Source organism: Oryctolagus cuniculus, chromosome 21, assembly GCF_051225735.1.
Source record: "Oryctolagus cuniculus isolate XC-2025 breed Fujian yellow rabbit chromosome 21, ASM5122573v1, whole genome shotgun sequence".
Taxonomy (NCBI): Eukaryota; Metazoa; Chordata; class Mammalia; order Lagomorpha; family Leporidae; genus Oryctolagus; species Oryctolagus cuniculus.
Window position 1 is genome coordinate 37481236 of NC_142887.1, and position 72089 is coordinate 37553324.

Consider the following 72089-nt stretch of genomic DNA (forward strand, 5'->3'; position numbering starts at 1 on the left):
AAATCATCAGAGAATTCACACAGGTGAGAAACCTTATGAATGCAATGACTATGGAAAATCCTTTGGCCAGAAGGCAAACCTCATAAATCATCAGAGAATTCACAGAGGGGAGAAACCTTATGAATGCAATCATTGTGGAAAAGCCTTTGCTGAGAAATCAAAGCTCACAAAGCATCAGACAATTTGTACTGGGGGAAACCTTATGATTGCAACGACTGTGGAAAAACCTTTGCTGAGAAGTCAAACCTCAGAAAGTATCAGAGCCTTCACACCATGGAGAAAGCTTATAAATGAAATGACTGTGGAAAAGCCTTTGGTTCCATCCTTGCATACCAAGGATAAATCCCACTTGGTCTGGGTGGATGATCTTTCTGATGCATTGTTGGATTCAATTGGCCAGAATTCTGTTGCAGATCTTTGCATGTATGTTCATCAGGGAAATTGTTCTATAATTACTTTCTTTGTTGCACTTTTTTCAAGTTTAGGAATGAAGGTGATGTTGGCTTCATAGAAAGAATTTGGGAGAATCACCTCTCTCTCAATTGTTTTGAATAACTTGAGAAGAATTGCAGTTAGTGCTTTAAATGTCTGTTAGAATTCAGCAGTGAAGCCTTCCAGTTTTGGGGTTTTCTTGGTAGTGAGGGTCTTTATTACTGGTATCATTTCCATCTGGTTATGTGTGTGTTTACGTTTTCTATATCTTTGTTGCTCAATTTAGGTAGGTTTTATGGATGGAAGGATGGTGGAAAGCCTCTTTGCTGTACTTCATAACTCATAAGATATCAGAGTATCCACACAGGGAATTTTCTACTTGACCTTTTTGTGCAAGTTATATCTCATGAAATATTAGAGAATTCACCAAGGGGAGAAATGCATGAATATAATACATGTGAATAGCCTTTGTGGTGCAAATCAGACCTCATCAAACATAAAAGAATTCTCATGGGGAGCAATTTTATGAATGTAATGACTCAGAGCCTTTTACCATAATTCAGCCCTCATTGTACATCATCAAATTCATATAGGGAAAAACTCCTTTGAAAGTAAAATTCCTTTAATTAGAAGCCATACCTCATAAGACAACAGGGAATTCACGTGGGAGAGAAACATTATGGGTGTAATGAGTGTTGGAAAGCTCTGCCCAAATCTCTCCTTATATCAGAATGCACAACATATATATCTAATGAATGAAATAAATGTGAGAAAGTCATTTCACATAGGTAATGCCTCATAATCCATCATGGAATTTGAAGAAGGGAGAGACCTTAACAATATAATGAATGTGGAAGAGCTTTTCTCCAAAATTCATGTAAGTATTGTGACAAAACCTTTTGCTGGAAATCACATCCTATCCAACAGAGACTCATGTAAAGGAGAAAGCTTATAAATATTATTGGAGTCAGAAGTCAATGGTACATCAGAGAATTGACACAGGTGGTTTCTTAGGCGTATACTGATTGTGCAAAAACATTTTCTTTATTTCAGGCTTGTATAGATACAGAATTCACAAAAGGTGATAGTCTTTGCATGCTGTAAATACAATAAAACCTTTAGCCAGAAATTAGACATCAACAGACTTCAGAGAATTCATAAGGAACAAAAGTCTATGCAATGAATTTGGAAAATGTATTTCTGCTATAAATCAGTCTTTAATTCCCATGAATAGACTCACAAATGAGAAAACATGCATGCATAGAAAAGTTTTGTACCATAAATTATCTCTAGATGGTAAACTAATATATCACACAAAAGAAAAATCATGAGTGTAATGGAATTGGGAAACCCTTTGCTATAAGGCAGATTTCCAGAAAGCTTAGCAAGATTACAGAAAAGTCTCTGAAAATGTAACATGTCTGAAAGATTTGTTTGCATCACAAACTGGAGGATAGCTCAAGTGCATGTGTTTTTGTGCCTGGCATCCAAATTGATATCTCTTTTTCTTTGATGAATCCCTTGTTTATTTATTTAGCAGATTTAGAGACAAAGGATTCCTGTCCATTGATTTACTACTATATGCCCACAATTGCCATGGTAAGGTCTATGGCAAAAACTGAGTGCTGGGGGCTGTGAATCTGATTCATCACTGATAACATTGAAGACATTGGTTCCTGGTTCTTATGCTGCTATGCATGGAAATGTTTCTCTAATTTCATTTTCAAATAGTTCATTGTTAATATAAAGAAATGCTTCTAATTTTTAAAATTTCATTGAAATAATTTGTGATTAATGTGTCCTAGTCATGCATTATTACAGGGTGTAGTGCAATATTTGCACACATTTATGCAGTAAAAAGTGATCAAGCTAAGCAACTACAGTTTTATTAAGTTTTTAAAGAGTTATTTATTTGAAAGACAGAGTTACAGAGAGAAGTAGCAGCAGAGAGAGAGAGAGGTCTTCCTCTGCAGGTTCACTCCCCAGATGGCCACAATGGCCGGAGCTCTGCCAATCTGATTCCAGGAACCAGGAGCTTCTTCCAGATCTCCCACTTGGGTGCAGGGACCCAAGGACTTGGGCCATCTTCTACTGCTTTCCCAGGCCATAGCAGAGAGTTGGATCAGAAGAGGAGCAGCCAGGACTAGAACTGGTACCCACATGGGATGCTGGTGCTTCAGGCCAGGGTGTTAGCCCACTGTGCCACAATGCTGGCCCCCAAGCAACTACAGTTTCTAATTCTTCTCCATGATTTGAGACTACCAGCTCCTCTCCTTCAGTTCTTTACACAGAACCTAATATGGTTGAATGTAGTCATCTCATTATATTATGGAACACCAGAAGTTCTTTCTGCCTCTTTGATTTTTGATACCTATTATCCAATCCCCCTCTATCCCTAGCTGCTTCCCTTCTCAGCCTCTAGTAATCACAGTTCTGTGTTCAGATCCATTATTTTCTTTCACCTCCACATGTGACAAGGACCAGGTGACATTTGTGTTCCTGCTTCTGGCTTATTTCAATTAATTTAATAATATTTTGTTCTTTTTTTGAATCTAAAAGAGGTTGCCCTTTCCATTGTTTTTCACTGATGGACAGCTAGATTGGTTTCAAATCCTGACTGCAGTGAACTGTGTTATAGTGGCTGTGTTATGGGAAAATTGCTGTATCTTTGATATGCTCTCCTCCTTTCCTTCTAATAAAATTTCCTTATTCTATATAGCCAAGAGCAAGATAACTCTCACATGGTAGGTCAATTTTTATCTTAGTTTAATTTTTGTTATTTATTTGAAAGAGTTACAATAGAGGTAGAGACACAGAGAGGTCCTCCATTAGCTGGTTCACTCTACAGATGACTACAAAGGCCAGAGTTATGCCATTCTGAAACCTGGAGACAGGAGCTTCCTCTGGGTCTCCCACATGGGTGCATGGGCCCAAGGACTTGGGCCATCTTCTACTGCTATCCCAGGAGATAGCAGAGAGCTGTATTGGAAGAAGAGCAGCTGGAACTAGAACTGGCACCCAAATGGGATGCTGGCCCTTCAGGCCAGGGCTTTAACTCACTGTACAACAGCGCCGGCCCCAATTTTTATCCTTTTTAAGGAATGACCATACTGTTCTGCATAACATCTGTACTAACTTGTGTTTTCACCCACCATATATGATGGTTTTCTTTTCCCATGTGCTCTCTAGCATTTGTTATTTTTTATCAGTTTGGCATAAAAATGATATAGTATTGTTCATGTTTTTGTGTATTTTGAAATCAGTTAATTGGTTTATTAAATCTTTATTATTTGAAAGGTGGATTTAGAGAGAGAGGGAAAGACATAGATAGCTTTCATCTGCTGGCTCACACCCCAGAGAGTTTCAACAGTTGAGCCTGGGGCATGCTGGAGTCAGGAGCTTCATCCAAGTCTCCCACATGAGTGGCAAGGACCTGAGTCCTTCGTCCATCTTCTGCTGGTTTCCCAGGTGTTTAGCAGTGAGCTAAATTGTAAGTGGAGATTCCTAAACTCAAAGTGGAACTCAGATGTTATGCTGGCCTCACAGATTGCAGCTTTCCCCACTTGGCCACAATGCCAGCCCCTCTATCAATTTAATTCCTCAAAAATAGCTCAGTAATGTTGGCATCTATCTCATTTTGTTTTTTCTCTGTTATTATTCAACTTATTGATGTCTTATTTTTGTTCACATTATTCCTCTCAATTGCTCTACCTGAGGTGAGTAGGGCTGCTGTGTTGCTTAAATGAAGTGTATGCTTTAGATTACTCATTTAATGAGTGCATGTCATTCACATAGCACTTCACTGAGGTTCTACTATGTCCCAAATCCTCTTCTAGGCACAGAATTTAGACCACTTTTCTCTTAGGCCCAGATCTGGCCTTTAACATACTACTTGGAATTTAGTAGCTCATGAAATCTGCAGACTGCATAAATGAATGAATATTTTGAGGGCTGTGCTTTTGTGGAGGAACTTCATAGGAGACCGAAGGAATAAAATAAATCAAAAGTATCCACAGTATATAGAATGTATACTATTTTACAAGTCACAGAGAAGAGGAAGAAGAAGGAAAGTAGTAAGACTAGAAAGTTTGTGGCAAGACTAACAGGCGCTGGTCAAGAACTTAATAAGCACATTAGGAAAGCAGTAAGGTTTCTTTTTTTTTTGAGGAAAAGTTTTTATTTCTAGTGATGAAATTGGCTACAGAACATTATGAAAGTTTAAAAATACAAAGAGAAATTGTCTATAATTAATAGATTCAAAATTTGACAATCAGTGAATATCATTATTAGTCATTACCAACAACAGTTATTGATTTGAAAGGCAGAGTGACAGGAAGAGGGAACCACTGCTTCACTCCCCAGACACTTGCACTAGCCAAAGCTTGACCAAGCCAAAACCAGGAACTGGGAATTCATTCTGGATGTCCCATTTGGGTGCAGGGACCCAAGCACTTCTGCCATCCTCCGTCTCCTCCCAGGGTGCACACTAGCAGAAACTTGCCTCAAAGCAGAGAAGCTACCACTCAAGCCAGGCATTTGTATATGGGATGTGGGTGTGTGGTGGTGATAGCAAGCCCTCATGGATAAAAAAAAAAAAAAGTTATTTCTATGCCAAGGAAATTACTCTGTAGTCTTTCTCTTATAAACTACGTATTGCTGAACCTAGATAATTTTTCCTTTATTTAACAATGACATGAAAATGTCAGTTGAGTTGGCTTTCCTGAAGACCTTGTTTCTTGAATATTAGTGGCTAGCTGAGATAAATTCTTTTCATCTCTTTCTCGCTTCGGCAGCACATGTGCTCGCTTCGGCAGCACATATACTAAAATTGGAACGATACAGAGAAGATTAGCATGCCCCTGCGCAGTAAGGTTTCTTTACCTCCCTGTAGACTCTGCTCTCCAGAGGTGAACAGGGTCCTCTAAACCCACTTGCTGCACACACAAACACCTGAGTGTTGTATTCTCCCACAGGTGTTGGAGACTGATATGGTGTTCTGATTTATATTTACATAATGGCTAGTGACATCAGGCATATTCACATGTTTTGACCATTTACATATCTTCTGAGAAATGTCTATTCAGATCCTTGCCTGTTTCTTCACTGTATTTTTTGGAGTTTTTCCAATTCATGTAAATGTTCTGGAAATCTGTAAACATTCAGAGTTTTAATTTTTCCTGCCATCTGTTCATTGTATCTACACTCTGATGTTTACTTTGTTGTGAAGAAGTATCTTAGTTGGATATACTCAAATGTCTCTGTTTTTATTTTTGTGACTATTGCTATTGGAATCTTACCCAAAAGCTATTGTGTGTTGACAATATTTAGAGTTTCCCTATGTTTACTTGGGTTTGGGTCTTATGATTACATTTTAATTCACTGTGAGTTCACTTTCACATAGTGTAAGAGATGTTGGAGTCTCTTTTCAGGCTTCTACATATGGCTAATCAAGTTCCTCTGCACCACTTGTGAAAGAGATTCTTCTTTCTCCAGTTCATTTTAGTTCCTTTGGTAAATATGAGTTGCTGGTAGAAATTTGGGTTTATTTCTATGCTACCAAGTCTTTTCCATTGAACTATGTGTCTGTTATTATATCAGTGCTAACACTTCTTCTTTTTTTTTTGCAGTATATTTATTTGAAAGGCAGAGTTACAGAGAGGTAGAGGCAGAGAGAGAGAGAGGTCTTCCATCCACTGGTTTACTCCCCAAATGGCCACAATGGCCGGAGCTCTGTTGATCTGAATCCAAGTGTCAGGAGCTTCTTCCAGGTCTCTATGCAGGTGCAGGGGCCCAAACACTTTGGCCATTTTCTACTTTTTTCTCAGGCTATACCAGAGAGGGGTATAAGAAGTGGAGCAGCTGGGAAACATACTGGCACCCATATGAGATGCCGGCACTGCAGACGGTGCCTTTACCTGCTTTGTCATAGTGCTGACCCCTGTAATATGTCTTAAAATATGGTGTGATGTCTCCAGCTTTTTTTTGCTTTATAATATTGCTTTAGATGTTAAGCATCTCTCATGTTTCTATGTGAATTTTAGCATCATTTTTTCTAGCTCTGAGAAGAACATCGTTGGTATGTTGATTGGAATTGCATTGAATTTGCAAATTGCTTTTGGTAGTATGGATATTTTGGTATTATTCTTCCCATTCACAAACATAAGTTTTCTGTGAGACTGTCAAAAAGCCTTGACAAAAATTGGACTTTATTACACAAAAATTCATCACTTTTTGGGATCATTTAAATCCATAATTTTGCACTAATATTTGATAAATAATTAAAGACTTTGAGCATTTTAGTAGGAGAAATTAAAATATTTATCAATTTATTCAAATATTGTTTAGATGTGATATTCAAATATTGTTTAGAGCCATTGTCTGTATTCCCTCTAAATTAGGATCTTTTTGCTTTTTGCCTGTTAAACTTGTCCCTTGATTCAACAACCCTTTTTAATGTAATGTAAACTGAAAATGTCATTTCATAAGCTAAAAAAAATGACAAAGAAGGAAAAAGAAGGGAGGGAGGTTGAGTATATAATTATGTTCTCCGAATTTTTTCTATAAAACATATTGAATCATTTAAAAGCTAATTAAAATTAAACTCAAAATTGGACCATTATGACCAATATTTAAAACAAGTGATTAAAAACTGTAGATGTCTTCAATTTTGATTATCATTCTTCTTTAGAATATCTGAAAGAAATCCGGTTTCTCACTTTAAAATATACCAGTGTGTTAGAATTCAGTATTAAATGACTTTGTTTAAAAGTGTTATTTAATCTATTGCTTTAAGTAGTAATACTATGGCCATTGTAAAACAAAATCCTTATCATTTTTCATAAAGCAGAAAGGGCCTTTAAAACATCATCACTAAAAATATTAAGAGACCTAAAATATAACATTCTTAAAACCCAAGTGATACCATTCAAAATTTTCAAATATGCAGGGATAGTTCGTGTCAAGTAACTAAATAATTGTTAAGTGTATATATGGAATAGCTTCTATAAATTCTTTTGGCAAGGGCTGGCACTGTGGCATAGTGGGTGAGGCTGCCACCTGCAGTGCTGGTATTCCATAGGGGCATCAGTTCAAGACCTGGCTGCTCCACTTCCTATCCAGCTCTCTGCTAGGGCCTGGGAAAGCATTATAAAATGGTGCAAGTCCTTGGGCCCCTGCACCTGCATAGGAGACCAGGAAGAGGCTCCTGGCTCCTGCCTTCCAGTCAGCACAGCTCCAGCCATGGAGGCCAACTGTGGAGTGAACCAGTGAATGGAAGACCACTCTCTCTGCCTGTCCTTCTCTCTCTGTGTAATTCTGACTTTCAAATAATATAAATAAATCTTTAAAAAATTCTTTTGGCAAATAGATGAAGCTACTTGTTATACATTTCAAATAAATAGCAAACATACTAGAAAAATATATTGAATAAAATTTAAGCAACTCATAGCTATACACAGAAATTTCTCACCATAACAACATAGCAACCACTAAATTTCCAAATTCAATTTTCCACAACTTAGAATCTTTAACTCCAGAAGGAGTACAAAATTGACAGAACAGTGGCCTATGTATCAGGATACCTAATGCTAATATAGAATTATCCCTGCTACAACTTACCCATGTGGCCTTGAAGAATTCACTTTACTTCTCTGGGCTTGGCATTTAGCATCCTCATGTGATAAAGGAGGCTTGGATAAGATCAGTTGTACTCTATCTTGAGACTTCAATGATCTCTCAGTTTCCAAACAGGCACCTTAAGGGAAAGTAAACCTTTAGATCAAAGCTTACATTTTTAAATATAAATATATTTTAAACTGTTTCTACAACTAGTACAAAACAACACATTCAAATGTGTACCCTGCCACTTTTCAATATTTGGGAATAATTAATGCATCATTTTAGAGCATTGTCTTGAGGCCAGTGCTGTGGTGTAGCTAGTAAAGCCACTGCATGCAGTGGGGGCATCCCATATGGAGGCCGGTTCAAGTCCAGGCTGCTCCACTTTCCATTCAGCTGTCTGCTATAGCCTGGGAGAGCAGTAGGAAGTTGGCCCAAGTCCTTGGGCCCCTGAATCTGCATGGGAGACCCTGAAGAGGTCCTGGCTCCTGGTTTCAGATTGGCATATCTCTGACCTTTTAGGCCATCTGGGGAGTGAACCAGCAGATGGAGGACCTCTCTCTCTCTCTCTCTTCCTCTTGTTCAATATCTGTGTAACTCTGACTTCCAAATAAATAAATAAATAAATCTTTTAAAAAATCAAAAGAATATTGTCTGGCACACAGTGAACCACTAAGTACAAGATATTATTAGTAATATTAGATTGAAATATTGAAATAAACTAGGCAATAAGCCTTAAGATGCAAATTAATACCAAGAAATATAATCTCAAATTTCTGTGTTCAACAAGGTAGTCTCTTTTCACTACTAACTTTATACTGAATAAGATATTTTGATATTTTGTTAAGAGTAAATTTATCAGGGGCCAGCGCCGTGGCTCACTTGGTTAATTCTCCACCTGTGGTGCTGGTATCCTTTATGGGCAAAGTGTTCTAGTCCTGGTTGCTCCTCTTTCAGTCCAGCTTTCTGCTATGGCCCGGGAAGGCAGTGGAGGATGGCCCAAGTGCTTGGGCCCTGCACCCGGATGGGAGACCAGGAGAAAGCACCTGACTCCTGGCTTTGGATGGGCACAGCTCCAACTGTGGCAGCCATTTGGGGACTGAACCAATGGAAGGAAGACCTTTCTGATTTCTCACTGTATATAACTCTACCTGTCAAATAAAAAAAAATATTAGTTTTTCATAAAAACTGCAGTATTGAAAAAGTTCTAAAATCCCTCTAATTCTAAATCTCTGTGACTGCTAACTCATTAGCACATATTGCATTCCTTACATCTGGGTAATCATGACAATTCACTTTTAAATGATTAACAGATCTGCTGTTATATATAAATACATGCTTTTCCGAAAATCATACAATAAGCAGGCTACATACTTTACTTCAAGTAAAACTGCCATATCCAGTCCTACAATTGTAAATAAGACAGTTTCAATTGTTCAGCATTATCAATTATAAATTCCAATCGTGTAGCAATACTCATAAGAATTTAGGGGGCCGATGATGTGGAGTAGCAAGTAGAGCTGTGGCTTGCAGTGCTGACATTCCAATTGGGTGCCAGTTCAAGTCCTGGCTACTCAAATTACTATCCATCTTTTTAGGCAAGTAAGACTTACTATCCAGCAGTAGAGGATGGCCCAGGCCCTTGGGCTCCTGCACCTGCATAGGAGACCCAAAAGAAGCTGCTGGCTCCTGGCTTTGGATTGGCAGAGCTCCAGCCATTGTGGCCAAATGGGGAGTGAACCAGCGGTTGGAAGACTGCTCTCTCTCTCTCCTTCTCTGTGTAACTCTGATTTTCAAGTAAAATAAATGAATCTTTTTTAAAAAGGATGAAATAAAAAGGAAGATGAAGATTACAAAATTGTTTAATTTTTTTAATAAATATAAATTTCCAAAGTACAGCTTTTGGATTACAGTGGCTTCCCCTCCCCCAAAACATCCCTCCCACCCATAATCCTCCTATTTCCTGCTTCCTCTCCCATCCCAGAAGATTACAAAATTGTATGAAGGACATTTGTACAGTAAACAAATATACTGATTTCCAATGCAATATTTGAATACTTGAAGCAGGAAGGCTAAGTACTTCTTTGCCAAAATAACATGTTTTCTCCAGTGTAAAACCCATTTGCCATCCCAATACACAAAGGGATTTGGGGCAAGAAGGAAAAAAGAAGTCCACACATGCAGAAATTTTAAGCAAAACGAAATAGAGAATGTATTTAGTTTCATGTAAATCACATGAGAATTAATAGTATTCTACCAATTTGCAACAAATATTTTTAACTTTAATGAATGAATGAATTTTCAGTTACATAGCAGAAAGCTTCTACCCTCTCCCATAAAACTGAAAGAGAAATTTTTTAAAAGTAAAAACTGATGAAAGAATTCTGCAATACATGTTAATGTTAAGTAGCCCAGCAGAGTGTATTTAGAAATACAAACACACACACAGAAAATAAATACATTAAAATCTTACTGAATAGTCCAGTAATAGTTCAGGATCCAATATGTGTGCAAAAGATTCTGGATTTCCCAGTCACTTTGTATAGGAAATGATGTGCTTTGCTATGTAGCATGTACCTTTAGATTCCTGAACACCTCCACTTTGCTTCTTACCCTGAGTCCCAGCAAATACAGGAACACAGCTGTTGAGTCATTCATTTTCTGGATTTGGGAATATCAAAGAATTAATGAGTATAGAAAGTTGTACAGCAAAGACCAAGAATATCCAAGGGAGGTCAGGAAAATCAATTGAACAAGTCAAAATACTATGAATGTATACTGAATGCTCTGTTTTTCATATGTCTTACTTACCTAAAAAGACATGAGGGCTATTGCTCTCTCTCTTAATACAACTAAGGAGAAGATATCACCAATGCTCAAGAAAAATGAATACACAGCAGAGCTAATACAAAATCCCAAAATTCCAAAATAGAAAAACTGGATATGCACTCCTTACACACACCCTGAAATGGCAATGAAGTAGAACAAATCTAAAATTAGAAAAAATTCTTTTTTTAAAAGATTTATTTATTTATTTTAAAGTCAGAATTACACAGAGAGAGGCAGAGAAGAGAGAGGGGTCTTCCATCCACTGGTTCACTCCCCAGTTGGCTGCAATGGCCAGAGTTGTGCCAATCCAAAGCCAGGAGCAAGGAGCTTCTTCCAGGTCTCCCACATGGGTGCAGGGGCCCAGGACTTGGGCCATCTTCTACTGCTTTCCCAGGCTATAGCAGAGATCTGGATCCATATGAGATGCCAGCACTGCAAGTGGTGGCTCTACCCACTATGCCACACCACTGGCCCCGAAAATTCTTGTCAAATTAAGAACATTTAACCTTTGTTTTAGAGTGCATTATTAAAATATCTAAACTGGGGGAATACATAATTTCTTTCTTTAGAAATCAGAAGAGAAAAAGAACACTTCAAGCCTACTGTGACACCACACAGAAGGAATGGAGAATCATGATCTCAATTAGCCTAGGGACAGAATAAAAGGGAGGGAAATAGGAACAACAGAATTAAGATGAATAAGCTTTGACAGCTGAGGGAATCTGAATGTAAAGAAAAGGCATGCAGTTAACTGAAACAATAGAGATAAGTCTGAGAGGAAAAAACATTGTTAAGTCATATTAATGGGGCCAGAGCTGTGACTTAGTAAAGTAAAAAAAAATGTAAAATTTGTTTTTAAATTATATAATTAAAAAAGATTAAAAAAAGATGTTCAATCTTAAGTCTCTACAGCATAAGATATACATCAATTTTCCCAGGTTCTATTTGCATTTATTAACAAAGTTTCATGGGTATAATCACTAAAGTGGCTCCAATAAGTCTTTTTATAAAAATTATTTTTTATTTTGACAGGCAGAGTGGACAGTGAGAGAGACAGAGAGAAAGGTCTTCCTTTTTCTGTTGGTTTACCCCCTAGTGACCGCTGCCACCAGTGTGCTGCGGCTGGCACATGGTGCTGATCCAAAGCCAGGAGCCAAGTGCTTCCTCCTGGTCTCCCATGCAGGTACGGGGCCCAAGCACTTTGGCCATCCTCCATTGCACACCTGGGCCATAGCAGAGAGCTGGACTGGAAGAGGAGCAACTGGGACAGAATCTGGCTCTCCCAGCAGGACTAGAACTCGGTGTGCCTGCACCGCAGGTGGAGGATTAGCCTATTGAGCCATGGCACCTGTCTCCAATAAGTCTTAACCTGGGATGCAACTAAATTTAACAAGGATACTCAATAGGAATTTTAGAAGAATTCCAAAATATGTATCAGAATAAAAATAAATACTTTACTTGGTACATCTCATTTTAACTATACTATTGTCTAAATTTCCAAATGTCAGATGTACTAAAAAAATCCCCAAAGCAGCAGAGTTGGTCCGACATGATGAGGAATAAAATAAAGAAAATGAGAATTCGCAGATCCCAGATTAAAATAACCAAGAAGGCCCAATAAAAGAAAACTCAATGTCTTCATACACTAACATTTATTACCTCAGATTTATTTAACAAAAAGGTGATTATTCCAGCTACATCCCATTAGGTAGCCCAATTTTACCTGCTAAATCCATTTAAAAAAAGCATCTCATGATATATTACTAAAATCATATTGCTATATGCCATCCACCATGTCCACTGTACCTTATACCTAATGTTAACAGATCTGATGAAAATCAGTAGATAAATGATGTGTCTTAACCAAGTGTGGGAAATGTCTTTTGTTCAACGTTTTTCCAAAAACCCCTCAGTCTCAGTTTGCCTTCACATTGAAAAGACACTTCTGAGGTTTACTAATCAGTCCAGCTTCTTTGGGCCTCCCTCCAATGAAAGGGGCTAAAATCCATCAAAATAAACTCTAGGCACTGTCCTTGTGCTCCCAGTGACTTTTTCACTCTAGGGGCTCACAAACCTTCTAAATTCTTTAGATCACCTGTGATGTCCATTAGTTCTCAAAGACTATGATGCAAGTAATTTCCCCTCTTGGAACCTTGTTATTAACTGTGCTGTATGAGAAATGAAGTCTCCTACACACCTTGTGCTTACGATTCTCCAAACCATGTTGCCTGCTAGGACTTTGGCCATGAATATAGGATAGCAATACCTGAACATGATTACTGAGATCTCCTTAATAAAGGATAGACTGGGGCCAGCACTGTGGTGCAGTGGTGTAATCCTTTACCTGCAGTGCTGGCACCCCATATGAGCACCAGTTCTAGTCCCCATTTCTCCTTTTCCCATCCAGCTCTCTGCAATAGCCTGGGAAAGCAGTAGAAGCTGTTCCAAGTGCTTTGGTCCCTGCCAAAATGTGGGAGACCTGGAAGCTCCTAGCTCAGATTGGCCCAGCTGCAGACATTGCAGTCATTAGGGGAGTAAATGAGCATATGGAAGACCTTTCTCTCTGTCTCTTCCTCTCACTGTCTGTAAGTACACCTGTCAAATATGTAAATAAATTCTCTATATATATATTTACATTTATTTATATATATTTATGTATATAAATATATTCATATATAAAATATATTATGCTTTATCATATAATATATTATATAATAATTATAAAGAGATAATATTATATAATTTATTATAACTATTATATATATTATACATATATATATATTATTGAGATGACTTCAATAGCCAGAGTGTGGCCAGGTTGAAGCCAGGAGCTCCTCCTCCAATGTGTGTGGCAGCAACCCAGGCACTTGGACCATCTTTCACTGCTTTTTCAATCCATTGGTATGGAGCTGGATCAGAAATAATTATATATTTATATATAAATAAATTCATATATAATATGTATATATAATTATATATTATATATTTATGATAATTATATGTAATTCTATATTATGTATAGAAATATATAATATATATTATAATATATAAATATATATATGATGGATCAAAATGCGGCATTCTCCATTTGGCAGAAGAGACAGGCTCCAATATCTACTGTCTATGTCAGTATGTCAGTATAATGCAGGAGGTAACCCCTCTACCAAATAAGAAAAGCTATTTCAGTTCAGCTGGACATCATTCTGCTGACTGTTGACCTTATTACTGTTAGTTTGGATGCTTTCATTGGTTGCAATCCAGAGACCCAATTTTCCCATAGATATAAACATCAGCAAACATGAAAATTTGGTAAGAAAAGCTTAAACTGAGAGTTATGATTAATAACTATTTTAACAAAATTTCTCAGAACCCATCTAATCCAAACCTTGGACAATTGGGAGCTGTTGTACTTGGCCCACCCATAATTGAAATGGATTCTAAATCCTTCAACTGCAAGGAGAGTATCATAGACATTAAAGCTCCAAACGGATCCAGTTCCCTGCTAATGTGTCTGGAAAAGCAGCACAGGGTGACTCAAATATTGGGGCTCCTGCACCCATGTGAGAGACCTGGAAGAAGCCCCTGGCTCCTGATATCAGTCTGGCCTAGCCACAGTCATTGCAGCCATTTGAGGAGTGAACAAACCAGGAGGAAGATCCATCTCTCCCACTCTCTCTTTCTAGTGCTGCCTTTCAAATTCATAAATAGACCTTTAAGAAAGTCGATCACTTCAATAAATTTGTCATTGCTCAGTCATGATGACTTTTACTACCTTAAATTCTTTTTCAAAAGATTTATTTATTGGAAAGGCAGAAAGAGGAGCTGGTGGTTGTGGTGCAGTGGACAAATCCGCAATCTGTTACATTGGCATCCTGTATGTGCACCAGTTCAAGTACCAGCTATTCCATTTCTGATCCAGCTCCTTACCAATGGACTGAAAAAGCAGGGAAAGTTGGCCCAAGTGCTGGGATGCTGCCACGCACATCGGAGGAAAAGCTCCTGGCTTCAACCTGGCCACACTCTGGCTATTAAAGTCATCTCAAAAATGAATTAGGTGGTGGAAGATTTCTGTCTCTCCCTCTCTCTGTAACTCTTTCAAATAAGTAATTAAATATTTTAATATGATAAAAAAGGCAGAGAGACACAGAGACAAAGAGAGAAGGAAAGAGAAGCAGAGAGATATCCCATCTGCTGGTTCACTTTCTATATGGCTACAACTGTGCAAGACCAGGTTTCAAGTCCCCATTGAGGTTACAGTTCTCCAAATTAGATGACAAGAAATAAAGAATTTGAGCTATTATCCATTTCTTCCCAGGGATATTAACATGAAACTGATTTGGAAGTGGAGTACCCAAAACTCAGATTAGCACTGCAATATATGATGCGGGCATCTGTTGTGATGGTTAACAAATTGGAAAACCTAGAGGAAAAATCAACAGATTCCTGGACATACACAATATACCAAAATTGAGTCATGAAGACACATAGAAAAGCTAAACAAATCAAAAACCAAGACAGAGATTGGATGAGTAATAAAGACCCTCCCAAGAAAGAAAAGTCCAGGATCAGACAGCCTCACTATTGAATTCTACAAGTCTTTTAAAGAACTAATGCTTCTCAAACTATTCAACACAATTGAAAGAGAGACAATCCTCTCAAACTCCTTCTATTAATCTGACAATGACTCATTCTATCATTTATTTATACATAATGTTGAGAAAATCAGAAGTATTTGTTAGGACTTCTGCTAAAATGCACTAGATTTATAATTTTTAAATACATCTTTCCTAGATGTAATGCAGTCCTTTGCTACTTTAGAGTATCAGAAATTTAAAATGTTGGACTGGTGCTGTGGTGGAGCAGGTTAACACCCTGGCCTGAAGCTCCAGCATCCCATATGGGGGCCAGTTCAATACTCAGCTGCTCCACTTCTGATCCTGCTCTCTGCTATGGCCTGGCAAAGTAGTAGAAGATGGCCCAAGTCCTTGGGCCCCTGTACCGATCTGGGAGACCTGGAACTAGCTCCTGGCTCCTGGCTTCGGATCAGCACAGCTCTGACAGTTGCAATCAATTAGGGAGTGAACATCAGATGGAAGACCTCTCTCTTTCTCTCTGGCTCTCCTCTCTGTCTGTAACTCGACTTGTAAATAAATAAATAAATAAATCTTTAAAACAATTAAGAAATTTAAAAAGGGAAAGGTTTTTAAAAAATGTATTTATTTATTGTGAGGCAGAGTGACAGATATAGAGAGGAAGAGAAAGAGAGGTCTGCTATCCACTGGTTCACCCCTAAATGGCCAGAATGGCTGGAGCTGGGCCAATCTGAAGCCAGGTGCCAGAAGCCAGGAGTCAGCAGCTTCCTCCAGGTCTCTCACATGGGTGCAGGGGCCCAAGCACTCAGGGCATATTCCACAGCTTTCCTAGGCCATTAGCAAAGAGCTGGATTGGAAGTGCAGGAGCAGGGACTCAAACTGGTGCCCATGTGGGATGCTGGTGCTGCAGGTGGATGCTTAATCTACTATGCCACAGGGTGGGCCCAGGGAAAGGTTTTAGGAAGACATCTTTCATGTAGACTAGGCTGCAATATTGCAAGGTAAGGTTTAGCTTTTATTTCCACACATCAGTTTTCATCTTTTAGCAACTATAAATACTGAATATCATACATATAGACATAAATATAGGTAACTGCAGATTTTGTTGTCATTCTTTCTAATTCTCTTTTAATGTCTGCTAATAGGCCATCTTATGGATTATTATATTGATGTTACCTGTACACAACCATCAGGCATTTCCACTGTTGAATTTGTTTATGTGTACAGGTAGTTTTGTTTGTGTGTACATGAATGCACATTTGATGGAGATAGCACTGACAGTAGTAATGTGAGAAATCCTAATGCTGATTTCAAACTTTCTATCCTCCGCAGAGATGGCTGTCATTGAAGTAGACCACAGGGCCCCTTTGCTGTTGTGGACTGAAATGTGCCTCCCTAAAACTCAAACACTGAAGTGCTAACCACCAACATAACTCTACCTGAAGAAAGTGCTTTTAAGCAGATCAAATGATAGATGTGTCTGTCACATCAGAGAAGGGCTTCTGGAAAAATCGAGCCTATTAGCACCTTGATCTAATATTTTCAAGCTCTACAACTCTGAGAAGTAAAATTCCCTGATTTAAATCATATTCTCTGTGGTATTTTCTTAGCAAATTAATATATCCTCATTTCTGCTAGCATTTTCTGCTGTCATCTAGAAGGTCCTCGTGATTAGCAGAGAAATATAGAAAGTAAAAACTATGATTTTAGATTACCAAGTATCTACTAACATAAAAAAGATATCCCAGAAGCAACCCACTACCATCCTCCAGGACCCAGAAAAAAAAAAAAAAAACAGGAATGAGTCAAGTTGTGGGGCAGTAGAAAAGTGAATAATGAAAGATCACAGCAGAAGTAAATAAGGAAGGGTTTGATGCTGTGGTGTAGTAGGTTAATGCCTTGTCCTGCTGTGCATGCATCCCATATGTTGTTGCTAGAAGACCAGGTTCTCCACTTCCAATCCAGCTCCCTACTAATGCACCTGGGAAATTGGTGGAAGATGGACCATGTTCTTGGGTACTGGCACCCACATGAGAGACTTGGAAGAAGCATCTGGCCTTTCAAATAAAGAAATCTTAAAAAAAATAGAAGCAGTGTTAGCACTGTTGGAAAAACAGACACATAGTTCAATGGAAAAAATAGGCAGCTGAAATAAACTGACTTTTCTACAGCCAACCCCTATTTAATAAAGGAAAGAAAACAAACAGGAGAAAGAAGAATCCCCTTAGCAAATGGTTTAAAGGAAAGTGATTATCCATATGTAGAAGCCTGAAAAGATACCCCAACACCTCATACACTATGTAAAAGCAACTCAAGGTTAATTAAAAGTCTAAATATAAAACCAAAACCTTGAGAGCTTGTTTTGAGGTTCTAGCAGGGGAGTGCAGCTACTCGTATACCCTTGACCGAAGACCGGTCCTCCTCTAGCGGGGAAGGTCGTCCTCTTCGACCCAGCACGCAGCTTCGGGAGGGACGCACATGGAGTGGTGAGGGAGGAAGGGGACACCCGCCTAGCCAGCCAGATCAGCCGAAGCAACCCTGGCGATCAATGGGGTGACAGATGTCGCAGCCAGATCGCCCTCACATCCTGAGTTCACGCCGGAGCTGAGGAAAGGAAGCAATGCCGTCGGATCTGGCTGCTCTGCGGGAGTCTGAGGAACAACTCACACCAGGTGGCCGCCGTTCTGTCGTCATGGGTAAAGGAGACCCCAACAAGCCGAGGGGCAAAATGTCCTCCTATGCCTTCTTCGTGCAGACGTGCCGGGAAGAGCACAAGAAGAAACACCCTGACTCTTCGGTCAATTTCGCAGAATTCTCTAAGAAATGCTCGGAGAGATGGAAGACCATGTCTGCAAAGGAAAAGTCCAAGTTTGAAGATATGGCAAAAAGTGATAAAGCTCGTTATGACAGGGAGATGAAAAATTACGTTCCTCCCAAGGGTGATAAGAAGGGAAAGAAAAAGGATCCCAATGCTCCTAAAAGACCACCATCTGCCTTCTTTCTCTTTTGCTCTGAACATTGCCCAAAGATCAAAAGTGAACACCCTGGCCTGTCCATTGGGGACACTGCAAAAAAATTGGGTGAGATGTGGTCTGAACACTCAGCCAAAGATAAACAACCATATGAACAGAAAGCAGCTAAGCTAAAGGAGAAATATGAAAAGGATATTGCTGCATACCGTGCCAAGGGCAAAAGTGAAGCGGGAAAGAAGGGCCCTGGTAGGCCCACAGGCTCAAAGAAGAAGAATGAACCTGAAGATGTGGAGGAAGAAGAGGAAGAAGAAGAAGAAGATGATGAGGAAGAGGATGAAGATGAAGAATAAATGGCTATCCTGTAATGATGAGTGTGGAGTGTGCGTGTGTGCTCAGGCAGTTGTTTTGCTAAGAATGTGAATTCAAGTGCAGCTCAATATTAGCTTCAGTATAAAAAAACTGTACAGATTTTTGTATAGCGGATAAGATTCTTTGTAGAGAAAATACTTTTTTAAAAAAATGCAGGTTGTAGCTTTTTGAGGGGCTACTACATACAGTTAGATTTTAAAGCTTCTGATGTTGAATGTTCCTAAATATTTAATGGTTTCTTTAATTTCTTGACTTGTGTATGGTAGCACAGCAAAGTTGTAGGAATTAGTATCATTTGTAAATTTGGATTTTTTGTTAGGATGTTGCATTCTGTGTTGTTTTTTTAAAAAAATTTTGTAATAAAATTATGTATGTTAAAAAAAAAAACCAAAACCTAAGTAAACATATGAGAAACTGTAAAACATTAGCAGAGACAACAGTTTGCGTAAGATTCCAAAAGCACAAGTAACAAAAATAAAATATACAAATTTGAGCATATCAAATTAAGATACATCTTCACAACAAAGTAATCAACAGAGTGAAGATACAATGGACGGAATGGCAGGAAACATTGAAAACTCTGACTATGACAAAAGATTGATAGCCAGAACATACATATATAGAACTGGAAAAACTCCAAACAAGAAGCAAAATGTACACGTAAGAAATGGGCAATGATCAGAATAGATGTTTCTCAGAAGAAGAAATCTCAATTGTCAAGACATAGATGAACATGCCCAATATCACTAGCCATTAGGGAAATGTAAATCAAAACCAATAGCAGACTCCATCTGTGGGAGAAGACAATGCTTGGGTTTTCATTTGTGCAACAAGTGGGTTTAGAGGACCCTGTTCACCATTAGAGGGCAGAGTCTACATGGAAGTAAGGAAACCTTAATATTTCCTAATGGGCTTGTTGAATTCTTGACTAGTGCCTATTACCTTTGCCACAACCTTTCCAGTCTCACTACTTTCCTTCTTCTTCCTCTTCTCTATAGCTTGCAAAAACAGTATATCTTCTATATACGGAGGATACTTTTGTTTTGTTTTATTCCTTCTGTCTCATGATGTTCCTCTAAGAAATCACAACCCTCCAAATATTCATTCATTTATGCAGTCTGCAGTTTTCATGGGCTACTACATGGCAAAGTACTAGGTTAAAGGAAAGGTATAGGTCAGGAACTGAGCAAAGTTCACAATTATGTAGTATTATCTGGGGAAATGAACCTGATGGAAGACATCTCTCTCTCTCTCTCTCTCTCTCTCTCTCTCTCTGTCTCTCCTTCTCTCTCTGTGTAGCTCTGATTTTCAAATAAATAAAGAAATCTTTAAAAACTAACTAAATAAATATACTAATAACCTGGTGGCAACACCTTTCTATCAGAACATGTGAAGCACTCAAACACAGTTTGTCCCAGAAAGTCAGCCATAGTTTTCAAGGGCACATCTTCTACTCCATTTGTGGACATCTCTGTGTGGAGTAAGGGGCACTTATTTCTTCCCCTCTTCTTTCTTACCACTCTCACAGTTATAACTTCTATTGATGCTTCCACAGAGCAGTCTTTATGAAATTGTAGAACTAATATCCTCCCATTTCAAAAATGTCATGGGTTTAACCACAGAACCCAAAATAAGACAAATAACTGGCCTTCTTAATTACACAGTGTGGAAAGTAAGATTCTCAGTGGATCACTGGGTAACTGTAAAGTACTGGGCAGAGAAAAAGATGTTACTTATCTGTATTTATGATGTTGTAATTCTCCACTTTATGCAAACTCAGATTAAAAGGGCTCCAGTTAGTGGGCAACACTGTTGCATAGTGGGTAAAGCTACTGCCTGCAGTGTCAGCATCCTATATGGGTGCCGGTTGGGATCCTGGCTGCTGCACTTCCCATCCAGCTCTCTGCTGTGGCCTGGGAAAACAGTAGAAGATGGCCCAAATCCCTCATCTCCTGCACCCACCTATGAGACCTGGACAAAGCTCCTGTCTTCTGGTTTTGGATCCAAACAGCTCCAGCCATTGATTTCTGTTTCTACCACTCTGTAACTCTGCCTTTCAAATAAATAAATAATTATTTTAAAAAACAGCTTCATCCCAGAAGAAGCTCCTGGCTTCAGACTGGCACAGCTCCAGCTGTTGCTGCCAATTGGGGAGTGAACCATCGGACAGAAGACGTCTCTCTTTCTTTCTCTCTCTCTCCTCTCTCTGTGTAACTCTTTCAAATGAATAAATAAATCTTTTAAAAAGTAGCTCCAGTTATTGAAAACACAGTAGACTTGCATTAATTTTAGTTCCCTTCTTATTTTGCAAAGGGATCAGTGGCAGGTCAAAACAGTTGATAGCCTTGCTAACAGGAGAAGAAATAGCTGAAGACAGAAAATGAAAAGCAGCCAAATACATCATCAAAGAAAGAGAAGTGGACCCCATCCAACACAAACCTTTAAAAGTGGATGCTCACAATTAACGAGTGAAACAGCTGCCCACTGAAATCTTATCTAGGGAGGGAAGATGTCCTAAGTTCTGCTTCTGTAAACTCCAGTCATAAATCTATCCTAATAAATCTGTCCCCGACATCTCTTTTACAAACATACTGGACCCACTGACCATTGGAAATGTGGACCTAAGTCATGAAGGCTGCCATTTAAACCCACCAATGCTGTAACAGCTAAGAAACTTGAATTTGATGCTCAATTCTCAGGAAATCATTCCAGCTGAGCCTAGGGCCATTAATAGAAACTCCTTGGATCCTCCACTGTCTCTGTGCCTGTTTGAAAGAAGGGAGTTTTCCCACCCCAGGTTTCTGGAACAGCTTCAAATTCCACATTGGAAAAATCTGATAATTAATATGAGAGGGATCAATGCACACTTCACACTGCTCCCCACCAGGAAGATGAGGTGCAGGATGAGGGCAGTGGGGCAGATCCTAGTCAGATCCTCCTGCCCACCCCTCTGCTGCCCCAGGCTCCCTGCTGAAGGCCACCCAGCCCCACCCTGCAGGAACCAGCCCAGGAAACATCAAGAGGCCTGGCCAGACTGCATTCTGAGACCACCCACAGTGGGAACCCAGCTTATTTAACTGTGGAGAGATGGAGTCTTTCTGCCTTCCTTCCCTGCATGTGCATGTTCCCAGAATGCTGCCCCCTCTCTCCTGTAACCACTAAATAAAGCACATTAGGGACAGTTTGGGTGAGGTCCTGCAGGAGAGATTCCAGGCACTGGGAGCCTGGGAAGTGGAGGTGGGAGACAGAACAGCCCGGGTCCCAGTCCTGACCTCGGGGGAAGCTGCCATGATCTATGGCTCCCTGGCACCCACCCTTCTCCCACACGTGTCCCCGCCCCTTCCTGCATGCCAAACCTGCAGCAGAAAGTCCCTGGAGCAGGTACCCTTTCTTCTGGACACACAGGGAGTGATTCGGGGAGTGGCGGGAAGAGACTCCCTGGTAAGTGGGACCCACAGGTGGAGGATGAAGAGGGAAGATGCAGCAGGAGGCAGGCTCGGGGTGAGCACTTGGAAACTCCCTGGGATCGCACGTGCAGAGCAGGAGATGCAGTAAATGACAGAGAAGGAGAAACACAGCCCCCAGGGCTGACCCTGATCAGGGAATGAACTCCCTCTGTTCAGGCCCCAGGGAATGGCAGCAGCATGCGCATGTGCACAGGCATTCAGAAGGCATAATACATCCCAGCTCCTGGGAACTCTGGGAAATGGAGTACAGGCCGCAGCATCCCTAGAGACACCAGCTGACCCTCCCAAAGGCTGTAGTCAGGGGTGGGTGCCCACAACCAGAGGGCCTTTGCTTTTATTCAGTCCCTCCTTCCTTTCCTTCCCCCCACCAAAATCTCAGGGATCAGTTGCTTTCTTCCTTTCCTGAATCAAATCTGAAAGAATGACACTCACTGCTGCTAACTGACCCCAAATCCTGGCTCCCTCATAACCTCTGTCTCTTCCAGAAAAATCTTATTTACTACTTTGGCCCTAGAAATCATAAATGACTATGATAGAATTTAGCTTTTAACAGAGGTGTAGAAGGCATGGTTTAATATCCAGTTTTGAGAATACAATTTTCATTTGTGTTTTATTGATGTTTATAGTTCTTTTAAGATTTATTGATTTATTTGGAAGTCAGAGTTACAGAGAAGGAGAGCCAGAGACAGAGAGAGAGAGAGAGGTTTACCATCTGCTGGTTCACTCCCCAATTGGCAGCAGCAGCACAGCACCGACCCCTTATAGTTCTTTTCAAATCATTTTAAACTGTCTTTTTATTCATCTAGTACAGAGACAGAAGAATGGACACAGAGCTAACATAGCTGTGTATTCAAAGAGACAGGTTAAGGGTTTAAATGCCTTATATCATAGCATTTATACCTTAGATTAATTCTGGGGACAGTATTATCTGGAGTTTACAAAATAGAAACTGAATGGAAAGAGCTTAGAAAAGCATGGTGTTTTTTAATATCATAAAAAAGTCTAAATTAAAGGCCAATCAAGGGGCCAGCACTGTGGCATAGCATGTAAAGCATTGACCTTCCATATGGGTGGAGGTTGAACCCGGCTACTCTTCATTTGATCCAACTCTCTGCTATGGCCAGGGAAAGCGGTGGAAGATGGCCCAAGTCCTTGGGCAGCTGCATCTGTGTGGGAGACCCAGAAGAAGCTCCTGGCTGCTGGCATTGGAGCTGTACAGCTCCAGCCATTGTGACCAATTGGTGAGTGAACCAAAAGATGGAAGATGCTTCTCTCTCTCTCTCTCTCTCTCTCTCCCCTTCCTCTCTGTGTAACTGTGACTTTCAAATAAATAAATAACTGTTTTTTAGAATGTCAATCAATATATAATACTAGCTTAAAGATATTTCTTTTGTCTTGTGTCTCAGTTTTTAAAATCTGATTTATCAAAGAGAAAAAATGTGAGAGAGATGAAGAGTACCTACAAAAATAATTTACTGTAATTATTTACTGTAATAATTTACTGTAATGATGTACTGTAATTTACTGTAATAATTTACTGTAAACAACCACATAGGATTATAACTTGTCTAGAAAACAAAGGAGATTCAAAGTTGCTATTTTTCATGGTTATTTGTTCTTATTTTTAATATCAAGATAGTATATAAATATTATGCACTCCTAGGTATTTGTGTGTTGTTTGATATGTTTTATTTTTTAATCAGAAATTCAAAGAGATAACTGGGTAACATGGAGTTCTGTGTTTCTGATTACTTCTCTCAATTAGAGATCATGGGATTAGAGTTAGTGCTAGATTAAGAATGCTTCAATCTTTATCCACTGACTTCACACCAGCATTTACTATGTTAAACAATATTCTTTGGGTAGATGGCTCTTTCTTGTCAGACTGTAAACTTCATGCGGTCTAGAAACATATTTGCTTTGACACTAAAACTCAGCATCTTGACAGTCAGTCTTTTAGTTGAATAAATACATGATATACAAAATAAATATTTCTGCCCCTCAAGAACTGCCTAAGAGAGAAGAAAATAGAAATCAATTTGATGACTCTCAGTATTAGGTGAATATATAATTTGTCATTCTGACATAAGCCTTGTCATAAAAAGGGCATATGAATAACCACACAGAGTTGAAGTGTATGAACACCTAGGGCCAAGTGGATTAAAAGTTCAGCCTAGCTATGTAAGGCATTCCACGTCAACAGGAGAGGAAGGAGGAAGAGGGGAGGGAGTGTAGGTGGGAAGGTGGTTACGGTGGGAAGAATCACCATGCTCATTACTTAGCAGCAAAGAGAGAATCTGTGATCATTTGTTGCTTAAGAAAGGGTGATAGGCATTATTTAATTATAATGCAGGCATCAGTGTTCTTCTGTCTCTGAAATAGGAAGTCTATAACTCAGAATTCCTTGCTGTTTCATCAAAAACAATTCAAAACAAAAACCTAATTAAGCATAAGTGGAAGTTGTGCGTTAGAAGTCTATTCTAATTTCTAGGAGGTTCAGGGGTTGGAAAATTCATCTAAAATCTTGCTGAAAAATGTCCCACACATTTTCCATGAACACTAACCTTAAGCATAAGCTTTTTTTTTAAAAAAAGATTTATTTATTTGAAAGTCAGAATTACAGAGAGAGGAGAGGCAGAGAGAGAGAGAGAGAGAATCGTCCATCTGCTGGTTTACTCCCCAATTGGATGCAATGGCCAGAGCTGAGCTGATCCAAAGCCAGGAGCTAGGAGCTTCTTCCAGGTCTCCCATGTGGGTTCAGGGGTCCAAGGACATGGGCCATTTTCTACTGCTTTCTCAGGCCACAGCACACCTGGATTGGAAGTGGAGCAGGCTGGACTCCAACCGGCGACCATATGGGATGCTGGCACTGCAGGAGGCAGCCTTACCTGCTATACCACAGCACCAGCCCCCATAAGCCCTATCTTCTGCAGAACCAGCACCCCAGACACCAGCCACCACATGGCATCCCATGGCACATTCAACCCTGGCAATGTTCTGCATCTCTTGCTCCTCTCCACTTTCACTGGAAGAATCTGCAACTCCTTGTTTTCATGCAAGTAATTCTGATTCAGATGATGACCCTGACACAATTGGCTGGCAAGTGCCATGGCATGTGTCCACGGCCTAGCTAAATGCAAAGCTGGAATATTTCACTGCCATGGTGAGACACGGACTCCATCTAATGAAGTAGGGGATTTTTCAGGGAGTCTAGAGAATCAAATATGACAAAATGACAAATCTTAACCAAAGAGTGCCGTGGTACAGATGAAGAGAACCCAAAATGTATTTTTCTATCTTTTCTTTTCTGAGTTAAGTGCCTAAAAACAAAGCCAATGAGGGTTAAACAGACCCATTCTGAAAATTCCTTAACATCTTCATTTTCATCCAAATTAATATATTACTTGAAGGAAATAAATTTTACATAAATGAAAATGCAGCACCACAGACAATTGTACAGAACATAGCCCCTCAGTTAGCTTCAAACCATCTGGGTCCATTAATGTGTTCTTCCAGAACCCAAGCTGCAGTACAATAGAACCACAGCCTCTGACATTCCTCCTCCACCCTGATGGATCTTGGGTTTTCCTCCCACCTCCCCTCTCCTGTGAATACATCAGTAGCAGGATAAATGGAATCCAAAGATACGATGATATTATTTAACATGGAATAAACATAGTGTTTTAGTCAGTACAATCCTCAATACTACACTAATAATTCCGAGTTCACTGACTATGAAACTAAGTATATGAAATCTATTCCTAAGTAATCACACCATCGAGAGCTGAATGTAGACTTTCAGAGGGAAAGAAACAGAGAATTGTGTAGAGATGTGTATCTCTATAATAGAGATTTACCACTGTACTTTATAGACAGTACACCATGTTTGTATTTTCTTGTTTTTTTTTTTTTCAGTCTGGAATAGTTTATTACATCCAGCTTTTCACTTTGGAAATTTTATAATTAGACACTAATATACAACAAATTTTGAATCCTTACAGACAATATAGAGCACCCTAGGCCCTCCCAAGGGCAGAAAACAGACCAAGAGCTCATAGACTAGCTGCAACTGCAAGAAGCAGATGAAGATATCATCAGAAAGATACATATTCCTGCAGTGTGGCTGCTGAGCAGTTCTGCCCTTATGGATCTCATCTCTGTTTCAGATCATTAAAGAAAGTTACATGCTTTCTGACATTTCTAAAGATTTCAATAATGAGAATCTAATATATGTTCACTATGCTAAGAGCTTCAGAACAGCCCAAAGATGTGGGCCATCTATTGCTTTCCCAGGCCATAGCAGAGAGCTGGATCAGAAGAGGAGCAGCTGGGACTAGAACCGGAGCCCATATGGGATGCTGGCACTTCAGGCCAGTGCTTTAACCTGCTGTGCCACAGCACTGGCCACAACGTAGCATTTCTAATAGAAGAGATGGTTAAGTCATTAACTCCTCTAAAATACAAGTTAAGTATTAGTTTTGAAACTCTGATTCATTCATGAGAAAAACAAAAGGTTAATTTTCACTCTTTGCTTCTGGGTATGTAAATTTTCTTCTAAGAAATTAATCATGACTTTTACATCTCAGACCCTATTATGAGTAAGTAGAGAATATTGTGGGGTCATACGCTCATTCTATCAAAGGAACATTTCTCCAATTAAAGAAAACATTATGGGCATCCCATATGGGCACTGGTTTGAGTCCTTGCTGCTCCACTTCTGATCTAGCTCCTGGCTATGTCCTGGGAAAGCAGTAGAAAATGTCCCAAGTGCTTGGGCCCATGCACATGCATGGGAGAACTTGAAGCTCTTAGCTCCTGGTTTCAGATCAGCGCAGCTCCAGCCATTGCAAGAAGCTAGGGAGTAAACCATCAGGGGAAGACCTCTCTCTCTCTCTCTCTCTCTCTCTCTCTCTCTCTCTCTTGTGTGTGTGTGGGTGTTTGTAACTCTTTCAAATAAATAAACAAATCTTTAAAAAAAAAAGCCAGGGGTCAGGGAAATTTCATCCAGGTCTCTCGCTTGGGTGCAAGACTCAAGGATTTCTACCATATTCTACTGCTTTCCCAGTATGTTTTCAGAGACCTGCATCAGAAGTAGAACATGCAATGGTGCCCATAGAGGATGCTAGTGCTGCAGGTGTTGCTATAACCCATTTTGCCACAGTGCTGGCCCCGTAACAATTTTTAATTCCTAGGAATTAACAGGGAAGAAAGAAGTATGGCAGGATACCTTTTTTAAAAAAAATATTTTATTCATTTGAAAAAGTTATATGGAGAGGTAGAGAGTGAGCTGATCAGAAGCCAGGAGCCAGGAGCTTTTTCTGGGTCTCCACATGAGCAAAAGGGCCCAAGGACTTGGGCCATCCTCTACTGTTTTCCCAGGTGCATTAGCAGGAGGCTGGACTGGAAGTGGAGCAGCTGGGACTCTACCAGCACTCATATGGGATGCCTGTATTTCAGGCCAGGGCTTTAACCTGATGTGCCACAGTGCTGGCTCCAACAGGTGACCTTTTACGCTCAATAATCTCTTCTTGGTATTGGCAGCAGTTTGTAATTTTTTGTTTATTTGCCTTCTTCTTAATCTATATTTTTAAAAAAATTAGAAAAAGTTCCAGCACCCTGAGAACCTCCATCACAAGGGCATACAATCAGATGTTTGTCCAGAAAAGGGTGGTGTAGATGCAATGTGGAAAATGCAACGTGAGTTGATTCATCTTTCTCAGGCTGTGGTTTCCATGGGCAACTTTTACAACCAACTGCCTTATTTGTTCCTCTTCCACAGAGTGGAAAACACGTTAAGTCATCCTATTTAGCCAAAAGCCAGTGGCAGCACTTCAATATGTCATCAATCCAGGGCCAGCATTGTGGCACAAAGGAGTAAGTTGCCAACTGCAACAGCAGCATGCCTTATGGCACTGCTTTGAGACTCACCTCCTTCACTTCTCGTCCAGCTCTTTGCTTGGGAAAGCAGCAAAGATTGCCCAAGAGTTTGGGTTCCTGCACCCCCATGGGGGACTGGGGCAGACTTCCAGGGTCCTGGCTTCGGCCTGGCTCACCCCAGCTATTGTGGCCATCTGGAAGTGAGCCAGCAGATGAAAGATAGATCTCTCTCTCTCTCTCTCTCCTTCCTTTTACCTAAACATACATTACATACATAAATGAAGATGCATCAATGTAGCAACTTTTTGTGGAAAAGTTTCTGATTATTGCAGGTACTGTCTCAATGCATAAAAATATCAGACACAAAAATTATAAACTGATTTATATTTATATTTCTCAACCACATACTTTTCAGAAAAAATTGTCTGCCACTCAGCATCAGGTATCAGTCTGAAAGCATTCATTAAAAAATCAAGTAATTTAACTAAACACAAAAACCTCTAGTATAGGCTGCATATAAACCAGTGGCTTCCATGGGTATACACAGATTGATTTTTGTTAATTTACAGGGATCACTGCACTTCCCTGGCACGGAGCTGTCTGAAGAGTTTAAACACTGATGGGTGTGGCATTATTTCTGATATTTGCTTATTATCCAGAGTGCATTTATTCAATATCTATCATGAACTCCACACTCTATATATAAATCTATTTCAAATATGTTGATATTTAATGGTACTTACACACTTAAAAACTGAGCTAATCCTCCTAACTTCTCTCTGGAATAGCTATGCCTTTGACATTGCCTTTTTTCACACATATGGAAATGCATAATATGCTTCTGTATGGTACTTCAGAATTTATAAAAGGCTTTTCAGGTAAAATTTACATAACATCATGTGAAAGTGGCCAAAGGACACAGTCTTCTCATTACAGAGGGGAGAGGTATGAAGTCACTCTCTGAACAGTTACTCAGATTCTGTCAATCAGATTCAGAACCTTATTAGGTATCAGATACACATCTAGATTTTTTCCCTACTGTCTCTTTGTCAGAATTCCCAGCTTATGAGTGAACTTCAGTCTGAATGAATGCTAATATTCAAGGTTCTAAGTGAAAAAATTACTGAGGTTTGTATTGGTGAGGAAAGCATGTATCTAAATGTTACTTGTATTTAATAATAAGTATTGAATCATGAAACTGAATATAAGATTATGCAAATTTTTAAGATGAAGAGCATATATTTAAAACCACATTCTTACATTTTGCAAATGTGTTGAAACAGCTTACTGGAGCATGTGTTTGGCATAGTGGTAAAGCCTTCCACATCGCAGTCAGAATGCTCAGGGCTCAAGCCCTAGCCCTGCTTCTGCTTCTGGCTTCCTGCTAACAGAACCCTGGGAGGCAGCAGCTGATGGCTCAAGTACTTGAGTCCCTGCCACCTGTGTGGGAGACCCACACTGAGTTCCTGGCTTCAGCCTGACCCAGCTCTGGTTGGTGCAGACATTTGAGGAATGAGCAATAAATGGAAGGGCTCTCTCTGCCTTGCAAATAAACAAAAATAAATATACAGACATTTACTTAAGGTGTCTTGCTCACTTTTAAATGATTTCCCTTTTCACAGTAAAATGCCTAACTGTCCTCTTTAGTAACAATGCATGTTTTGCTCTCCATGTCCACTCCTGAGCTCCAAGTACTGGCAGCTCACCCTAGCATGCTGACTGGTTCCAATGTTCAAGTACTCATCTCCCATTCTCTTTTGGTGGGTCTACCGGAAAGAAAGGAGAGTATCTACAGTAGTTAATATCTTACTGTTGCTCTTGCTGTCCACCTGCGGGCCTGAAGGATGATCAGCTGAATACACACTGTGATGTTCTGGACGTAGTTTCCAAACTTCAGTCACTTTGCAGTGGAGGGACTCTGTCCTCGTCAATCACCTGAAAGCCTGCAGGAGTAGGGAGAAGCTGTGTTTGAAGAATTCACAAATACAGTGCATTGAAGCCAACCACTACCATCCCCACCACACCCCTACTTCAGGGTTCTGGCAAATCCCAAACCAGGAGTTTGGGACCAGCAGTGGTTCAGGAGGTGACCTCAACTCCTTACTCTGAACAGCTCCAAAGTGCCTGGTGCACCCAGCGGGAGCTCAGCGCCTCGACCTCCCGCCCTCCTGCCCTTGCCACCAGGACGCCCAGCTCCCAGAGCCTCCAGGAGGCCTGCAGCAGACCCGCAGGTCCAGGCACACTGGGTTGTGCATCCAGAGCAAACCCAAAATACAGGCCCAGCTCAAGTGTCACCTCCCCACAAAGTCTCTGTATCCTACTCACTCCCGGAAGGCTGCGGGCCAGCACTCAGAACTGGGAGTCGCGGCATTTGGGGTTCACCCATGCTCCCATGAAGGAAGAAGCCCCTGTGGGAACCCCGCTCCACCTGTGGGCAGGGCTGGGGAAGGAGGGCCGAGTAAGCCTCCACCCTAGGACTGCAGCCTGGGAAAGTCCAGGGCCCCAGCGCCCTTGCCGGGCATGGGGTCTCACTAAGTGTGCTCTGAGCCAGGGCCTCAGCCATCAGCAGCTCTCTTGCTTCCAGAATCTGCTGCAGGACAGCTCAGGCTCCGCCCAGCGGGGAACCTCGGGCCAATCCTTCCTGCCCTGGGGCAGGACCAGTGCTGCCAGACCCGCCCCATGTAGACTGGCTATAAAGGCAGTGGTCATTGTTGGGCAGCTGGTAGTTGCCACCTCTCCCGCTGGCCCTGCTGGCTGAGGCTTGCAGCACGTGCTGCGCTTGGGGAAGTAATGAAGGCCAACTCTCAGCAGGAAAACCAAGTGCGCGGTGCTGATTTACTCACTGACACAGCATCTGTGTGGTCTGCATGGGCAGACAGGGGGAAGGGTTTCGTAGGAGGGCGCTGTTGGCACACTGGGCCACATGCAGCTGCCTGCTATAGGCATCCAGGGCAGCAGAGTCCTGCAGGGTCCCTAGAGTCCTGGCCATGCTGTGCCTTCCATCATCCACCCTCCTGCACTGATGCTGGGGGAAGTGCTTCTGCGGTTGATATCTCATTTGAATCCATGGTCATTTTCTCATGATGGGATGATCTCACACAGTGACAATGATGGGACAAATCACTGTTCTGCAGCATCTTCCTACCAGGAGCATTGCAGGTAGACAGGGGGCCACGGGTGACCAATGGCACCTCCTGTGCATGGTCTTTGGCCCATCCAGGACCGAAGGTGGAAAGGAAAGGAGAGGAGCTGGCTCAAGGCAGTTCTGCTGTGGGTTCCATCAGGTGCAAAATGTCTCCCGATTGTGGTTAACCTTGCAGGGAAATTGTCTCCTTTTGTGGGCCAGAGACAGCATCTGCTTTATTAGCTGTGCAGTGTATTGATAATTAAAATTTGGGCAGTCCTATCTTTAGTCCTCACAGCGTAGTTACATTCTGAGGAACTGATGAAACTGCTCAGTACTTCGGGGCTGAGTGTAATATTAGGTGGGTAAGCCTGTTGTTGGCTTTTCGTTTATAGCTATTGGGTGACTTTATTTGGTAAAAATGCATTCAGGCTCAGTAGTGTATTCAAGGATGACCACTTAGTGAATTGTCTTTTTTTTAAGAATAAGAGTATTGAAGACTGGGTTGAGCTACCTATGGCAAAACTCCACCATTCCTGGGAAGGCCACAATTGGCAAGAAAAGCAGGTAGCAAGCTTTCATCAAGTAAGTTGAGATTCCTGTGTTTGCAATCTGAAGAGCTCACTGCTGAGCTGGGAGGGGAACTGCTCTGAGCACAACTCATTAGAGAACTGCTCTTGCAGACCTTCCCCGAAGGAAGCACTGTTGTGGTCAGAAGCATTCCAGGAGCTGCTGGCCAGCAATTGTGAATTAGGCTTGAATTGAATCCATTGCAAGCATCACAAGAGTGCAGAAAGGCTGTGTCCTCAAATGAGCAGCTCACCAAGGAGAATTCGACTTAACCTAGTAGAAGGTCTGTTTATCTCCGTTTATTTCACAGCATATTCACACCAGGTGGGGAAGATAAATCACCCTTCAGCTCTGCAATGGCAGTGCTCTTGGTTGAGGCTGAGGATGCTTTTCATTGCATGCAGTGTTTGCAAGAGACTTAGTTCCCTGAGGATTTATGCCTCTCCTGTAAATACATTTTTGGCACTAAAACAAACTGAAGTATTTCTGTTTTAGTAGTATGGAACCAATGAAGTATTTTGACTACAGGCATCTTTGTCTTTAAAGAGCTAAATCCGCAGGATTACAGGATTGAGTAAAAACGAGAATAGCTAATCCTAGTACTAGAAAAGTACAAGGGATTATTTGATCATTAGCTTCCTCATATTCCTCATGTTTCTTTTTATTTTTCTACCTGCTCTTCCCTACATATAGATGGTCTGGCTGTATTGGAGGCTTTTCTAAAAACTGAATTCTGTGAAGAAAATATAGGCTACTGGCTGGCTTGTGAAAACTTCCAAGAAAGATCCACCCACCCCAGAAGCCATCCTTATATGCAAGAAAAATATATACACTCTTCTTAGAAAAAGGCCCAAAAGAGGTAAGACACAATTCCTCATTTCAGCATAAAGAGTACACTCTTGACATCAAGATGCAACAAAAGAAGTAAAGACATAAGACTAAAGCAAGGGCCAGGGAATCAGAAAAGCTTCCTCTCCTGGTGTCCTGTCTTTCAAATAAGTCTCCCCAGACCTGGCAGGTGGAGCTCATCACACATTACCGCTTCTAATTTTCACTTTCAAAGAGCAGAGCCCCCTTCTCTAACAAAGGATAATGAGTGATCTTTGTTTCAGATGAACATGCTTTCAAACCAAAACTCTTATTATCCAAAATATAAAAGAAGCTATGACTCCCAGCTTTACAACTGCCTGGAAAAGGGTGTATTACTTGATGGAGAATAACTTTTTGAAGTTGTATTTATTTGCAAGGCATAGTTACAGAGAGAAAAAGAGAGGGAAAGACAGAGGTCCATCTGCTGACTCACTCCCTAAATGGCCACAATGGCCAGGGCTGGGCCAGGCTGAAGCCAGCAGCTTCCTCCAGGTCTCCCATGTGGGGGCAGAGGACCAAGTGCTTGGGCCATTCTCTGCTGCTTTACCCAGCAAGTTGTTGTGGAAGAAGAAGAGCAGCTGGGAGTCAAACTGGCATCCATGTGGGATGTTAGTGCTGCAGGCAGCAGTGTAACTTGCTATGCCACAACAGCAGCCCCCAATAGTAACTCTTATCCCTGGTCTTTCTTTTGAGTCAGAATGCTACCAGGATTTGTGTTCAAAACCACAGATCACCACAGAACCCCATGAGAAGAAAAAGGAGCCACAGAGTAGAGGACATGTTCTGTTTCCTAAGGCAGAAGTTTTTGACTGCCAGAGACGAACATTCAATTCAGCCTGGGTGTTTGGGAAACATCCCTCACAACTGTTGATTCCAGTTCAGGTAGTAAATCAGGAAGCTGGTGACTATCCAGGATATGCCTGTATGAGAACAGCTTCCACCACCGTGAAGACACAGGCAGGAAATACATGGTCTGAGTGGGGTGGGTCTCACTGGAAAAGCAGGACTCTGAGATGGAAGATAATGCAATGGAATGCTGTTGTTCTAGACTCACTTAAAATCAATAGGTCTGGGATTCTGTGGCCTTAGCTACCTAGCTCTACATCTTTCCTTAAATCCATCCATATTACCACATGGTTTTAGTTCTAGGTTTTAAGTCCAAACTAATGTAACATGTTTATTATGTAGAATCATCCATTCTATTGTTGTGTATTGCTGAAGCTGAAGTGATGTTTGAATTGTTAAATGGTATATAAAATAGTGAGTGCTCATGTGTAGAAAACCACAGTGGCTGTTCCAGTGCCAAAAACTCTTGAAGGCAGTTAAGCTTTGAAGTGGTCTTTGAATATTTGAATACATTTATTTTGATAACTAATGTCATTGAATACTCAGAGTCCAGGTGTGAGTTGATTTGATTTTGGTAACTGGAAATATGACCAACATAAGATCTTTGTAGTAGAGAAGAAGCATGCATTACTGAATCTGTTCAGGGATCACAAAGTGACCTGAATTGACCAGTTTGGGGTGGAAATCCCTAAGGCACGACTGGGCCTGGGCCGGGCTGCTGTGGGTGGGGCAGAAGGAGAGGGGAGATGCCTGGGACCTGAGGGCCAAGGCTGCAGGTGTTCCTATTGGCCCCTGGTCACCCGTGGGGCCTCAGCCCCTCTCACAATGGAACCGCACATGCACCTCAGATCGTTTTTACCCCTAATTCCACTTTAAAGAAAAGTTTATCAAGGCTGGCACCATGGTTTGGGGGTGCAACCAGAACTGCAGGGCCTGCATCACAGTTGCTGATTCAAGTCCCTGCCGCCCAAATTCCTGTCCCACTCCAGCCAACAGGTGCAGTGGTGATGGACAGGTGCTTGGACCCCACACCACATGGGAGAACTGGAAGGGGGCTCATCGGCCTTCAGCCTCACCCAAACATTGGGGGATCAAACCAGCAGATGGAAGACCCCTGTCTCTATGCCTTTCAAATAAATCTCTTAAAATAAATAAAAAAGAAATGCAAAAATAAAAAAGAACCAGCTAAATAGAAGTGAACTGTATGGAGACAAACACCAATATTACATTACTCAACTCTCCACTGCTCCAATGAACAAAGAAGACAAATAAGAGGGATATAGGCCTCCCCTTTTTTGTTATGCTTCCCTTGGTTCTAACTAGCATGGGCTTCCAGAAAATGCACAAGGAATCCATTCTCTTCTGTGGTCAATACATGATCTCAGAATTTCCCTTATTCATTTGCCTAACAGATTTTGATTATGTTACTCTAAGGAAAGGGAAGGCAACACAACTGCCCTTTTCCCCCATTGTTAAAATCTATTATTTATTTGAAAGGCAGAGTTACAGAGAAGGGGTAGAGACAGATCTTGCATCTGCTGGTTCACTTCCCAAATTGACCTCAGCTGAGCCAATCTAAAGCCAGGTGCTTCTTCCAGGCCTCCCACATGAATGCAGTAGTTCAAGCACTTGGGCCACCTTCTGATGCTTTCCCAGGCACATTAGCAGGGAGCTAGATTGTAAGTGGAGCAGCTGGGACTTGAATCAGCACCCATATGGGATGCTGGCACAGCAGGCCATGGCTTTACCCACTGTGTTGGTACTGTGTGTGTTTGTGTGTGTGTATGTATTTTTATTTCAAAGACTCATTTATTTATTTGAAAGGCAAGGTTAGAGAGGGAGAGACATAAGAAAAGAGATCTTTCAACCTCTGGTTCACTCCGCAAATGTCCACAACAGCAGAGGCTGGGCCAAGCCAAAGCCTGGAGGCTGAACAGCAGATAATCTTTAGTTATTAATTTAAAATGAATAGGCTGTAGCTGGTGCTGTGGCATATAAGGTGAAGCCACCACCTGCAGTGCTGGCATCCCCTATGGGCACTGGTTCATATCCCAGCTGCTCTGCTTCTAATCTAGCTCCCTGCTAATGTGCCTGGGAAAGCAGCAGGAGATGGCCCAAATACTTGGGCCCCTGAATCCATGTGGGATGTGGGAGAACTGGAAGAAGCACCTGGCTTTGGATTAGCCCAGCTCCAGCTGCTTGCAGCCACGTGGGGAGTAAAACAGCAGACAGAACATCTCTGTCTATTTCTGTGTCTCTCTCTATAATTCTGTCTTTCAAATTAATAAATAAATCTTTAAAAAGGGTTTATTAACATATACTATAATCCAATCCAGGAACAGTAAGAGAAGCATTAAATATTGCTACCTATATTTTTATTTATTTTTTATTTTTTTAATTTTTTAAACTTTTATTTAGTAAATATAATTTTCCAAAGTACAGTTTATGGATTACAAAGGCTTCTCCCCCATAACTTCCCTCCCAACAGCACCCCTCCCATCTCCCACTCCCTCTCCCATTCCATTCAAATCAAGATTAATTTTCAATTATCTTTATACACAGAAGATCGATTTAGTTTATATTCAGTTAAGATTTCATCAGTTTGCAGAACACAGAACATAAAGTGTAAAATACTGTTTGAGTACTAGTTATAGCATTACTTCACATTGGACAACACATTAAGGACAGAGATCCCACATAAGGAGTAAGCACACAGTTATTCCTGTTGTTGACTTAACAATCTGACACTCTTGTTTATGGCATCAGAAATCTCCCTGGGCTCTAGTCATGAGTTGCCAAGGCTATGGAAGCCTCTTGAGTTCACTGAGTTCGATCTTACTTAGACAAGGTCATAGTCAAAGTGGAAGTTCTCTCCTCCCTTCAGAGAAAGGTACCTCCTTCTTTGATGGCCTGTTCTTTCTACTGGGATCTCACTCACAGAGATCTTTTATTTAGGTCCTTTTTTTTTTTCTTTTTTGCCAGAGTGGCTTTCTGCTGCTCCTCCGCACGCGGAGGAGCCACACCGGACCGGACGCTTGTTGTTCCCTTTTTTTACAAGTCCTTTCTATAGTAAAGTAAGAATAAGTAAACAGCAAACTCCCAAAGCAAGAATGAGTAGAGAGAAGTGAGAAAGAATGAAGTAACGAACTTCCCCGCGAACTCTCCACCGCACTCTCCAACCAACCCACACCACCATGCCATCTCTCTCCTCCTATATAGTCCTCTCCACCAATCCGTGCTCTGCTACCCACACGCCGAGCGCGCCGCTCTCCTCCAATCAGGAGCGGCTCTTGCAGCTTATCAAGTTGGTAAGGGGCAGCTGGGTAGAAGCTGTACGCTCCTCTCCCAGTGCCACATTGTGGGAGAGCAGATGCATAGAATAAGTCTTAATTCCAGTAACAGTATAGTCCGAGTTGCTCCCCACAGATCCCCCTTTCTTTTTAAATATTTTGGCGTTGATACGCGCCTGTGTAAAGTTCAGCGTGATCTTCATGCTATTGACTGTCTTGTTTGTCGTGCTACTTCAGAGTTCGTTGAAAAATGTCCCATATTCAAGATCCCAGGGATTGGTTATTCATTGTTTTTCTTCCTCAAATAGAGTTTTTTTCTTCTAGCTCTTCTGCTGGTAGGTTTACCAACCGAATTCTTCTCTCAGGGGTCCATATTGGTTGTGCCGCACCCTGTGGAAAAAAACAAACGGCGCCTCGTATTCTTCTGAGTAAGGGGAACGGGCCTTCCCATTGGTTGTCCTGTAAATCCTTCCACATTACCCACTGTATTGATTCCTTATCAGCTGATTGAGCATGCATTTCTGCAGGTGTTTTACCATTCTTTTTCTTGTTCAAAAAATTAATTGTATAAAGAGCTAGGGCCAAGGCATCCTTGTTGGATGTGGCCATTTCCCCTATTCCCCCTTTTTGTTTAATTATTAAATTTTTTAAATATAAGTGAGTGCGTTCTACCACAGCTTGCCCTTGTGGATTGTATGGAATACTGGTAATATGGGAGATTCCGAATTCTTTCAAAAATGCAGCAAAACGAGTTGATGTATACGCTGGGCTGTTATCCATTTTGATCACATGAGGAACTCCCCAGGCTGCAAAAGCCTGCAAGCAGTGTTGGATTACTTGTTGTACTCCTTCTTTATTCATGGCTGTGGCCATAACTACACCTGAATATGTATCTACAGTGACGTGAACACAGCTTTGTCGCCCAAAAGAGGGGATATGTGTAACGTCCATCTGCCAGATATGTCCTGGTTTAAGGCCACGGGGATTGGCTCCCGCAGGAATCTTTGGAACTATGGTAACAATGCACTTTTCACAGGATCTAATAATATCTTCTGCTTGCTTGCGGGGAATATTAAATTTAAAACTTAAAGTGTGGGTGTTAACATGCCATTTAGAGTGATATTCTTTAGCTTGTTCCAAAGCGGTGCATGCAAGCAAGAATCTTGAATAATGATCTGCCATCATGTTTCCTCGAGTAAGTGGGCCAGGTAAATTAGAATGAGCTCTTATGTGGCCTATGTAAATAGCATGCTCTCTTTGATTTAATAACCCCTGAATTTCACTTAAATAAGAATAGACTGAGGAGGATTTAAGAATAAGGCACTGTGTAGCAAGCATCTGAACTGCATTCACCACATATGCACTATCAGACAAAATATTCATGGGTGCGCTCTCTCTCTGCGTAATACTGTTGCGATAATAGCTAATTCTGCATGTTGTGGAGAAGGGGATGCTGTTAAGACAAAATATCGTTGATTGTTAAATATAGCTGCTCCTGTTCCGCCTTTAGCTCCATCCGTAAATATGGTAACTGCCCCTTGAATTGGATCCCTTCGCACCTTCTGCACCCGTTTTATTGAAACCTATGTGCAGAAGTTAACAAATGGATGGTGAGGGTAGTAATTGTCAATCTCTATTTGTAGAATGAGAACTATGTATGCCCATTGCCAGCATTCCCTTGTAAAGGCTTCTACTGCCTCTTGAGCAAAGGGAACTACACATCACTTTGGAGTCTTCCCCGCCATTTCTGTCGCCTTTTTTATTGCTGTTAATATCAAATCAGCCACCGCTATGCCTTGGGTGTATAGTACACGCGGTGCATGTGAATGTGGGTATACAAACAACAAGGGTCCTCCTTGCCAAATGACTGCGAAGGGATACAGCTGTTCCATAAAAATTAATATTCCTAGAGCTTGTTGTGGATCACATCTTTCCATCTACATTGCTTTAATTTGTTTTTTGATTTTCTGTAATGCCAAGCGGGCTTCTTTTGTCAATCTACAAGGGGAATCAAGCTGGGCATCTCCTTCTAAAATATTGAATAATGGCATCATATCTTCGGTGGTTAATTTACAATAGGGCCTCAACCAATTTAAATTGCCACATAATTTTTGGAAGTCATTAAGGGTCTGCAACCCATCTATTGCAATTTCAAATTCTAATGGGGTCACCTTTTCAGAAGTTACTTTAAGCCCTAAGTACTGTACTACTTCCCCTTTTTGTATCTTCTCTGGCGCTACTTGTAACCCAACTTTTTCCAAATATAATAGCAGCAGCTTATATGCTTCCATAAGGTGACTTTCACTTTCAGCCGTTATTAACAAGTCATCCATGTAGTGTAAAATTTGTACTTTTGGGCACTGTTGTCGAACCAGCTCTACTGCCTGGTCAACATATAGCTGGCATATGGCAGGACTGTTAGTCATTCCTTGGGGAAGCACCTTCCATTCATATCTTTTGTCGGGACCTTGATGATTAATGGAAGGTACGGTGAAAGCAAACCTCTGAATGTCTTGTTCATGTAGAGGTATGCTAAAAAAGCAGTCCTTCAGATCGAGTACTATTAATGGCCAATGCTTTGGGATCATAGTAGGAACCGGGAGTCCGGGTTGTAATGCCCCCATGGGTTGCATCTGCTGATTAACAGCCCGTAAATCATGCAACAACCGGTATTTCCCCGATTTTTTCTTTATCACGAATATTGGCGTATTCCATGGGGAGGTTGATGGTTGCAAATGGCCTGCCTCTAATTGTTGTAACACTATATCATTTACCGCAGCCAACTTTTCCTGGGTAAGGGGCCACTGTGGTATCCACTTTGGCTTGTTGTCCAGCCATGACAATGGTAGCGGCTGCATCTCAGTGGCCCCCACGAAAAACCCGTGTCCTGTCTTTTAAAATTGCCTTTGGGCTGGGCTAGGTCCCTTCTGCCTTCTCTGGAGCCTAATCCTCTCTCCTGATATCCCTTTTTATACATAATACGCCGTCCTGTAGAACTCTCCAATTGGTCCTCATTTGTTAATGTCAGTCCCAATTGTTCTAAAATGTCTCTTCCCCATAATGTGATGGGGAGTGCACTAACATAAGGTTGCACATTTCCCTTGTTCCCTTCTTGATCCTGCCAATGAAGCACCTGAGCACTTCTTGATGGTGTCATGGCCGCACCTAGGCCTACTAAAGTATTATCTCCTGGCTGAAGGGGCCATGACTTCGGCCAATCATTTTCTGAAATTATACTTACATCTGCACCTGTATCTAGCAGGCCCTGAATCGACTTTCCTCTAATGGTTAAGGTCCACAGAGGTCGATCTGCTAAAGATAGGGACAAGGCTGCAAATTTCTCCCCTTGGGGTCCATGAACATCCTGCGCTCCAATCATGATCAGCATTTGAGCCACAGGTTCTTCTGGCTTGATTTGAATAATACCCTTTGTAGATTGTATTAGCACTTTTAACTTATCAAAAGGTAATTGAATGACTCTGGTAATGACCATTAGGCCTCTTAAAGCATTTGTTTCTTTTCCTATGATTATTCCAAGTCCCTTATGCTCCGCTGAAATTGTTTCTGCCCTCACCTCTATGGCTTGTGGCCCCATTTGAGGTGTTAGTACCGAATATTCGGTGGCTCGTAACTCTGCGCAGTAAATATTTGGTTTTTGTATTGTTGGGACCGTGGCACCCACCGATTGTTTTGGCCCCAGGGTGCAGGGGCCCACATTCCGTTTTTTTGCTGTTGTCCATATACACCTGATCTTCTTATGGGGCCCGGCTCATTTGGCATCCTCAGGGGATTGCCTGAGCTATTCATTTTAAAGTAACATTCACTGACCCAATGATTCCCTCTTCTACAGCGTGGGCAAAGGCCTGGTCTTCTCGAGTTCTCTATGCCCTGCCGATCTCGGGCTGGAAATTTCGCCCTACATTCCCTCATTAGATGCCCTTCTCGACCACATCTAAAGCATATTCGTCCCCTCATGTTCTGTCTAAATTGTCGGGTTACAGCTACTGCAGCATGTGATCCAGAAGCTACATCATCCATGACATCCCTACAGATTTTCAAAAAGGTAGGGATGTCTTTATGCTGCCATGGTCTAAGAGCTTCACGACATGTTTTATTGGCCTGTTCATATGCCAATCTTCTGACTAAGGGCATTGCTTCTTCCACAGTTTCAAAAATGTTTCCTGCTGCTTCCATTAATCTGTTCACGAAGTCAGTGTAAGGTTCAGTAGGGCCCTGTACTATCTTAGTTAGGCTGTGTCTTATTTCTCCTTTTCTGGGTATCACCTTCCAGGCTCTTCTTGCTATCTCTCTCATGTGTAAGAGGACAGCTGTTGGTAATTGGGCCTGCTCATCAGGATTGGCAAATCGCCCTTCTCCATTTAACATTTCCTCATCCCATGCTTGATTCCCTGCTTGATAGTTCTGCTTTGAATATTCTCGCGTGAATTCTTTATAAGCAGCTAACCATAAGAGGAAGTCACCCCCGCCCAACACCACCTTTACTAAGTTTCTCCAATCCTCGGGTATTAGGCCTTGCTGCCCAATGTTATCAAGGATTGCCTGAGTGTAACTTGCATGGGGCCCATAAAATTGTACTGATTGTTGCAACTCTTTAAGTAATTTATGGTCAAGAGGCGTCCAACCCCTGTTTCCCTGTTGATCCTGAATTACAGGAAACACCTGGCCTGGTTCCTGGTACTGCTCCCAAGCAGGTTTTCTATAAACAGCTCCCCTTTGCTTGCTTTCGGTTCTCGGCCTTTCTATCTCCTCCTGCATACCTACTCCCTCCATCACTCCTTTTTCCTCCTCCCACTCTTCTTCAATCTCATGTGGAAAAAAGGGGCTTTTCTTTACAGGAGGAAACTTTGGTAGTACTAATGGGCGATACCGGGGTGGTGATTCATCCTTTATGGTTGAATTTGCCAGCCTTGTAGGGCCAGGATATATTCTTGGCATCTCTCTCGGGGGCGAGGTTCCCTCTTCAGCTTCCTTCTCCCCCACGTAAGCTTCCTGGCTCTCTAAATCCTTCTTTGATTTTCTTCTCACCTGTTCGTTACAATAGCTGCTCGCCTGGCTGCCCTGCCATAATTCTTCCTGCAATTCACTCCCCTCATTAAGCAACAACTCGATCCCTTCCGTGGGGTCCTGAAGCACCTGATCAACGAGTTGCCACAGCTTCAGCACTTCTATCGATTCCCCAGCCTCGCGTAATTTCCATCCCACCTGCCTCCACTGCTGTAGAAACCAGGGGGACATCTCCACAACTGCTCTTACGAATGCATGAATTTTCCTCCCCCCTCGTTTCCCTCGCTTAGAAGAAAAGCTGCGAGGAGGTGGGGAGTAGGAAGAGAGAGAAACCACATTCAGCCCACAATGGATGATCTTTAGGGAGAAATAGAGAATGGTGCCTAGCAGGAGGAAGAGGTAGCCAGTGGGCAAAGAGTAGCCAAAGAACTCCATTGTCTGTACCGTCTGTGACATGTTGGAGCGGTGGGCGTAATGGAAGACTGAATCTCCCAGACGTTCCCAGTTAATACCTCTTTCCTAGCTTCTAATTTTCTTCCCCCACGGCTTTTTTCCTGGGTTCTAACTAGCTTTTCACCGGCACTCTTTCCATCTGGCCTTCCCCTAGGCTCTTTGCTAGTCTCTCTCTCCAGTAATTTCCCACTTCTTCCCATTTTTTCCCTCCTAGGTTTCCTATCTGAGTCACGGCACCATTTGCTGCTCCTCCGCACGCGGAGGAGCCGCACCGGACCGGACGCTTGTTGTTCCCTTTTTTTACAAGTCCTTTCTATAGTAAAGTAAGAATAAGTAAACAGCAAACTCCCAAAGCAAGAATGAGTAGAGAGAAGTGAGAAAGAATGAAGTAACGAACTTCCCCGCGAACTCTCCAACACACTCTCCAACCAACCCACACCACCATGCCATCTCTCTCCTCCTATATAGTCCTCTCCACCAATCCATGCTCTGCTACTCACATGCTGAGCCTGCCGCTCTCCTCCAATCAGGAGCGGCTCTTGCAGCTTATCAAGTTGGTAAGGGGCAGCTGGGTAGAAGCTGTACGCTCCTCTCCCAGCGCCACATTGTGGGAGAGCAGATGCATAGAATAAGTCTTAATTCCAGTAACAGTATAGTCCGAGTTGCTCCCCACAGCTTTCCATACCTAAAATACTCTCATGGGCTCTTCAGCCAGATCTGAGTGCCTTAAGGGCTGATTCTGAGGCCAGAGTGCTGTTTAGGACATCTGCCATTCTACGAGACTGCTGTGTATCGCACTTCCCATGCTACCTATATTTTATATAGTCTAAGTATTGTATAAACTAAAATATACAACACTAGGAGTATGCTATCAGTAATTACACTACCAATCTCAGTGATTATAAATAAGAATTTTAGCAACTATACTGATTCTGAACAGTGATTCAATGTTTCTGTTTTTAAATTTAAAAATGCCCATGAACTTGAATGTTTCTGTGTAGCTCCTAATAGAACTACAAGCCTTAGAAGTTCTATGCTGTTTAACATTTCATCTTCAGTGCCAACTTGATTATTACACTGCCAGTTTATAAAACACTTCACAGTCATGTGAACCTTACCATAAGATAGGACTGTGTAGAATAAATCCTTTAACTACAAAGACAATCTTATCTCACAAGGGAGGAAGATCCAGAGGGGTCAAATGACTTGCTAATGTCACTTAGCTCTGTTGGCACAGAAACAAGGAAAGCTCTCAGCTTCCTGCCACCTCCCCTTACACCACCTGCCTCAACTAGACGAGCCTGTAATTTTAAGGATGCTCAGGTCCCATGAGTTTAAATGAATTTTTCAAGGTTACATGACAAGTACCAAAGCCAGAAGTAAAAATTATTGCTTCCATCTTTCTCTTCCTCGTCCACAATGGAAGTTTGATGTACACTTATGCATTATTCAAATATCATTTACAACCAAGAAGCATTATTTTTCCCCAAAAATAACAATGACACTACTTTTTCCATTGAGGAAGTTATTTTAATGGATGATGCAAACATGCTTGTTTTGTTTTTTACTTTGAGATGCAAAGAAATGAACAAGTAGACAGAGAAGTGGTATTCACCCTCTAGTTAACTGCTGAAATGTCCACAGCGGTCAGGGCTGGCCCAGGAGCAGGGAACCTAATCATCTGAACCATCACTTGCTAGCTACCAGGGTCTACATTATCTGAAAGTTGGAGTCAGGGGCTGGAACCGGGAATCAAACCCAAAAAGTCCAATGTGGGACACAGACATCTGAGCCATAAGGCTGCACCCTGGCTTCCAGACTTGTTTTTTCACCAGTCCTCTGAAAATTAAAGTTAATTACAACCTGAAATCCAAGACTAAGTAGTCCTCAAGTGTGTGTGTCTATGTAAGTTTATGCATGAGAGTTACTTAGGTTGCCCAAGAGTCTGCAGTTTAGAGAGAACAGAAGAGTGAAACATGTGTCAGAGGATGTCAGCATTGGAGAGGTGGCTGTGCTCTAGTCAGAGGCTGAGGAGGACAAGTCCACAGAGAGCAGCAGCACCAAGGGAGAATGCTATACTAGCAAGTAAGGAGAAAAAATGTTGAAAAATAAATATGTGAAAAGGATTTATTTATCTGGAAGATGGAGTTATAAAGAAGGAGAGACAGGGAGGGGGAGAGAGAGAGCTTCCATCTGCAGGTCAACCCACCAAATACTCACAATGGCTGGGACTGGGTCAGATCAAAGCCAGGATCTGGAACTCCACCCAAGTCTCCCTCATGGGTGGCAGGGACTCAAGAACTTGGGTTGTCTGCTGCTTTCTCAGATGCATTGGCAGAGAGCTGGATGGGAAGTACAGCAGTTGAGACACAAACAGTGGCCATATGGGATGCCAGCATCAGTGGCAACAGATTATCCTAATGCATCACAACACTGGCTCCAACAAATGAACTTAGGTAAACAAGTCCAAATGCCAGGGAAACATCAGATAAAATGCCAAGGATGAGCATTGTGGTGCAGCAGGGTAAACCACTACTTAGGAGGCATACCTCATTCTTAAGTATGAGGATGTCTTTTAACCACTTTTGTACAAGAGAGTACAAGCCAGAACACCATAGCATCTTCCAGATTCGGCACTGCCTGTTCTCAGGGGGCCCCCCACAAACTCCTGTGCTTCCCCTGGTCAGTTTGTTTTGGCTGAAGCCAGCCAGAACCCTGGGGTCATTGGAGTAGGAGATGGGATTAAAGGATTTCATGCTGCAAAACTGCTCCAAGCCAGTTTTTTCACTGAGACAGAGACCCAGAATGACCTCCCCGGAGCTCACAAGACCATGCCTGGACACCTGGCAGGGAAAAAGTTGGAAAAAAAAATCCAGATTCTGGAATCTTCTGGAACATTCTAGAATATTCTAGAATTTTCCCAGAATGTCCTAGAGATTTTGTAGGATGTTCCAGAATGTTCCAAAATGCCACCTAGTGATCCTAGGGGGATTCTGGGATGCAGGTCTGAGTGGAAATTCCCCAGCCAGGTGCAGCGGGTGTCCTGGTGCTGTGCCCAGCCCGGCTGACATTTACACAGCGCACATAGCCTAAGCACCTGCACACATGGGAGGAGAGTCAAGGGGGAGTGGCCACTCCAGGACATCCTGTGCTGATCTCTGGGGGCCGTAGTAATTTCCAGCCCATCAGAAGAGGTTCTCGGCCCCCCAAGATGGTCACCGGGCAATCTGGAATGTTCTAGGACATTCTACAAAAATCTAGAAATACTGAGAACATTCTAAAAAATTCCAGGACCCCCAAAGACTTTCACTGCATGTTCTGGGAACATTCTAGAAAATTCTGAGAATATTCACCATTGTTTCTAGAACATTTCTAAAACCCCAATGATGCCTACCTGGTGTTCAGGAAAAATTCCAAGAACATTCTGGAAACATTCTGGAAAAATTTCTGAGAGCATTCTTGAAAATTCTGAGTGTATTCTAGAACGTTTTAGTAAATTCTATGACCCCCGAAGACACTCAGCAGGTATTCTAGAAAAAGTTTAAGAACATTCTAGAAAGTTCTAAAAAAAAACTCCATAAAATTCTAGAATATTCTAAGACCTGAGAAACACTCGCCTAGTGTCCTTGAAACATTCTAGAAAATTCTGGAAAATCCCTAGCCCCAGAGAATCCATAATGGAAGCTCATGGAAGCTCCTGGAACATTCTGGAATGCCCCGGGACCTCATCCCATCCCAGTGCCACCTGGATGTTTGCACAACCTCAGCCCTGCCCACTTCTCCCAAGCCCTGGCTATAAAGAGATGCCTGGTAGCAGCCGGTTCCAGACGACGAAAAGACGATGATGATGAAGGCTCTCATTCTTGCCCTTGTGGTGGGCGTGGCCTGTGCCCAGGTATCAATTACTCGCATCATTTGTGCAATGTTCCATAATGTCCTAGAATGTTCCAGAATGTTCCAGATGATTGCAATAGACTCTCTAGCAGGCCCTACAGGAGCAACTGGAATGTTCCAGAATATTCCAGGATGTTCTAGAACACATCCAGACAATTCCACAATGTTCTAGAATGTTCCAGAATCTTTCCAATTTTGTTTCTAACAATTCTAGGATGTTCTGGAATGTTCTAGAATCTCTCCCCCAGAATATTACAGAACATTCTGGAATGTTACAGACAGTCCCAGTAGACTCTAGCAGGCCCTAGGGAAGCATCCAGAGTGTTCCAGAAAAATTCCATAATGTTCTAGAATGTTCCAGAATGTTCTAGAAAATGCCTCTGGAACGTCCCAGCATGCCCCAGGATGTCCCAGCATGCTCCACAATGCCCTGAAACATTCCACCATGTTCCAGCATGCCCTGGCACACCCTGAATGCCCACCTCTCCCCCTGAAGTTGAAGGCCAGAACTACTTCAAGTTCCTGGTGCAGGAGAATGGCCACATCTTCTTTCTCAATCAGAATGTGGGCACCGATGGCACTGCCACCTGCGTCACCCTTACTGCTGGTGAGCCCCCTGCACACACATGTGGATACAGCCAGCACCTGCTAGAAAGAGAGTCTGACCCTGACTGTATACACAGACCCTGAGTGTATGCAACCAGTCCAGAGCTTGACCCTGACTGTATACATGGATCCTGAGTGTATACAGTCGGCTCCTACTAGGGACACACATTGCAACCTGAAAGCCTGACCCTGCTGTATACAGTTAGCACCCACTAGAGAGAGATACATTCTGACCGTGACCGTATACAATCAGTGCCTACTATGCAGAATAACTTTGACCCTGGTGCATCCTAGAGGGGCTTGGCCAGCTGTATACTGGTGGCACACACTAGAGAGAGAGCCTGACCCTGGCTGTGTTCAGGCAGCACCTACTAAATACAAGATCCTCAACCCCAGCACACCCTAGAGGGGGGCTCGGCCAGCTGTATACAGTCAGTGCATACTAAGTAGATCCCATCCTGTCCGGGGTGGGCTTGGCTGACTGTATACAGTCAGCACCCACTAGATGGGGCAAGCACATACAGTCAGCACCTACTAGATATCTGGGGCAGGTTTTGCTGAATGTATACAGTCAGTGCTTACTGAACAGAACCATCCCAGCCCCATCCTATCCTGGGTGATTTTGGTTGACTGTATACAGTCAGCACACACTAGAAGGAGCCATCCTGACTGTGACTGTATACAGTTGGTGCAGACCCAGTGGTAGTTAGTGGGCACCCTCTAGACAGAGGCACCCTCGGTGTACACAGCACGGAGCCCATGCTGCCTGAGGTGCGTCTGGCTGGCTGTATACAGTCAGCGCCCACTAGACAGGGCAAGTGTATACAGCTGGCGCCACCCACAGCCCAGGACCAGGAGCTGAGCGATAAGCACCTGGCACAGTTCTTGGTGTTAATGAAGGAGAACGGGATCCCCGGGAGAACATGGAGTGTGTGGCCAGCATGGGTGAGCTGGGGGTGTGGCCAGTGTGGAGGGTTCATGGCCAGGATGGGCATGGCTGTCACGAGTGAGCCAGGGGTGTGGCCAGGGTGGAGGCATGGCTGTGAGCTGGGGGCATGGCTGACATGGATGAGAATCAGGTGTGGTCTGGGTGGAGGGGAATGAACTGGTGGGTGTGGCCTGGGTGGAACATTCCAGGGGGTTCCAGAAAAATCTAGAAAACTCTAGAACGTTCCATGGAGCCACCAGGCCATCCCATGCTGACTCAGCCAATTTCTCCTCCCTGACAGACACCTGTCCCCAGTGATGATGCTGACGCCCAGGTGAGCAGTGTGGTGCCAGCCAGTCCTCACACCTTCCCAGGGGAACATTCTAGAGTGTTTCCGAAATATCCCAGAATGTTCTAGATGTTCAGGCAACAGGAATATTCTGGAACATTCCAGAGCATTCTGCGACATTTCCAGAATGCTCCACATTTTTTTTCTCCTCCCCAACAGGTAAAAAGCCAACGTCTCCCTGCCCCTCACTTGCAATCTCTGCTGGAAGCTTCTGGAATGTTCTGGGATGTTTTCAGAATGTTCCAGAATGTTCTGGAATGTCCCATAAGCCTCTGTCCCCAGCTCGCTCTCAGTTTCTCTTTCTCATTGATGTCATAAACTGATTGCACACGACTGTGGATTCTGTGGTCTCTCTGGAATGCTCCCACATCTGGCTCCCAGAGGCCCTTGGGGCCCCCATGTCTGGCTCAGAATCCCCTGGGAGAAACCACGCCCTCACTTCTGGCTCCCAGAAACCCCTAGGTCCCCTACTCCAGCGCCATCTTCCCCACCACCCACACCTTGTGGGAACATGGGGTTGGGGATCAGGACTATCAATCACCATAGCCCTGCCCATTTCCAGGCCCCAAGCCTGCACCAGGGGCTGCATTGGTGTCTCTAAAGCTCCATACAGGTCTCCATCTGGGTCTCAAAGGCTCCATATGGGTCCCCAGGGGCTCCATACGGGTCTCTAGGGCTTCATCCGGGTCTCCAGAGCTCTATCCAAGTCCCCATGGCTCCATCCATATCTCCAGGGGCTCCATCCAGATCTCTAAGGCTCCATCCAGGTCTCTAGCAGGTGCATGGGCCCACCAGGAGCTCCATCCAGGTCTCTAGGGCTCCATCTGGGTCTCGGGGGCTACAACCAGTTCTCTAACAGGTGCACAGGGCTCCATCCGGGTCCCCATGGCTCCATCCATATCTCTAGAGGCTCCATCTGAGTCTCTAGCAGGTGCCTGGGGCTCCCAGGAGCCCCATCTGGGTCTTTAGGGCTCCATCTGGGTCTCCAGGGGCTGCATCTGGGTCTCTAACAAGTGCACAGGGGCTCCATCTGAGTCTTTAGGGGCTCCATCTGGGTCTCCAGGGATCCATCCAGGTCTCTAAGGCTCCATTTGGGTCCCCAAGGCTCTACCCATATCTCTAGGGGCTCGATCTGGGTCTCTAGGGGCTCCATCCAAATCTCTAACAGGTGCATTGGGCCCCAAGGAGCTCCATCCAGGTCTCTAGGGCTCCATCTGGGTCTCTAGCAAGTGCCTGGGGCTCCCAGGAGCTCCATCCAGGTCTTTAAGGCTCCATCCGAGTCTGCAGGAGCTCCATCTGGGTCTCCAGGGATTCATCCAGGTCTCTAAGGCTCCATCTGGGTCCCCAAGGCTCTACCCATATCTCTAGGGGCTCCATCTGGGTCTCTAGAGGCTCCATCTGGGTCTCTAGCAGGTGCCGGGGGCTCCCAGGAGCTCCTTCCAGGTCTTTAGGGCTCCATCCAGGTCTCCAGGGGCTCCATCTGGGTATCTAGGGGCTCCATACAGGTCTCCAGGGCTCCATTGGGTCTCCAGGGGTTGCATCCAGGTCTCTAGCAAGTGCACCGGGCCTCCATCTGGGTCCCCAGGGCTTCATCCAGGTCCCCAGCAGGTGCCCAGGGCCCCCAGGAGCTCCATTTCCAGTCCAGCTGGAACCCTCCCCCCAAAGCTGGGGACCCCCAAGGCACCTGGGCCAGAACCGTGGAAAATGCAGAGACTGTGGGAACATGGCTAGGCAACTCCATGAAGGCATCCTCCACGCCTCTGGCTTTCTCTCGTTGCTACGCAACCCCGTGCAGGCTTGCCCGGGGCTGCGGGGCTTAACCCAGTTGCTAGGCAATCCCTCAAAGGTGCGTTCAGGGCCTCTGGCTTAAGCAAGTTGCTAGGCAATCCCACTCATGCACACTAATTATTTAATTATTTTTAAATTAATTTTAAAAGAATTTTAATGAATTTTTTTTTTATTTTTTGACAGGCAGAGTGGGCAGCGAGAGAGTGAGACAGAGAGAAAGGTCTTCCTTTGCCATTGGTTCACCCTCCAATGGCTGCTGCCGCCAGCGCGCTGCGGCCAGTGCACCACGCTGATCCGATGGCAGGCGCCAGGTACTTCTCCTGGTCTCCCATGGGGTGCAGGGCCCAAGCACTTGGGCCATCCTCCACTGCACTCCTGGGCCACAGCAGAGAGATGGACTGGAAGAGGGGCAACTGGGACAGAATCCGGTGCCCCGACTGGGACTAGAACCCGGTGTGCTGGTGCTGAAAGGCGGAGGATCAGCCTAGTGTGCCGCGGCGCCGGCCAATTTTAATGAATTTTTAAATGGAATTTGAATGTCTTTTTACATTTTTAATTTTTACTTAATTTTTAATTTTTAATGAATTTTTAAATGAAATTTTTAAGAAATGTATTTTTAGATTTTCTGATGACAGCCATATTGGAGTCTGGCAAATTCTCGTTCTGACATCAGCAGCAGAATGTTGGATCCTGGCAAATTCTCATTATGACAGGAATGACAGGCATCTTGGAGGCTGGCAAATTTTTCTGACAGGAGTGGCAGCCATGTTGGAGTCTGGCAGTGTGTTTTCTGATGTCAGTGGTGGCCATCTTGGATTCTGGCAATTGTTTTGACAGGAGCTATAGCCATATTGGATCCTGACAAAATTTCTCTGACAAAAACTCAGGGGAGTCCCTGTAAGAAAAGGTGTCTTTCGGACCCAGGACCAATTTGCTGAGAGAAACTTGTATGAGAATTAAAATGTTTTTCCTGAGTGACAGGTCTATTCTGAGTGATGGACAGGTTTCTGAGTGATGGACAAGGGTGACTGGGTGATGGACAGGTGTCCCCGCCAAGAGCCCTGGGACCCCCAGAGACCCTCAGAGACCCCCAGAGATGCTGAAAGACCCTGAGAGAACCCCAGAGACAACTGGGACCCACAGAGACCCCCAGGGACCAACAGAGACCCTCTGGGAAGTGACTATAAGAACCTGGAAGTACACCAGAAGTACCCAAAAATGGGTATAAACAGAACCAAAGTGACTGAAAATGGGTATACAATGGCCGGAAGTGGACTGGAAGTGACTTAGGAACCCAGAAGTAGACTAAAGTGAGTCTGAGAACCCTGAAGTGACATAAATTAGCTGGAAGTTAGTGACTGTAGGAATCGGGAAGTTGACTGGAATTGACTCTGGGAATGCAGAAGTGGACTGGAAGTGGGTCTAGAATGACCAGAAGTGGGTTTAGGAAATTGAAAGTGGACCAGAAATGAATGCAAAGAGGGGAGGGAAGGAAGGAAGGGATGAGTCATGCTGAGACTCCTGCTGAGTCATCAGGAAATTCTGCTGAATCATCACTAGCACACACCTTGTGAGCCATCATTATACACACCCACTTAATCCTCATTATCCCAGACCTGGTGAGTCATTGAGAAACTTCTGCTGAGTCACCATTTTATACCTGCTGAGTCATTATTACCTACCAGGCATCCTTACCCACAAAGGTAGACAACTACACCTGCCAAGTCATACTCTTAGGCCAGTGAGTCGCACTTCTAAAATTGCTGAATCATGCTTCCAGACCTCCTGAGTTGTGCTTCTAAACTTGGTGAGTCATGCTTCAAACATGAACCCTAACCCAAATCCCATCCCCACCCTAACCTTGACATCAAACCTAACCTGCTGAGTCATGGCACCAGGCCAGCTGAGTCATGCTTCTACCCCTAAATCTAACCCAAGGTTGCAACGAAGGAAGGAGGGGCCCCTTGCACCTGCTGGGACTGGATGGAGGTCCTGAGCACCCCATGCACCTGCTGGAAACCAGGATGGAGCCCCTGGGGACCCAAATTGAGCTCTGGAGACCCAGATGGAGCACTGAAGAACCAGATGGAGCCATGGAAACCCAGATGAGGCTCCTAGAGACTGTATGGATCCCTGTGCACCTGCTAGAGACCCAGATGGAGCCCTAGAGACCTGGACGGAGGCCCCGGCACTTGGATGGAGGACCTGGGGACTTGGCTGGTGGCCTGGAGACCCGGATGGAGACCAGGAGATCTGTATGAAGGCCCTAGAGACTGAATGGAGCCCTGGGGACCCAGATGGGGCAATGTATACCTGCTAGAGACTAGGATGGAGCTGCTGGGGACCACCCTATCTCTCAGGACCCCTTGACAGGGCTCAGGTCTCTAAAGAGAACATGTGGGGACCAGGGAGGTGGTAATGATGAGTCAGCAGAAATTTCATGATGACTCAGAAGGTATGGTAATGATGACCCAGCAGAAATTTCATGATGACTCAGCATAAATGGATGGTGCTGACTCAGGAGCGAGGAAATGGATGGACAGGAGGAAGTGGTGGCCCTTTGTGAACTTCTGGCTGTGGGAGACCCTGAGGAAGTGTGCTCCCAGCACTGAAGGATGCAGGATCTCTGTACTTGCGAACTCCAGATAGCTGGGTCTGGGGAGAGTGCAGGGGTGACCTGCGCAGGCCCTGCTGCAGCCACCCTGGGACCTTGAGGCCAACCCATGGGTGCCACAGGGCCCCTCAGGGTCTCTCCCAGCCAGTGCTGTGCCAATCCTCCCTTCTTATCTCTGGCTCTCAACTGATTCTGGGATTTTTCCAACCCGGAGGTGGGGGCACCAGACCAGAGGTCAGGGAATGGTGGGGGGTGAGGGCCACCAGGTGCCCCGTGCACCCTGTGGGAGCCAACCCATGACCCCACCACATGGCTGTGGAGGAAGGCTGGCTGCAGGGTTTCTGGAGGCCCCAGGGCTGGGAGTGAACCCTGGTACACATGACTGCTAGAGGGCACAGAGAATGCAGCTACTCCCCCTCAGTGTGGGGTGACCCTGGCACTTCCCTGCCAAGGGTGGAAGCAGATGCTGAGCTAGTCTTAGAGCACTGCTCTCTCCAGTCCTGTTATCCATGGGTTCTCAGTCTGGGAAGACAGGTTTCAAAGTGTTTTCAGAAGACTTGGCATCCTAAGAACTGCTGGAAACTCACAGTCACAGTCAGTGTCATTCTAGAGCAAAGGTGCATTCGATGTGAATAACCAGGTTTGTGTTTTGAGTCTGCAATCCTTTCAGTCTATATGTTAGGTCCCTATGTTGTTACCTGTTTCCAAGTGATTGCAAGACATTGCTGTGAAAATTAAAAAAAAAAGAAGTGATAGGAAATAAATTGAGATATTAAATTTTGTGTTTTTTATTTTTATTTTTTGGCAAAGTTAGACAGTGAGAGACAGAAAGATCTTCCTTCCATTGGTTCACCCCCCAAATGGCTGCTACGGCCAGTGTGCAGCACTGATCCAAATCCAGCTGCCAGATACCTCCTCATGGTCTCTCATATGGGTGCAGGGCCCAGGCAGTTCGGCCATCTTCCACTGCCTTCCCAGGCCACAGCAGAGAGCTGGACTGCAAGAGGAGCAGCCAGGACTAGAACCCGGTGCCCATATAAGATGCTGGCACTACATGTGGAGGATTAACCAAGTGAGCCACGGCACTGGCCCCAATTTTGTGTTTTTCCACACCCCCTGGTCCCTCAGTCTTCCAGAGGCAGTCACAGATTTTGTTATGATTATCTGTACTTCTTACTTCTAAAGTAGGCTTTACGGACACATATTAGCCTCAGAGACAAGGAGTCTGTCACGTGGCATCTTTAAATGGTGGTTGCTCAAAGGGAGGCTTTATCATGACAAACAGACAGTGGAGAAGTAGAATTCTGATGCATGAATGGCCTCCCTAGACACAGTCTTATTCCATGTGCCTTCATAAGTCTCCATCCCCTGTGTCTCCAGCACCTCTTTTTAAAAAAGATTTATTTGAAAATTACATAGAGGGCCAGTGCCATGGCTCACTAGGCTAATCCTCTGGCTGTGGCACTGGCACTCTAGGTTCTAGTCTTGCTTGCTCCACTTCCAGTCCAGTTCTCTGCTGTGGCCCGGGAAGGCAGTGGAGGATGGCTCAACTTACTTGGACCCTGCACCCGCATGGAGACCAGGAGGGAACACCTGGCTCCTGGCTTTGGGTTGCCACTATGCACTGGCCGTGGCAACCATTTGGGGTGTGAATCAATGGAAGGAAGATCTTTATCTCTCTCTCGCTGCCTAACTCTGTCCAAAAAAACCCCATGAAATTTAATATCTCAAGTTATTTCCTTATCACATAGAGGGAGAGACAGAGGCATAGAGAGACAGAAAGAGCTTCCATCCTCTGGCTCACTCCCCAATTGGTTGCAATGGCCAGGGTTGGGCCCGTCTGAAGCCAGGAGTCAGGCCTTTGGAGCTTCTTCTGGGTCTCCTACGTGGGTGGCAGAGGACAAAACAGTAAGGCCATCTTCCACTGCTTTCCCAGGTCTTTGGCAGGGAGCTGGATCTGAACGGGAACAGCCAGCATACAAACCAGCACCCATATGGAATGCCAACATTATAGGTAGTGGTGTAACCCACTGCACCACAATGCCAGACCCTCCATCACATCTTTCCTTGAGTGTCCATCTGTGCCTGCATCCCAAGCCAGCTGTCAGGTCCTCCAGCCCCTCTGCATGAAGCTGTGATCTCCCATCAGTTATCTGCATCTCTACTCCAGAGTATTATCCTGCTACCCTGGAGTGACTTCATAGCCTGAGCCTTCAGCTCATGGCAGCCTTCAGATACCTCTCTGCCCTTTGCTTGAAGTCATTGTCTTCCTTGGGCTTCTAGATCCCCTATGACTTCAGCCTCGGCTTTTTTCTTGTGTCCCCATGCTAAATGCCTGCACCCTAAACATCTCATGTGTCTTCATCTCCTGTTCTCTTCCCAGGGTCTCCACGCACTTTGAAGGTTTGGTTATGTGGTTAACTGTTGAGGAACAATGTGGTTTTCTATGAGCTTTAGCCATTGTGAATAAAGCTGCTATATATATTTTCATGTCAGCTTTTATCAAGGCATACGTTTTCACACCAGCTCTGTAAATATATTAGAACATGTATGGTGTATGACACGGTATTGGATTCCTAATAACATGCCAAGATGTCTGATAAAGCATCTACCCCATGATGCATTCTCACCAGGAATGAATGAGATGTCATGCTACTCTATCCTTGAAAGCATTTGTAATGTGTGTTTTTAAGTGTAACCATCCTGATACACAGTGTATCCATCTTGTTGCTGTCTAAATGTGCTCTTCCTTTATGTACAGTACATTTCTTTTTCTCAGAATTCTCTAATATTCAGATTGGTTTATATGCTTTTTTATTTATTTGACAGATAGAGTTAGACAGTGAGAAAGAAAGAGACAGAGAGAAAGGTCTTCCTTCCATTGGTGCATCCCCCAATGGCCACTATGGCTGGAACTATGCTGATCCGAAGCCAGGAGCCAGGTGCTTCCTCCTGGTCTCTGATGTGGGTGCAGAGCCCAAGCACTTGGGCCATCCTCCACTGCACTCCCAGGCCACAACAGAGAGCTCGACTGGAAGAGGAGCAACTGGGACTAGAACCCTGTGCCCATATGGGATGCCAGCACTACAAGTGGAGGATTAACCAAGTGAGCCATGGTGCCAGCCCCATATATGTTTATTTTATTATGCATTTTACGTGTGTCTCTATGTATTCTGGCAGTATTTAAATTTGAAGGCATTTATTTTCCTGTTACTGAGTTCTCCAAGTTTTTGTTAAATTTGCATACAATTCCTTCAAGTGTGTATTTTTCTTTTTTATACGATTAATTTATTTATTTGAAAGGAACAGTTACAAAGAGGGAGACACATAGTGAGACAGAGAGACAGATCTTTCATCACTGGTTCACTCTAAAAATGACCACAATGGCTAGTTCTGTGCCAGACTGAAGCCAGAAGCCTGGAACTCCATCTGGGTCTCCCATGTGGATGACAGGGGCCCAAGCACTTGGGTCACCTTCTGCTGCTTCCCCAGACACATTAGCAGGGAGCTGGATGGGATGTGGAGTTGAACTAGTGCTCATATGGGATGCCAGTGTCACAGAGCATGGCTTAACCTGCTGTGTGACAATACCAGCCACTGTTTTGCCTTTGATAATAGGCATTCTAACTGGAGTAACTTGGTGTCTAATTGTGGTTTTGATTTGTATTTGTATTTCCCTGTTAATTAGTGATGCTGAACATTTTTCATGTACTTCTTGGCCATTTGTATGCCTTTCTTTGACAAATGAGCATTTAGATCTAATGCCAATTTTAAAATCTGTTCATTTTTCATTGAGTTTTTAAAATGTCTTAAAGGGTGTATACACCTTAATAGGTGTATATTTTCTAAATATTTTCTCCAATTTCATATTGTCTCTTTGTTATGTTTATTATTTTGTTTGCTTTGCAGAAGTTTTTTAATTTGGTAAAATTCCAGGGCCAGTGCCGTGGCTCACTTGCTGCAGTGCCGGCATTCCATATGGGCACTGGGTTCTAGTCCCAGTTGCTCCTCTTCCAGTCCAGCTCTCTGCTGCATCCCAGAATGGCAGTGGAGGATGGCCCAAGTGCTTGGGCCCTGCACCCATATGGGAGACCACAAGGAAGCACCTTGCTCCTGGCTTTGCTCCTGGCACAGCGCCAGCCATAGTGGCCATTTGGGGAGTGAACCAATGGAAGGAAGATCTTTCTCTTTGTCTCTGTCTCTGTCTATAACTCTACCTGTTAAATAAATAAAAAAGTGCATTTGACTATTTTTGCTTTTTTCTTCTAGTGCTTTGTTGTCGTATCCTTCAAATACTTACTCAATCCAATGTCCTGAAGCATTTTTTTCCTAGTACTTTCAGATCTTACATTTAAGTCTTTAAATAATTTTGAATTGAGTGTAAAATTATTTATTTGAGAGCAGATAAACAAAAAGAGAGAGCTCTCATGTTGATTGACTCCACAAATGCCCACAAAGGACAGGACTGGGCCAAACAGAAGCCAATAGTGTGGAATTCAACCCAGCTTTCCTGCATGGTGGAAGGAACCCAGTACTTGAGTTATCCCTACTCCCTCCCAGTATCTGCATTAGCAGGAAACTAGAGTCAGGAGTCAGAGCTGGGTATCTACTAGGTACTTTGATATGAGACACTAGCATCTTAACTGACATCTTAATGCCTAGGGTAAATGAACACCTTTGAGTTCAGTTTTGTATATGATGAGAGATAAAGTTTAAATCTTCTATGTGTGAATATTCAATATTCAAAGCACCATTCATTGAAAAGACTGTCCTTTCTGCAGTGAATATTCTTAGCATTTCTGCTGAAGATCAGCTCGTAGGAGATGTTTACCTTTAGGCTCTCCAAAATTTTTTATTAATATAAAGAGAACAGATATCATGTATTTTATAAATACAATGCTAAGAAGATATCCATAGTCCCCTCACTCCCTCCATCAATCCCCACTCACCTTTCCTTTTTCTCTATAAGTTTTGCAAAAACATAAATTCAAAAAAACATGATTTCACAATTTTCTTTTGAACCTTGGGTTTAGTGCACCACTAACCATACTATTCAACAAATAAAAAAAAATCCAAAACCACAGTTTGACTAGAGTATTCACAAGGGCTAAAAACAATAATCAAATCATAAATCTATTTCATTCTTATTTATTCTTGTATCCTATATTAATCAGAACTTATCAGGGAAGAAATGACATTCATCTTTCTTGAATTGCTCATTTCAATAAGCATAATGGTTTGCAGTTGCATTCATGTATTGCAAAGACAGGGTTTCATTCTTTTTTATGACTGAGCAGTATTCCATACTACTCATTTTCTTTTTCCAGACATCAGTTAATGGGAATCTGATTTGATTGCTTATCTTAATTATTGCCAATTGAGGTGCAGTAAACATGGGGGTTATAAATAACTCTTCCAAAGCCTGATTTCATCTAGTTTGGGTAAATTCCCATGGGTGGGATTGCTGGGTCATATAGTAGATCTATTTTCAGATTTCTGAGGAATATCCTTACTGTCTTCCATAATGGTTGTACTACTTTACATTCCTATGAACAGCGTATAAGTGTGCCTTTTCTCCAACATCCTTACCAGCATTTATTATTTTTTTTCATTTTTGGGTGATAGACATTCTAACTGGGATGAGATGAAACTTTATGGTGTTTTTGCATTTCCCTGATGGTTAGTGATGCTGAGTATCTTTTCATGTGTCTGTAGGCCATTTGTATTGATTGCATCCTTTGAAAATTTTCTGTGCATGTCCTTTGCCCATTTCTTAACTGCATTATTTTATTGAAGTTGAGTCTCTTAAGATCTTTATGAACATCAGATTGTTGTACCTGAGTGAGTGCAAACAAAAGAGCTCCACAGATTGATAAAATTTGGTGGTCCTTTATTGCGGGTGGTGGAGAGTGGGCTCATGCCCTAAAGAACTCTCGACCCTGAAGCCCAAAGCAACAGGGTTTACAAAGGCAAAAACCACAAAATCGGGAGGGGAATTCATGCTTGCTAGGAATAGGGGGGAATACATGGTTACTGGTTACTGGTTACTGACCTAAAACCTATGTGAAACTAGTATCAATTATAATCTAGTATCAATAAGCTAGTATCAATAAGCTAGTATCAATTATATTGACAACACCAGTTACAATCTTAACAATTCCAATTATAATCTTGACATTAATCCAGGTATTGGTTTTAATCATACGTAGGACTTAGACAAATTACAGTTTTTATCATTAACCCAGGTGTAGTCTATCCACTTCCAAGCTTGAGCGATCATGCTAGGGGGTTTCTGTGCTCTGCCAAGTGAGATGTAGTGGACTGCTATTATTCAACTGTTTTAGATCATAGTCTCAGACCAGAGTCTCATGGTGTGGGGGGGGGCACCTTCCCAGAATGGAGTCTCAAGTGCTCCAAAATGGAGTCCCTACTGTCAAGGTGTTACGTCAAGATATTAACCCTTTATCAGTTATATAGTTTGCAAATATTTTCTACCACTCTTCACTTTGCTTAGTGTTTCCTTTGCAGCACAAATCTTCTAAGCTTGATGTAATCCCTTTTGTCTCTTTCTGCTTTCATTGCCTGTGCTTCTGGGGTCTTTACCAAGAAGTCTTTCCTATGCTAATATCTTGCAGTTTTCCCAATATTTTCCTCTAGTAATTTGTTGATATCAGGCCATAGATTTAGAGTCATGATCAGTTGTGAGTTGATTTTTGTATGGGTGTAAGTACAGGTTTTGTTTCATATGTCTGCATGTTGAGATCCAATTTTCCCAACACTATTTGTTGAAGAGACTGTCCTTTCTCCAGGGATTGATTTTAGCTCATTTGTCAAAGACTAGTTGGTTGTAGCTGCATGGATTAATTTTTTTGGTTTATATTTTGTTTCATTGGTATACATGTCTTTTTCTGTTCCAGTCCCAGGCTGTTTTGTTTGTAACTGCCCTGTAGTATGTCTTGAAATCTGGTCTTCTGATACTTCCAACTTTTTCTTGTTTAATGTTGCTTTAGTTATTTGGGGGTCTCTTGTGTTTCTACACAAATTTAAGCATTCTTTTTTTCTAGATCTGAGAAGAATGTTCTTGGAGTTTTGATTGGGGTCTCATTGAATCTATAAATCGCTTTGGGTAGTATGAACATTTTGATGATATTATTTTTTCCAGTGCACAAACATGAAATATTTTTCCATTTTTGTGTGTGTTCTTCTATTTCTTCCTTTAATGTTTTTCAATTTTCATTGTGAAGATCTTTCAAATTCTTAGTTAAATTTATTCCAAGGTATTTAATTTTTTAGTAGGTATTATGGTTGGTATTGTACTTACAAGTTCTCAGCCTGAATTCATCAAATACAAATATATTTAGCTTATCCAATTCCCAAAGGATTCAAAGTTCACTTTTTTGGTACATTATAAAAATTGTATAAGGAGTTGTTAATTATCCATCCCAGATAATAATTCCTGTCAGATCCTTCATAGAAAGGTACAATTATAAAAGTGGATGTTAGTTATAAGTGTAGGTGTTGATGAATCTGCCATAGTTTACTGTGGTATTTTTGGTTAAATTTTAAGTCATTCCTGATTACAAACTGATGAGTATCATAACATTTGTGGCAGTGAAGTGTGCTCATAACTTAACATTCCTACTTTCTCTGAATTCTGAATGGTTCAAGCTGGACATGGAAAGAAGTCAAAATGTAAGCTTTCTAGCCCACAGAGTTGTTGGTCTTGGTGCTTAGCAACAAAGATTCCTTTCCATTGCCCTAGTACATTACATTGCATCCTTACCTAGTCACTTACAGAGCACAGGTTTTTTGCTAAATTTACAGTATAAAAAAGGGCAGACAAGAACCCATGTTCTCATAGGCATCCTAGAAAAGTGCTAAATAAAGAAAAAGGGGGGTGGTAGCTCATTGCCTCTTTCATCTCTCCATTCATGCAAGTCATTCATAAATCCCACATAGAGGAACAAGTGAGCAGGGGTCAGGAGCAGTGCTCTAATGTTTAGGCATTTTACTTTGTGGAGGGGGTTGTATCCTTGTCAGCCTACATTCAAAAAAGATACTCTGTCCCAGGAAAACAAGAAGACTAGGAAAGTCAGCATACCCAAATTGTTTCTTTTAATTTTAAAGACTCTCTTGTGTCCAACTGTGGTCACTATGTTAAAAGGAATATTTAGAAGACTGTGAACATTTTGAATGTTGAGCAAGGAGTTGCTCTCCTATGACATGGGTGAATCTATTGTAAGAACAACATGCATGAGTACATTCTTATAGAATATTTCTGCAGTGGTTTTTGAGTTCTTACAGATTTGAGTTTTATAAAATGATGCCAAATCATTATATTTACTTGTTTACTCAAGAGACACAAATATTTTTCTTTAAAGTGAAGAAACAAATTGTAAATGTTGAGAAGCAATTAATTTTGGGATGTGTTAATTTGGAATAACCAGTAAGGATGGCTAATATATATATATATATATACATATATATATATGTACAAATTTAAAATGCAAACCAAGAAGTGAAAAATGTTTTTGTTACTTTAAAAATGAACGTTATAAATTCTCTCCTTAAACTATATTTCACCAGGTACGTGGCTCACAAGGCTAATCCTCCGCCTGCAGTGCTGGCACCCCAGGTTCTAGTCCCGGTTGCTCCTCTTCCAGTCCATCTCTCTGCTGTGGCCCAGGAGAGCAATGGAGGATGGCCCAAGTGCTTGGGCCCTGCACCCACATGGGAGATCAGGAGGCCATAGTGGCCATTTGGTGGGTGAACCAATGGAAGGAAGACCTTTCTCTCTGTCTCTCTCACTGTCTAACTCTGCCTGGCAAAAAATAAATAAATAAATAAATAAATAAATTTTGCCTTGTACACTCTCAGTTCTTATTCTGAAGATGTTAAAGTGTATCACATTTTTATTGAGAAGCAAAGAAAAATGTTCCATTTTAGAATATTAAAAACATACAATTTAAATTTTGCTGAACAGTTTGTAATAGTTGAATTTATATTTTTAGGCATAAATATGTTTTCTTATTGATGTATTATGACAGATATATTATTTTCATGGTAGTGGAATGTATGAGGTAAATGATCCAACAGATTTGTTTTCATTAGATCAAACTTTCCATGGGGTACCTAAACTTAGAATGAGTTTGATATCACAACACTATTTACATTCTCTGTAAGAAAAATAAAGGACATTTGTCCCTAGATTTCAAATCACAGAATGAGATAGTCCAATTTATTTTTGGTTCTCAGTGAGGTATTGCTGTGTTTTATAACACCATGCTTTCATGAAAGATAGATTTTTATTCAAAAGTTCACATTTGTACCACATTTTTTTTCTGTAGGTCTAAAATTTTTCTAAAGGTCAATCTTTCTATAAAAAAGTTCATATGTGTTGCCTGATGTAATCAATTTCTTTTTTTCTAGATTTATTTTTATTTATTTGAAAGACAGAGTTATATAGAGAGGTAGAGACAGAGAGAAAAGTCTTCAATCTGCTGGTTCACTTCCCAATTGGCTGCAAAAGCCGGAGCTGAGCTGATCTGAAGCCCGGAGCCAGGAGCTTTTCTCAGGTCTCCCACATGGGTGCAGGGGCCCAAGGACTCGAGCCATCCTCTGATGCTTTCCCAGGTGCATTAGCAAGGAGCCAGATCAGAAGTGGAGCAACTGGAACTCAAACCAGCACCCATATGGGATGCTGGCACCCTAGGTTGGGGTTTTAACATGCTGTGCCCTGTAATCAATTTCTAAAGTGTATACACTGACAAGAAGAATTACACAATGTACACTCATCTAACAAGGCATATCTTTGCTAAATTTAAAGACAATGGCTTTACCTGCTACACGTAATGCTAGCCTCAAGTATTTGCTTTGGAGCAATACTCATCTGCAGTTTTCATAGGTTTTATCAGAAAGTATCATTTGATAGTAAATCCTTTTAGTGAATATATGAAATAGATCAAACATTGAATTTGTGAAAAAAAATGGCTGCCATTCAGATCATGCCAAGTCTAAGGCTTTGCCACTTCATGATTATATATCCTTGGGCAAACCAGTTACTTACCTCTTCATGCCTCAGTTGCATTTTCTTTAAAGTTAAAATAACAGGAGCTACCTCCATTTTTCTGGAAACATAAAATTCAGGAAACATCACCTGGTATAAAATAAATGTTAGCAATTATTATTATTATCTATTCACATTTTCCTAAATAAAGGTATTTAAATATCTGTGCCTTTATGCTTAATGTTGTAGTGTACACATTTAGATACAACTCAAAATTTATTTGAAATTATATACATTCAAGTTTTGTAAAACTTCATATTTTGCTTGACATGGTAACTCAAACTAGATTCAATTCCTTTTAATTTGATGAGTGAGCCATTTCTTATCTAATTCCCTGGATAATGTAACTTATTCACTCATTTGTGCTTTGTGATGATACCTGCCTCTTTGTCAAAACAGTAACTAAACTGCATCCTTTTTGGTCAAAAATAAATCAATAGAGTAAATTGGTATTTAAAGAAAGGGACTATTCTTTGGCAGTAATCTTAAACTAGCACATTGATGCACTTTGGTAAGTGCATTGGAGACTTGCTGATTGTGTATGTACATTTGTGAATGTATGTATGGTACATGGGTATGTGTGTGTGTGTGTGTGTGTGTGTGTGCTCAATTTAAAGCTACAATAAAATTGTAGCATTATCCAAAGAAATAATTCTAGAAAATCATAGTTTGCAATGATTTTTGCTCTTTGGAGATTATGATGTTTAGATGATGCCTAAAGTTTCTGTGAATTTTTTTCAGAATTCTAGTAATATACAACACTGAAATTCATAAAGAAGGGGAAAATAGTTGGGTTCAAAGATATCATTAGACTACAGAACCAATCAGCCATAATTCAGGCCTCCAAATTAAACTACTTGTATGAGAAAATTTAAGTAGTTGTACTGATGTCACATATTGTTTGCAAACAAATGTATCTTTTTAAAAATTATTTATCTATTTACTTATTTATTTGAAAGCCAGAGTTACACAGAGAGAGAAGAAGAGGCAGAAAGAAGAGAGATAGGTCTTCCATCTGCTGGTTCACTCCCCAATTGGCTGCAATGACTAGAGCTGCACTGACCCAAAGCCAGGAGCCAGGAGCATCTTCTGGGTCCCCCATGCGAGTTCTGGGGCTCATGGACTTAGACCATCTTGCATTGCTTTCCCAGGCCTTAGCAGAGAGCTGGCTCAGAAATGGAGCAGCCGGGACTCAAACCGGCATCCATTTGGGATGCTAGCACTGCCAGGCTGCAGCTTTACCCGCTATGCCACAGTGCCAACCCCAAATGTATATTAATATTACTGTATTTGGTAAACACATAACATTAGTGTTAAAAGAATAAATAATTATAAACCTCAGTGAAGGCAATTTGTCATTAGGTAACAAAACCATGCAATGCATTCAATTGATTTCTAGTCTAGATATTTTTTCATAAAGAAATTTTAAACAAAATTATATTGATGCCAAAATATTCACAATAGAATGATTCCCTGAAGTGCAAACATATGGTAATCATTTACATTGGATGATTGCTTGATAAAATACATCGATAAATTTCATGTAGTCTATCATTTAATAAATCCTTTAAATTAATTGAATTAGTTTGAGGATATGCTTTGAAGAGCGTCTATAAAATGTGTAGGGCAATAATTTATACTGACAATCATAACTTCCCCCACCCACCCATAACCCTCCTATTTCCTGCTCCCTCTCCCATCCCAGAAGATTACAAAATTGTATGAAGGACATTTGTACAGTAAACAAATATACTGATTTCCAATGCAATATTTGAATACTTGAAGCAGGAAAGCTAAGTACTTCTTTGCCAAAATAACATGTTTTGTCCAGTGTAAAACCCATTTGCCATCCCAATACACAAAGGGATTTGGGGCAAGAAGGAAAAAAGAAGTCCACACATGCGGAAATTTTAAGCAAAACAAAATAGAGAATGTATTTAGTTTCATGAAAATCACACAAGAATTAATAGTATTCCACCCATTTCCAACAAATATTTTTAACTTATTGAATGAATGAATTTTCAGTTACATAGCAGAAAGCTTCTACCCTCTCCCATAAAACTGAAAGAGAAATTTTTTAAAAGTAAAAACTGATTAAAGAATTCTGCAATACATGTTAATGTTAAGTAGCCCAGCAGAGTTTATTTAGAAATACAAACACACACACAGAAAATAAATACATTAAAATCTTACTGAATAGTCCAGTAATAATTCAGGATCCAATATGTGTGCAAAAGATTCTGGATTTCCCACTCACTTTGTATAGGAAATGATGTGCTTTGCTATGTAGCATGTACCTGTAGATTTCTGAAAACCTCCACTTTGCTTCTTACCCTGAGTCCCAGCAAATACAGGAACACAGCTGTTGAGTCATTCATTTTCTGGATTTGAGAATATCAAAGAATTAATGAGTATAGAAAGTTGTACAGCAGAGACCAAGAATGTCCAAGGGAGGTCACGTAAATCAATTGAACAAGTCAAACTACTATGAATGTATACTGAATGCTCTGTTTTTAATATGTCTTACTTACCTAAAAAAGACATGAGGGCTATTGCTCTCTCTCTTAATACAACTAAGGAGAAGATATCACCAATGCTCGAGAAAAATGAATACACAGCAGAGCTAATACAAAATCCCAAAAATCCAAAATAGAAAAAACTGGATATGCACTCTTTACACACACCCTGAAGTGACAATGAAGTAGAACAAATCTAAAATTAGAAAAAAATCTTTTTTTAAAGATTTATTTATTTATTTTAAAGTCAGAATTACACAGAGAGAGGCAGAGAAGAGAGAGGGGTCTTCCATCCACTGGTTCACTCCCCAGTTGGCTGCAATGGCCAGAGTTGTGCCAATCCAAAGCCAGGAGCAAGGAGCTTCTTCCAGGTCTCCCACATGGGTGCAGGGGCCAAGGACTTGGGCCATCTTCTACTGCTTTCCCAGGCTATAGCAGAGATCTGGATCCATATGAGATGCCAGCACTACAAGTGGTGGCTCTACCCACTATGCTACACCACTGGCCCCGAAAATTCTTGTCAAATTAAGAATATTTAACCTTTGTTTTAGAATGAATAATTAAAATATCTAAACTGGGGGAATACATCATTTCTTTCTTTAGAAATCAGAAGAGAAAAAGAACACCTCAAGGCTACTCTGACACCACACAGAAGGAATGGAGAATCATGACCTCAATTAGCCTAGGGACAGAATAAAAGGGAGGGAAATAGGAACAACAGAATTAAGATGAATAAGCTTTGACAGCTGAGAGAATCTGAATGTAAAGAAAAGGCATCCAGTTAACTGAAACAATAGAGATAAGTCTGAGAGGAAAAAACATTGTTAAGGCATATTAATGGGGCCAGAGCTGTGGCTTAGTAAAGTAAAAAAAAATCTAAAATTTGTTTTTAAATTATATAATTAAAAAAGATTAAAAAAAGATGTTCAATCTTAAGTCTCTACAGCATAAGATATACATCAATTTTCCCAGGTTCTATTTGCATTAATTAACAAAGTTTCATGGGTATAATCACTAGAGTGGCTCCAATAAGTCTTTTTTATAAAAATTATTTTTTAGTTTGGCAGGCAGAGTGGACAGTGAGAGAGAGACAGAGAGAAAGGTCTTCCTTATTCTGTTGGTTTACCCCCCCAGTGGCCACTGCGGCCAGTGTGCTGTGGCTGGCACACTGCGCTGATCCAAAATCAGGAGCCAGGTGCTTCCTCCTGATCTCCCATACAGGTGCAGGGCCCAAGCACTTGTGCATCCTCCACTGCACTCCTGGGCCATAGCAGAGAGCTGGACTGGAAGAGGAGCAACTGGGACAGAATCTGGCTCTCCCAGCAGGACCAGAACTCAGTGTGCCTGCGCTGCAGGTGGAGGATTAGCCTATTGAGCCATGGCACCTGTCTCCAATAAGTCTTAACCTGGGATGCAAGTAAATTTAACAAGGATACTCAATAGGAATTTTAGAAGAATTCCAAAATATGTATCTGAATAAAAATAAGTACTTTATTTGGTACATCTCATATTAACTATACTATTGTCTAAATTTCCAATTGTCAGATGTACTAAAAAAATCCCAGAAGCAGCAGAGTTGGTCCAACATGATGAAGAATAAAATAAAATTTTTCAGTTAAAACTTGCCTAGAGAAAATGAGAATTCACAAATCCCAGATTAAAATAACCAAGAAGGCCCAATAAAAGAAAACTCAATGTCATCATACACTAACATTTATTACCTCAGATTTATTTAGTAAAAAGGTGATTATTCCAGCTATATCCCATTAGGTAGCCCAATTTTACCTGCTAAATCCATTAAAAGAAAAAGCACCTCATGATATATTACTAAAATCATATTGCTATATGCCATCCACCATGTCCCCTGTACCTTATACTTAATGTTAACAGATCTGATGAAATCAATAAATAAATGATGTGTCTTAACCAAGTGTGGGAAATGCATTTTGCTCCAAGTTTTTCCAAAAACCCCCCAGTCTCAGTTTGCCTTCACCTTGAAAAGACATTTCTGAGGTTTACAAATCAGTCCAGCTTCATTGGGCCTCCCTCCAATGAAAGGGGCTAAAATCCATCAAAATAAACTCTAGGCACTGTCCTTGTGCTCCCAGCAGTCATTAGGGGAGTAAATGAGCATATGGAAGACCTTTCTCTGTCTCTTCCTCTCACAGTCTGTAAGTACACCTGTCAAATACATAAATAAATAATTTATATATATACATTTATTTATATATTTATGTATATAAATATATTCAATATAAAATATATTATAGTTTAACATACAATATATTATATAATATATAATAATTATAAACAGATTTTATATAATTTATTATTAATATTATATATAATATACATATATATTATTGAGATGACTTCAAAAACCAGCGTGTGTCCAGTTTGAAACCAGGAGCTTCTCCTCCGCTCTGTGTCGCAGCAACCCAGGCACTTGAACCATCTTTCACGGCTTTTTCAATCCATTGGTAAGGAGCTGGATCAGAAATAATTATATATTTATATATAAATAATAAATTCATATATAATTATATATTTATAATAATTATATGTAATTCTATATTATGTATAGAAATATATAATATAATATATATTATAATATATAAATATATATATGATGGACCAAAATGTAGTATTCTCCATTTGGCAGAAGGGACAGGCTCCAACATCTACTGTCTATGTCAGTATGTCAGCATAATGCAGGAGGTAACCCCTCTACCAAATAAGAAAAGCTATTTCAGTTCAGCTGGACATCATTCCGCTGACTGTTGACCTTATTACTGTTAGTCTGGACGCTTTCATTGGTTGCAATCCAGAGACCCAATTTTCCCATAGATATAAACATCAGCAAACAAGAAAATTGGGTAAGAAAAGCTTAAGCTCAGAGTTATGATTAATAACTATTTTAACAAAATTTCTCAGATCCCATCTAATCCAAACCTTGGACAATTGGGAGCTGTTGTACTTGGCCCACCCATAATTGAAATGGATTCTAAATCCTTCAACTGCAAGGAGAGTATCATAGACATTAATGCTCCAAATGGATCCAGTTCCCTGCTAATGTGTCTGGAAAAGCAGCACAGGGTGACTCAAATATTGGGGCTCCTGCACCCATGTGAGAGACCTGGAAGAAGCCCCCAGCTCCTGATATCAGTCTGGCCTAGCCACAGTCAGTGCAGCCATTTGAGGAGTGAACAAACCAGGAGGAAGATCCATCTCTCCCACTCTCTCTTTCTAGTGCTGCCTTTCAAATTCATAAATAGATCTTTAAGAAAATAGATCACTTCAATAAATTTGCCATTGCTCAGTCATGATGACTTTTACTACCTTCAGTTCTTTTTCAAAAGATTTATTTATTGGAAAGACAGAAAGAGGAGCTGGTGGTTGTGGTGCAGTGGACAAAGTTGCTATCTGTTACATTGGCATCCTGTATGTGCACCAGTTCAAGTACCAGCTATTCCATTTCTGATCCAGCTCCTTAACAATGGACTGAAAAAGCAGGGAAAGATGGCCCAAGTGCCTGGGATGCTGCCACACACATCAGAGGAAAAGCTCCTGGCTTCAACCTGGCCACACTCTGGCTATTAAAGTCATCTCAAAAATGAATTAGGTGGTGGAAGATTTCTGTCTCTCCCTCTCTCTGTAACTCTTTCAAATAAGTAATTAAATATTTTAACATGATAAAAAAGGCAGAGAGACACAGAGAAAAAGAGAGAAGGAAAGAGAAGCAGAGAGGTCTCCCACCTGCTGGTTCACTTTCTATATGGCTACAACTGTGCAAGACCAGGTTCTCAAGTCCCCATTGAGGTTACAGTTCTCCAAATTAGATGACAGGAAGGAAAGTATTTGAGCTATTATCCGTTGCTTCCTAGGGGTATTAACATGAAGCTGATTTGGAAGTGTAGTACCCAAAACTCAGATTAGCACTGCAATATAGGATGTGGGCATCTGTTGTGACTGCTAACAAATTGGAAATCCTAGAGGAAAAATCAACAGATTCCTGGACATATACAATATACCAAAATTGAGTCATGAAGACACATAGAAAAGCTAAACAAACCAAAAACCAAGACAGAGATTGGATGAGTAATAAAGACCCTCCCAACAAGGAAAAGTCCAGGATCAGACAGCCTCACTATTGAATTCTACAGGACTTTTAAAGAGCTAATGCTTCTCAAACTATTCAACTCAATTGAAAGAGAGACAATCCTCTCAAACTCCTTCTATTAATCCTGCATCACCTTAATTCTTCAACTAGAAAAAGATACAGTGGAGAGAGAGTACTATAGAAAAATATCCCTGATGGGGGCCAGTGCCATGGCACACTGGGTTGATCCTCCACCCGTGGAGCCAGCATCCCCTATGGGTGCCAGTTCTGGTCCCGGTTGCTCCTCTTCCAGTCCAGCTTTCTGCTCTGGACTGGGAGGGCAGTGGAGGATGGCCCAAGTGCCTGGGTCCCTGCACCCACTTGGGTGACCAGGGAGATGCTCCTAACTCTGGCTTCCGATTGGGCCAGCACCACCTGTTGTGCCATATGGAGAATAAACAAGCAGATAAAATACTTATGTCTCTCTGCCTCTGCCTCTGCCTCTCCCTATAAGTAACTCTACCTTTCAAATAAATAATTCTTTGGAAAAAGTCAACAAACAATAAAGGCTGGTGGAGAGGGAGAGAAAAAGGTACCCTAACCCACTGTTGGTGGGAATGAAGCTAGTACAGCCATTATGGAAGGCAGTATCAAAGTTCCTCAGAAATCTGAAAACAAACATACCATATGATCCTGCCATCTGACTCCTAGGAATTTATCCACATGAAATGAAATAGAATATGCATAGGCATGAGTTATCTGTACCTCATGTTTATTACAATTCAATTCACAATAGCTAACATGGAATCAACCCAGAAGTCCATCAACTGGTGACTGGAAAAAGAATATGAGCTATAAATACAGTGTAAAATACTATTCAGCCATAATTGTGAATGAAATCCTATCTTCTGTAACTAAATGGATGAACTGGAAAAAAGTATGCTTCATGAAAGAAGCCAGTCCCCAAAAGACAAATACCATATGTTTTCTCTGACTGGTGGTAATTAATATATAGACAACGAAAAGTAGCATATGAGTTAATATGACATTTTGAGATTTGAGTATTGTCCATAGCACTTTTCTGTACTCTTTGATAGAGTACACAACATATACTCATTGATATTTCTGCTACTACTTGCTGAATTCTTTACTTTGTAGAGGGTTAAAGCTTGTGATTCTAAAATAAAATCAAAGCATGCAGCTGTCAAAATTAAAAGAAAATAAAACGAGAAGGAGGGAGTTGGAAATATGAGACCAAGGGAAGATAGGATAGGATGTTATCAGTTTGCTCTTCAAACTGTATATATAAATTACATGAAATTTGTTCACTTAATATGCATTTAAAAATATAAACTTAACACTAGAAGAAAAAACCTGGGATCTGTGTTTTCTGGATCACCACTAATAAATTTTAGTCTTCATTTATGTCTGACCATATTTAATTTCTTATTTATTTATTTTATAAGAAAATTAACATCACCATTCCTAACAAGTCCATCCTGCTTCATGCATATCTATCAGTTCCCACTATGCTAATAATTTCTCATGAACTTAAATCCATATCATCTTAAAGTGATGTAATGTGGGGCTGGTGCTGTGGCATAGCAGATAAAGTTGCTGCCTGCAGTGCTGGCAAGCCATATGGGTGCCAGTTCAAGTCGTGGCTGCTCCACTTCTGAACCAGCTCTCTGCTATGGCCTGGGAAAGCAGTAGAAGGTGGCCCAAGTCCTTGGGGCCTTGCACACATGAGAGATCCGGAAGTAGCTCCTGGCTTCGGATTGACACAGACCAGCCATTGCGGCCAACTGGGAGTAAACCAGCAGATGGAAGACCTCTCTGTCTCTGTCTGTCTGTCTGTCTGTCTCTTTCTCTACCTCTCCTCTATTTGTGCAGCACTTTCAAATAAATAAATAAATCTTTAAGAAAAAAACCTGATTCATGTTATTATTTATGTGTTTTAGAGGCTTTCCAGATGTTGATTACATGTGCCATGGAAACCCATTAAAATGCAAATCCTATAAGAGGCAACCCTTATAGGTAAAATCCAGTGGATGTGTTGAGAAAAACACACTAGCAATACATTTCAAAAAGCTGTAAAATGTTATAAGTTGCTGTCAAAAGCTAAAAATCTGACAATGACTCATTATGTCATTTAGTACATAATGCTGAGAAAATCAGAAGTATTTGTTAAAACTTCTGCTAAAATGCACTAGATTTATAATTTTTAAATGCATCTTTCCTAGATATAATGCAGTCCTGTACTACTTTAGAGTATCAGAAATTTAAAATGTTGGACGGGTGCTGTGGTGGAGCAGGTTAACACCCTGGACTGAAGTGCCAGCATCCCATATGGGGGCCGGTTCAATACTCAGCTGCTCCACTTCTGATCCTGCTCTCTGCTATGGCCTGGCAAAGTAGTAGAAGATGACCCAAGTCCTTGGGCCCCTGTACCCATCTGGGAGACCTGGAACTAGCTCCTGGCTCCTGGCTTCAGATCAGCACAGCTCTGGCAGTTGCAATCAATTAGGGAGTGATCATCAGATGGAAGACCTCTCTCTTTCTCTCTGGCTCTCCTCTCTGTCTGTAACTCAACTTGTAAATAAATAAATAAATGAATCTTTAAAACAATTAAGAAATTTAACATGTGAAAGGTTTTTAAAAAATGTATTTCTTTATTGTGAGGCAGAGTTACAGATATAGAGAGGAAGAGAAAGAGAGGTCTTCTATCGACTGGTTCACCCCTAAATGGCCAGAATGGCTGGAGCTGGGCCGTTTGGAAGCCAGGTGCCAGAAGCCAGGAGCCAGCAGCTTCCTCCAGGTCTCTCACATGGGTGCAGGGGCCCAAGCACTCAGGGCATATTCCAGAGCTTTCCTAGGCCATTAGTAAAGAGCTGGA

At 41.9% G+C, this 72089-nt stretch overlaps 1 long non-coding RNA gene and 1 pseudogene across 1 annotated transcript; one reads left to right on the forward strand and one right to left on the reverse strand.

Moving 5' to 3' along the window:
* Window positions 1-5230: 5230 nt before the first annotated feature.
* LOC149119934 (U6 spliceosomal RNA) lies at window positions 5231-5298 on the forward strand (annotated as a pseudogene).
* Window positions 5299-8067: 2769 nt separating this feature from the next.
* Window positions 8068-30818, reverse strand: LOC149119935 (uncharacterized). Its single transcript, XR_016227424.1, has 3 exons — window positions 30584-30818; window positions 29966-30098; window positions 8068-8185 (listed from the first exon to the last, which is right to left on the reverse strand). It is a non-coding gene; the product is annotated as an uncharacterized LOC149119935 (long non-coding RNA).
* Window positions 30819-72089: the final 41271 nt, after the last annotated feature.